The following is a 72,089-nucleotide window of genomic DNA, read 5'->3' as shown; positions in this document are numbered from 1 at the left end:
CACATCCCACGTTCACTTCGTAACTACTAATGAAGTTAATTCACCTTCGGGCTTAGTCCACTCTGTCTTCATTATTTCAGAATGCCCTTAATAATATTAACGAATGGTGCAGTAGTTGGTGTATGAAGTTAAACATTAACAAATGCAAATCAATGTTGGTATCCCGCACTAAATTCTGTAGTGCCACGTTTATGCTTAATAACGTCTAATTACGGTCTGTTACATCATACCGCTACCTTGGTGTAATAATATATCTTGGAAGCAACATCTCAATTGCATCATTGTTAAAGCCAATCGTACACTTGATATATTCTTCGTATTTCTCCCTTGCACCATCATCATTAAAATTAATTATGTATACCACATACAACCGTCCACAACTCGAATACGCATCATGTTTTCTTTTCTTGATCCCGGTCAAGTAAACATCATACAGTCCATTGAAGTAAAACAAGAACGCTCAGCCCGATTCATCTTAAATAACTATCAAAGGACAGCCAGCGTTACCGACATGAAAACATAACTTACATCTCCCGCTTCTATCAATTCGAAGAAAGCTATCCCATTTGTCACTTTTTCATAAAAATGTATCATCACTATTCATCATTGCGCTCCGTATGGATTCAACCAGCGTCGCACATCTCATTTCGCCGTAACTACAGTAAAAAGGTACACATTCCATACTCAAACACAGTTACCTATTCTAACTCCTTTCTTCCTCGTGCATATCATGATTAGAATAACCTGTCTATATCACTAACAAGAATAACTGACGAAGAAAATTTTTAATCCGCGTTGCAAAACTTTTTTTGACTGTATACTGTTGAAACTTCTTGCATTTTTATTTTTTATTAGCATTGTGTATTCTGTTTCCTTTTACATTTCATGTTCTTGATGGGATATTCTCGACATTAATGCTGCCTTCCTTAAAATTACACTTTGTATCTTGTTGTTCCTTGTTGTTTTATTTTATTTTGTGCGTGTGCGCGTGCCAACTCCAGCAGTGAAATTGTTTTTCAGTTTTTTTTTAGCTTTGCATTATTATATTATCTCAACATGTTCTTTTTCTAGTTTAACTATATTTATAGAACGTACGCCTGTACCCTGAGGGCATTAAAAATAAATAAATAAACAATTAAGCGCAGCAGTAAATTTTTCGTCTACCGTCGCTCCGATTGGCTAAGCTATTCCGTGCAGTCATTAATACGAACGACATAATTGGCCGTTGCCATAGCAACCGACATACAGAGGTTGTCACAGCAACCACCTCAACACTAGGACGTCCTTGAAACCGGCCGTCTAAAAAAACCACCAGCATACATCTGACAGGGTGTAGCTAGCATGCAACAAAGCTGGGCATTGATTGGTCGTTGGGTTGTATGACGTCACAAGACCAGATGGCATCAGAGAGTCGGATTGAGCGTCCAGCTCGGGCATCTCCTTGCATATAAAAGTAACATGAAACATGAGAATAAAATACCGTCGAACATTGTGTTCAATTGCTGTGATTGGCTAAGCTGTTTCGTAATATCACAACTACATGGCCTCGCACGGGTAATTTAAACTAAGGCCCATATAGCTTAACCTAGAACTGACCAATGAGTGTCATCCCCTGACACTTGTCCTTGACTTCTACCTTAATTTAACATTTGACCTTGATCTATACCATGAACTAAACTAGTAATTTTCAGCACACTGCCACTGTCTTAATTTGTTTAAGCGCACCGTATTGTTTCTTCTACTTTCTCGTCCCTCAAAATGCCACACATGACAAGTGAGGTACAATTATTGATAGCTTAGCTTACTGTTTATGTGCTGTCATGCATTGTCTTTTATGGGGCATGAGCAAGTAAGGATATCGTGCGCTATCCGCATGGCTTACTCTTTACGTCTATTTTTATGTTTATGTGTATACCCATAAACATAAACAAGAAACCTCCTCATTCAGCACATGATGCAAAAAATTTCCCATGTTTCCTGGCTAGGGGGCACAGCTGAGTATAGCCAAAAATCAAATAACGGAGCATTTCTTTCTTTGAAATTATGTTATCGCTGCTTGCGCATCCGAAAAGCACAGTGGCCATGTGCAATGAGCGAAGACAAAGCAGAAGCTCGCACGCTCACACTGCACCCTGCTTACTGCGGGGGTTGAAGATTCGTTCCATAAGGAGGAACCGTCCTGAAGGCGCCCCGAAAAAGATGGAAGATCGTCGGCAGCCACCATCCCGAGGGCGCTACCTCCCTTCTATCCTGGGTGGTGGTCGCACGCGAGAGAAAGTCAGCAAGGAACCAACTACAGAAGAAAAGGTAGCCGTGACCGAGCCGCCATCGCAGTGCGACGCAATCGAGCCGCCCACGAAGCCTGCAAAGAAAACCAAGAAAGTGTTCCACTATTACTTCACTCGTAAAAGTAGGCGAAAGTCTGCTGATTCTCCATCGCAATGTTCCGTTGGCTCGGGAATCTCGACAGCGTCCGCAGGACCCGTCCCTCCGACTGTGGCCTTGGAGGACTACGCTAAGGACCTGGTCATCCGCAATCCTTCCCACACATCACCTCTTCGAACAGCAACGAGCTGTGCGGAGGCAAGACCCGAGGTAGTGGGTGACAAAGGCATTGGAGACCTGGCGACTTTGAGTTACAAAGACGACGCACCGCAAATTACCAAACTTTCATCTGAATTCAAATTCAAGGCGCCACCAACTCCTCAGTATTCGAAGGTATGCAAACGTAGCATGGGTGACAGTGATGCAGGACACACGGCATCAATCAGAGCCGTCAGCATCATAACGGAAGAAGACATGACTCCTCCAACAGTATCCGAAGTTGCCAATCTTAGGCGCTCGACTGCATCAAGCAAGGATCAGGGACAAGTCAAGCCGGAGAAAAAGCCGCTCCGTGAAGACTCGTTCGAAGCAAGAAGCAATGGTACTAGCACAAGTAAGAACTGCTCCTTCAGCGCTATCGTCGGCAGCAATGCTGAACCTGTAAAGAACAGCTCGAGTACGCCGCGTGATGAGCTGGATGTGGTATGTTGCCGTCCGAAGAGCCTTAACCGAGAAAATGAAGAGTGCAAGTTACCGGACGCAAAGAGAGATATTACACTATACCCTCCAAGCTCTCCTGCTTCCGGACAATACATAGCTACACCACTGCTTGTAGAAGATATAACAGCGACTCTTCCCAAACAACTCAACCGCGAAATCGGCAGCATTAAGACGCCGGACACACAGGCAGATGTGATGTCAATATTCCCCAATTATGACATCCACAAAGAAGGCAAGCCTAAATCACGGGGTGAAGAGATGGATATGATACCATACCGTCCGAGACATGACAGACACGAAGAAAACGCGATTAACAAATCGCTCGAAGAGAAGCATGGTACAGAGTACCACCAGGAGTACCTCACCAACGAAGAGGGCAAGCCTAAAACAAATGGTGAAAAGATAGATCAGACGCCATGCCACCCGAGATATGTGAGGCGCGAAAACATCGGCATTAATTCACGGGATGAAGGAAGAGATGTGACGCCAATGCTCTCGCAAAGTCTCATCGGCGCAAAAGACGAACGTCGCAAAGATAAAGCGTCCGATAGGGAGCCAAGCGCCTCCCACACATGTGCTACGCGATATCGCAGCTGCAATAGCCCGCAGTTTAAAACGTTGATGGAAAAGGAATATGTGACTCCGGTCCTACAGAAATACCTCAGCTGGGACAGGAGCTCCGAGAAAGATCTAGCCGTGCCACCGCACCTTCCGAGATACATCAGCCGCGAAAAAACCAGGAGTAGCACGTTGGATGAAAAGAAGAGTGAGAAAGCAGTCAGCCGGAAATATCCCTTTAGCCCACAGGAAAAGGTTAGAGCACAGGCTGAGAATGTCAATGCCACGGAATGCCCCTCTATGTGTGTGATTCCCGAAAACATTACTATTAAATCAGGGGATGGAGAATATGTCACTCCAGTCCCCGTGAAAAATTTCATACGCCAGAAAGACCACCGTAAAGCAGCGGAACAAAATCCAGATGTGATACCATACCATGCGGGTGAAGACAATGATGTGGCATCAATTCTCCAAAATCTTGTCATCCGCGAAGAGGAAAAACGCAGAGCATCGGCCAAAGAGCTAGATATGACACCATGCCTTCCGGTAGATATCAAGTGCGTAAAACCCACTGTTCGGATACCGGATGAACCGAAGGGTGTAGCGCCCATTCTCCCCAAAGACCTCATCCTGGAAAAAGAGAAGCCTAAAATACAGGATGAAACAATACAGCACATGCCGCATGCTACGTGTTATTTTAGTCAGGAAACAAGAAAAACTGGCTACACCTCAGTTCTTGACCGGGCCCTTGAATCATCTGCGGATCCTCAAACTATCCACGGCCACCCGCCAGAAGCTCCAACTCTTCAAGACGGTTTAATTAACACAGCGCATGATAATGAGACATGCCTACCGGAAGATACCGGTGGGAAATTAGATAGCCTAACTTGCTATCGTCAAACTGTTGAAGCAGGGCCCGCCAGCATGACTGTGCCGATAACGACATATGATGCCACAGAATCGGATTCTCCAGTGCACGGAATCACTTTCAAGGAACCCCAGCTTGCAAACTCAGTAGATGGTGACTCACTAAATGCTACCTTTCGTAGCACACCCTGCACAAAAAGCTTCCAGTTGGGGGACACCGGCGAAGTCCAGCAGCAAATGAGCGGTGCCCGTCCCAAAATCAGAATCAAGTCGCCCATGTCCGGGCTTCTAGAAGAGTCGCCTTGTTCGGTGGATTTCTCGGAGCCCTCTCACAGGCTGGAAAGCGGATTCGTTAGGCTTCGCAGGCCTTTGCGGACCGATCCATTTTGCGTTAAGTCCATTCAAACTGGACAGCACGGAAGAGGGACAAAGTGGAAGCCAAGGTCCTGCATGGATCACAGCCCACCCTCGGAGAGGCGAAACATCAACCCCGCGCTCTTAAACTGCGACGGGTCGACCACTGTACCAGAAAAGCGGGATTCCTCCACGCAAGTGAATGTGGACGGCCATTCTGTAGGATCAAGTGTGTCAACTCAGACTCTTTCTGAGCCTTTAGGGGTTGACAGCGCCGTGCCGGGGTTTCAGCAGGCAGAGTGGCACCGCCAAGAGGCTGATGAAGGGCGACGGCAGTCTCGAAAGCTGGTGATTCCACCATGGCTACTCCTAACCTGCGCAGTTCTTCTCATGTCGCTCGCGCACTATTTCGGACTCAAGATGGGCCGTGGTAAGCCGTGCAACTGAAGTAGAATGCATGACAGATTGCTCCAGCGAACGCGCAAATCCGTAAGATGCACTGAAGATCCGAGAACAGAGCTAATGCGAGAAATGAAGAGCTGCTTTGTCATTATTTCAACACTGAATGCAGTCACGTCATTTATAGCGTGTGGCTCGGTTCGGCAGCAGCAACGATGTTTAGCGCCTCATTTCTCTTCGCACCATCGCCAATTAAAATGCATTAATTTTGCCAACTATGTGTCGAGCTCACTTTCGTGCATGAATTTACTCCGATTTTTTATTTGGACTCCTACTGAGTGTTGCATGTCACCAGCTTGTCCAAGTAACAAAAAAGGTTTCGTGATGATTTTGTTTGGCCAAGCACAGATATACATACAGAAGACAAAATTAGCACTTGTTTAGCTAGTCTGCTAATTTTAGCATTGTTTGACACGTCCTGTCATGTTTAGCGAAGAACGTAAGCTTTGTATTTTATCAGATGGAAGGAAGCCTATGATTATGGTCTTTGGGACAACTATGTCAGAAGACATGAAGAGGACATCCCAAGCGCAGCGCGAGACAAATTTGTCAGAGGAGATGAAGGCAATGGAGACGAGTGAAACCGAAGCACAGTTTGAAAGAGTGGCAGCTTAGCACACGGAGAATTCGGCTACCAATAACGGACAATTAAATAAGTAAACAATTACAGGATTGCAATTATCTTGGATTAAGGCCTTGTTCTACCTATTCTTTTCTGCTCCTATATTGCGTGTTTGTGTACTTTCATTTTTTTTTCTTTGGTTTCGTTCTCGGCGAAATCGGCATCTCAAGACTCGTCTTCTCGCTATGCGAGAATGAACTTGCACGTGGCTGCACGGAGCTTTTCATAGGGACTAGGCCAAACTAGCCGAATGGGGAAACTATTTCGACGACAAAGCCTGTTGTGACGTCTCGCGGACACTACTCGCGAATGCGAGATTTTCACCATAAGCTTAGAAGGGCTTTCTCCTTTATAAGGGTCGAAATGAAACAGCAGTGTAACGCAGCACCAAGCCAAAATAATTTTTTGTCTTGTCCTGAGATCTGGCATTGAAACCCCTTGGGGAATATACAGGCGTGGTAGTAGTACCTCTTTTACATGTAAAATACATGTAAATACATGTAATATACCAGTCGCATGTGAGAACAGGTAAAAGCACAGTTAAAATACGCGCTTTGGTTGCTCGCTTGGCGCTAAGGTTTAGCGTTATGCCTTTGAACGCGTAGCACGGCAGTTTGAGTACGCTATCTCCTGGTACTTCTTGTTTTGTTTTTGTTTTTTCAATGAAGAGTTCGCAGCAGGCACATTATCATTTACCCCTGATAGTCAACTCCATTTTAGGCTCCATTCAGAGGTATTTTTGCGGCAAAACTGTGGTTCAAGTAACTCATTCAGAATCAGATTGCACTGACTTAATTATTTTCCCCATAAAAATCAATGCTAAAATTTACATACCCTCTAGATCTTCGCTACCGTTAATGCGACATTCTGAGAAGTATAGAGCTATATTCACCACTTAAAAAGTTTTAAGGCGGGCCGGTAGACGAAATCTCAAGATATCGTGCTGTTTACGGTTGCGCATGCGCATAACCCGAGATCGCACGCCAGCGAATGTCGTGGTACAGCCCTTCCTGAATACGGCAACCGGGTGTTGCAGAAGCACATTTGCCGACCATATTAAACAGTGGCCACATCCTTTGCAACTCCGAATTTCGGCATGTCTCTACATTTAGCACCACGCAACCCTAAAGGTACAATTATGCGGGATTGTCGTTCTCAAGCACATCCAGCGACGGCAGTGTCACCAGCGCCAGCCAGCAGGCCCGGTATGAGCGTCTACACTGCCTCCTTTGAAGATTCAGTCATTAGCTAGGTTCTCCTTCCATGGGGTCGATATTATCATCTACGCTATCTACCATTAGTTTTAGCAACCTTTCATGGAGCTTACATCCGGTCTCTGTCCTTAATTTCATAGTGTGAGCTGATTACATCACTGCACGAAGTACTGCCGCGACCTGGACACTCTGATAGCTGCTTTAATATCAGCTTTAGATAATTCTTCATTTTTATGTATCCTAAGCCAGTTTTCAGCTGTCTGTCAGCAAGTCTACATATACATGTCAGCCTCGAACCTATGGAAGCACCGTATAAAGACAGTAACTGCAATTCCTCTTCACATTCCGGAACCTCACTTTAAGAGATATTAAAAGTATAAGTCCGGGACCCGGCTATCCACCTCGAAGACATGGACTGCTTGACTGCTGTAGGCTTTAGTAAAAAATGACTGGAGGGGCCCAGTCCCATGTGGCAGGCAGTTTTATCAGGGCGATTATGACATCCCGCCTCACAAAGACTAACATTTTACCAAAGATCGGTGGGATCATCTCGAAGTTATCAATCGAGAGGCTGTGAGGGCCACCGCACCGTGTGTCATCATCCCCTTACAAGCCTGACCATGGTTTTACAAGAGCGTCCCCACCTCAACACAACACAACTAGCCAAGTAGTCACGAGAAGCTCGTACGCAAAACGCCAGTCCTTCCCACTCAACACAGCACCCGTAGCTTCCATTTCATCCCACTCCTTAGCGCCGCAAACCCACCAGTTCTTCTTCTCTGGAGTGGTAAAGACTTGAGCAGCTACAAGTTTTCTTCACCCGACATCAAGTATATATATAATGCGAGTTCGTCCACTCGCAACTGCATTTCTGAACAAGATTCCCGGCCTGCCTCACAGCTTCACCAGTCTGCTGAATACATTACGGAGAAACCTAAGTCAACTTAAAGTTGGAATGTGAGAGGATTAGAAAAAAAGATGCTGCTGCAGGTTTGGTTCAGTCGTACCAAACATGCTTTCTTGTCACGTTTTGTTATCTTTTTTCAACTATTGCACATTGTGCATCCAATCTATTGCCGTCGATCTCGGCCACGGCTCGTGACCAGTTCAACGGTAAACTGTCAGTGCACTCTATGCAAACTGGGCCACGCCACGTTGTTTCATGACGTCACAGATTCCACCGAGCAATTAGTGCTCAGCCACATCATCTGCCAGTGTGCCTGTCAACATGTAGCCTCGTAAGCACACACACACACACACACACACACACACACACACACACACACACACACACACACACACACACACACACACACACACACACACACACACACACACACACACACACACACACACACACACACACACACACACACACACACACACCGACGATCAATCAGCGTTCGGTCATTGTCACTTGGTCGGCCTTGAGAAATCATCAATCTGTCGACCAGTCTGGGAAGTTGGTGACACATCGTATCTCTGATAGTACAGTTTCTAATGACACTAACAAAAAGTAATTCATGGCCTTTACAAGCAGGTTCTCGGTAAGATATGCAGGTTTCGTCCTCCTTATGTACAGAGTAGCTGTCCAGGAGCAACATTTTTTCGTTGTCGTACCTAGCTTCTCCCCTTTAACCGCATTGCAATCTATACCGACATCATTCAAGAGGCACGCCTACTACAACGCTACAACCACAGCAAAGTGATTTACGAAAATGTTCATTTGTCTGTACAGCTTACATACTTCAGCCTACATGCACGTATCGAATGGTTCTCCGTGGCCTCCCCAGTTCACAAACCTGAGCAGGTTCTGCCGCCCACATCGAAACCCACCCTTACTCACCGCCTCAACTCCTCAACTTATACGCCTACACTCTTCATTTGACTAGGAAAGACTACCTCTGGCACAGAACACACGCTTTAGTTAGTCCTAGCATAGTGGCCGTCCTCTGCGTTCTCATCCGCGTAGAGGAGGTGGTACTTCGGACAGTCCGGATCGCTGTTGTCCTCACTCCAGCCGTCAGTCGGAAGTGGCTTCCCTTTCAAGCATTTTTTTCCGTGCCGGCTGTTGAGTACTGCAAATGTGCGCAACTTTGTGAACCAATTAATGTTTATTTTCTCCCTCTGTTTACAATTCCAATAAGCGGCGCCCAACATTGATCATCAGCAGCATACCTGGCTATCTTTTAAACGCACAAAACTCTGGCGCTTGACCACAGGAGACCTTTAGCAGGACAGTTCGCAATCCTATAAGGCTCAGGCGCTGAGAATGTATCGCCTATCACTCCTAGAGGGCATTCAATCAGCAAACCTCCCTTCATTTATGTAGCCAACCCCCTTCTTCGTTCTCACAACCATTTTGTTTTGCCTCGAGACGAAAAACCAAGATAAAAAATTGACCTACTATGCTTTGTTGCAGCGTCACCATCACAGGTGGACTCGCCGGAATGTTCAACTTGTGGCATCCCAGAGACTGTGGACCATATATTGTTGGTGTGCCCAGTGTATGCGGGCGAAAGAAGTGTGCTAGTCGCTTCGTTGAAGCCTTTGGACAAGAAGCCTTTGTCGGAGGAACTGCTGCTGGGCGCTTGGCAGGACAAGGGGAAGTGTGTCCAGGCAGTGCGTGCTCTTTGCCGTTTTTTGTGCGCCAGCGGGCTTGATTCGCGCTTGTGAGGCAAGCTACTGCGCCTGTATATACATTTCATATGCCTTCTCCCACATCGTCACCCATCATGATCTTCTTTCTTCTCCCCTTCTCCAGTGCAGAGAAGCAGGCCAGATTTGAATTATTCCGGCCAACCTCTCTGCTTTTCCTTTCAATAAATCCATCTATCTATCTATCTTCAGCGCGAGCCTCCATACATTTTTATGAGAAGGAGGTAAAAGAAGAGGTCATGACCTGCCTTTCCTGTCACAGTAAGCATACCCCCATTACAGGAGTCGTTGTTGTGGTGATGTGGATTCTGCTCCTTGCTAGTACTGTGGGCCCCTGCAGTGCCTACGACTTCCTAGGAGCTGCGAAGAGTCTCTTCAGAGCGTGAGTCTGCGCGCGATGTAAAGATCTTCGCACGCGTTAGCTGATTCGCCATGCGAAACGCTCCGAAGCTGCACGTTTGATATGGTATGCAAATCATATTGCAGGACACGGGATTCATTTCGACCACCTGGTGTTCTTTAAAATGCGCTAATATCCCGCACCTCACGGATATGTTTTAACCCGACCTCTCTAAATCCAGGCGTTCGCTTCGCGGGCACAAAATCGCGAGTATTTCTATGACAGGCGATAGCTGGCAAGTTGCACAAACTGGAACTGATTAGTCGCTAGAAACTGCCCAGTCGGGTGGCTTCGTATACGGTTGCTAAAAGGGCCATTGTTTTATTTTTTAACTATTGACACATTGGTATTTTAAACCCTACGAGAAATACCTCGGTGAGGAGTGTGCAGGTGGATTGCACAGAAAGGCGGGCATTATCTGCGTGATAGAGCTCAGTGGTGAACGAATAACGAACTAAAATTCAATAACTTTTGTTTACTTTTGATTTTAGAGGCCAAAATTACATTAAGAAATCGATAGCCATAAACATAGAAGCTCAGACTGCTTTTTAAATTTTCTTGATAATGTTTTAGGTGGGAAAGTTGACTTCCCGCGATGCGCATTTTTTGAAACGGTGTCGCTCGCATTTCTAATATAGCAAATAAAGAAGCCATTTGTCTGCTGTGGAAGCAGTTAAAGTGACTTCCGCAACAATACTACGACCAGAGACGCCATTAATGCCTTGAAGACGATTGATGTATGTAAAATGCTTTGAATCGGGTGGCGGCTCGCGCCATCTGTTGCGGCAGTGCCGTACAATCGAAAGAATGTTCCAGTGAGCGCCGCATCGCAGGTAAGGACAACGCAAATGTTCTTTGCTACTCGCTTAACTATTACTTCCGTAATTAGTTTATTTCTAATGACGCGCCTAAACATTCGCTGACAGTCATGAGGCAATTCATACATTAGTTCCACCTTTATTCGGAGAGAAGCAATGCGCGGCTCTGTGGTGGAGCGGTTGCGTGCTTGCCTCACACTGCGACTCCGCGGTTCTCCCTGAAACTTCTATTATTTCTTTACTTTCTTCTGATTTTCGCATTACAACACCGACACCGGCTTTTCTGCGACCTCAACGCCATCGCGTTAAAAACAACCACATAACCCCAGTGGCATCCGAACCCACGGTGCCATTGCACAAATAAGTGAGAAGGCAGCTCAGGTAGTGCGAAGTGTCTTTCGCTCCAAAAGCATCTGAGCTACATACGGAAGTTTCTGCAAGATATGCCCAGCAAAGCCGTTCTAACAAAAAAAAGGATCTCTTCTTTTACTTTTTAATGTCGAACACAGTTGTTTTCGAAATATCCCTTCAATTGTAAAGAATATAGAAAATATGAAGTGCTATGTTTGAAGACAAGACGAAGAACTGCAGGTCAGCACTATATTCGTGGTAAGAAAGGGTGTTTCGGTTCTTTAGCATCCGCTCTTTTGCTAGAAAGGTTGACGTCATACAGTTTCTTAATATTATCCAGAATAGAATCTGGCGCCACCATTTGCGCGAGTTTTATTAAAGAGCATTTCATGGGAAGACGAGGTGAGACTGAAGGAATAGAAATGTTTTCCAAACAAGTAGTGAAAAAATACCCTGTTTTTCAATTGCCAATGTCCTAAAATTAGATATGCTGGGTGCAAACATTAATAAACGAGCATAAAAGCATATCAGTGTAAACAATCTCAAAATTTGTCCGAGGTGAGAGCGGGCCGTCTCTCTGCTCGGCCAAACTTTACAGACCATCCAAACTATGGGCATATTAAGGGGAAATATATTCTTCAAAAATAGTTTAATCGCTTTAATCAGCAGCACACTTCAGTAGCTTCATTGTTGGCATTGTGAAAAAACAAATAAATAGGAAAGGTTTAACACGACTAAACCTAGGCAGAAAAAACGAAAGCGCGCGACTCCTCCATGGATGTCGGCGAACCTCAAGGACACTACAACCGCGTCTAGACGACAAGAAGGCATCGAAGGCGTTTTGAAGGGGAAGGATATGCGCAATTATTAACCGTTTAGCGACAACGTGGTGAACTGGCACTCCAAGCAATAGCGGCGCATACTTATAGCCATTTAAAACGCTGTATAGCGGGACTTCAGCCTTAAGTAAACTGTCCTTACATTTCTATACGACACGAAGGTGTCGATGGTATTTTGAAGGGGGAGGCCTCAGGATGCGATCTAGAAAGGCAGCGGTTGTAGTGGAGGGAAAGGGTAGGCAGGGGAGTGGAAGTCATTGTGTCAAGCAATGTTGTATATTTGCGGAGATATGTACCGGTACGACAGTGCACCCATGATAGACGAAGTGCAGTACCTCCAGCCTTCCCACCACATTATACATTCTGATTGACACATCCTGCTCCTGTTTCAATCCTGCCGAGTCATAAAGAGCATGCTACTCCGATTCAACACACCACCGCCGCGCATTTTGTTTTCTTCTGAAACGGTAATGACAGCCATAACCGCTAAAGAGTGTCAAACACATCGTCGCACTCACTCATTCGCGGACTTCAGCACGAGACCGCAACTGGATCATAGATGTCGGCGTGTCATTGCACATAACTTCAATTATAAATGTGCTTTACCCCTACCATGAAGCGTAACGTCATACCCCAAAACCTACGTCATCGAGAACAAGGATTAATGGCAGAGGTCCAAACGAAGCAAGAATTTAAAGGTGAAAAATATTGGTGGTGGCTTAACTCTGCTGGGCCAGGATATATGGTGAAGGCTTCGTTTGACTTGGTTTAAGCTTTGTTTAGCTTTGGTGTGGCTATACCGGTCAAATTCGAACGTTCTCGTTGACGATATGCTGGCCACCAGACGAATGGTGTGTTCGGTCAGCCGGCGCGTCTTTTCGCCGACATTATTTTTTTTGTTCCCGTAGGGCTTCGACATCGGCTCAACGCATCTGTCTCTCCATGTCTTGACGTCGCCGCTTGACGAGACGTTCTGCTCGCTCTCCAAGAGTCTCCGACACATACTTAGCCCTTCGAGCTTCATTCTTACGCTGACGGGCCTCGCCCCGATGAGGCTGTATAAAGTCCCGCCAGGCATATGGCCCTGGTCTGTCTATATAAGGGCATGACGACGCCATATATGCCCTTTATCAGGCCACATAGAGTCGCGAGGATACCATATATGCCCCTGATCAAGCTATATAAGGTCCCGTTACCCGTACAGATATCGATTATATGTTGCATGATATGGCCAAATCTGAGCCATATAAGGGCAACATTTTGCACATATATGACCTCCTCTGGCCTGATTTTTGATCTGATTCGCTCAGATAAGGTCTTATTTGCTGCCTTATATATTTGTATCTGGCAGCATATGTTCGATATCTGGAGCAGATATGGGATTTCCGTAAGGGTCTTCGCACCAAACAACGATTTTGTGGTCGTACGAAGCAGCGTCTCGCAGCCGGAGAAGATGCCGCTCCCAGTACACGCACTCACCATCAACTTCTTCACCCATGGAGCACCTCATTAGCGACGCGCATACCCTCACTGCTTTCTAGCTCCGTAGTCAGGCGCTACTGTGAAACACCTGTGGAACGGCGCAGCTGGTTGCCATGGTAATGGCGCATGCTCCGCGGTGAGTCGTGACGTCATGCGTCGGCGCAGCGCTGGACACCAGCATGGGGAAGCGGACGAACACCAGCACAATGGCGCAGCTGGCTGCCATGGTAACGGTGCATGCGCAATTCTGGCCAGCTGCCAACGCGAAACACGGCTTTTACTAGCATAGTGCAGCTCTTGCTACAAAGCTTAGATCCTGTATGGATCCTATTAGGCTACAGAGGACATATACATAGGGCATATAGGATACAGCTACTATATAGGATATGCTGCAGACCTGCTATAGTAGCTCAAAAACATGCGGCGTGTGCCAGATCATGTGAGTCATATGAGCTTTAGGAGTGCGTAATCGGAACGCATTGCACACAAGCAAAACAGAAACGGAGTGGCTAATTGTTGCCTACAGCGGCCATTGGTTGCCCGCAGGAAGGAGATCGAGTGGTCGTGGGACGAGTACGAACGCTGCATCCAGGAACGCTCTGACAACGCTCCACCCAGGCGCCAGTCGGTGCTCGTGCTGCTTGGCTCCAAGGTGGAGCTGCCGTGTCCTGGAATATGGTGCGCGCTAGCAGACATTGAAATGAGCGAATGAACAAGAGTACGATTCGAGACGCACAGAAGCATCGTCATGAGCTGCCAAAAGATGCAACTGAATCTTCTCAGGTTATATTATATCTATCGGACGCCGCATTTCACCTTAAATGTTACTCTCAGGCATTTTTCAAGCTGTGAACTCTATAAGCACATTTATCGGACTGTGCATTTCATTTCCTTTTATACCATTACTCCGCGATCCACCTTAAAACGCATTTAATGTCCGCATTTTATTTCCCCCTTCATTTCTTTTATTCTCCTCCCCCTTCTTTTTCAATCTGTCCCTCCCCAGTTCCCCTTCCTGCACAGAGTAACATGTCAGCTAAAATCTGTTTTTCATTAAAGAGTCTCTCTCTCTCTCTCTCTCGCATTTTGTTTATGATTAAAAAATGCTATGTAGGCTTAAAGATGTCAAGACGATTTTTCTTTGTATGTGAAATATCAGGTGTCAAAACCATTCGGGTTATCGTAGAATTAATAGTACCTTTTTATGCATCTATGAATTATGAGACCTATGCTATCTGCAGGACTGATGAACACGCTAATAATTTAACTGTTCTGAGAAATATTACTTATTGTATTCGATCGTTACCTTCCGATTTCGATGAGGAGATTGATAATTCGCCCGAAATAAAAAAATTCTTTATGTACTTTCTGTAAAACCAAAAATCTGCCAGCTCGTTAGGTACAAAATTCTGTCTATTCCATCTGAAGGCGAAAGGAAAAAATATTACAGCTACTAGGTGCGAGCGAAATACAGTGTTTAAGGAATATTTTGCTGCGTATTGGAGAATAATACAATCCCGCTCTATGTTTTCATAACAGTATCTTACAATAGTCGAACATTTTCATACAAATAAAATTGCTGTCCAAGAAAGCTTGATTTAAGCAACAAAAGCACAAAATTTCTTACACGCTTCGAAACGGATCTTAAGCGCATTCCATCTAACGTCGTGCGTTGTAATGCAAACCTCGTAAGTCATATTACTTGCCTCTTCGTCCAATTGCTTCATAATTCTTATTTAGTTTTGAAACTCCTGAACCAAAAATGCATCCGATGATTTTGGCTGCCCCTTAGATATACCTAACGCGGTGTAGTGTCGTGCTGTCAATCCAACATATCACTAGTGAACACTTAAACATTTACAGTGACATTCGGGCGAAATCACGGCGTCATCTACCCTCCTCATTCTTCAACGAGGTCATCCGTCCACCGTCTAATCTGTTATTGGATTGGCGCATAGCGACACTGTCCGGAAAAAACTCACAAGAGCATCACAGGCATCACCAATACATCACGCATGCTTTCACTGTCAAAAATTACTGAATGTACAATGGTGCACCATATCCGAGGCTGAAATGCTGTTTCTGGGCACCTAAAGTATGCAAATAAATAAGTAGATGAATTACCGCAGATATCTCCAACACTGCCCTTATAGTTGCTAAAAGGTCAATTAAGCGCCCGACTACTTCATCTCGCTCCAAATTCAGCACTTAAAAACAAGGATGAACGTACGTTCTCCTAATTTCGTTTTGGTAGAAAACGCAAGCGCATGTGTTGTGTATGTGTCTTCAAGTTTTGTACACTGTCTCCCTTCTTCAGAGGTGAACATCGGTGGGTTTGGTTATTACCGTGGCGGTGGCGGTTATATTAGAGAGATTTAACTTACCGTCATCCGCGATCCGCCACCGTGGCTCTCTACCGCGCGTGGGCGGGGCGGTCAAGCTGATTGGTTCCGACGCGGCAGGTCTGTGTGCCGACATCCGGTATGTGGCGCCATCTGTCGGCGTCAAGGGGGGTCTGGACATGCGCAGGGGAACGCGCGGTGGTGGATCCCAGTAGCGGATCGCGGATGACGGTAAGCTAAATCTCTCTATTGCTGGGACATTACAACCGTGCTGTACGTCGGACCCGTATATGTGCATGCACGCCCCAGTCAAAAAAAAATCAATGGGTCCAATTGGGAAGACCAGTCAGATTGAATTGGTTCTGCCAATCCCAAATGGTTTGTCCAATGGGTACTGTCCAACCCAAATGGTTTCTCCACCCCCAATTGGGAAGCCCAGTTGGTTTCCTCACTCCCAACTGGGACGCCCAGTTGGTTTCATGACTCCCAATTGGGAATGAAGAAACCAACGGGGCATCCCAATTTGGATTGAGTAAACACATTGGGCTAATGGGAAGCCCAATGGGTTACTTCAATCCCAATTGGGATTCCTTCACTCCCAATTGGGACGCCCATTTGAAACGAATTGGGCTTCAGCTGGGCTCCTAAGCAAACATTCTCAATTGGGAAAGTCAAGTCAGTGATATCCTTGACTGAGATATCCACAGATATACATACCTCTATAAAGAGACAACAGTGAAAATTTTAAGTTCTTATAAAAAGTATATGCCGCTTAATCTTATTGATTATATCGTGTTCACTCTAAGTGCAGGCATAATTAAATAAGTTAACTCTGAATAACAAAGATGTGTCACTGGTCCCAGCAGCACTGTTCAAAGAATGGAGTATATAAGTCTGCAACCTGTGGGTATATGCATTGAATCTGTGTCAGTTCTGTGTGTGTAATGCTTGCTTGTCTCATATATCATTTCTGTAAAAAATTGTAATTTCAATCCACTTGTATAGAAGTCGGCTCCCTTATAACTTCTGGACACAAAGCATTGAAATTGCGTCTCCATTATTTTTTTTTCAGCGATGTGAGTGCAAACCATTTGGGCTCAATGGGTAGGCCATTTGAGTTCAATTGGTGAACCATTTGGTCTTCATAGGTGACCAATTATTTCCAATGGGGAGCACCAATTCATATCAAATGGTCAGGCCCAATTGGTGGCGAAAACACAATTGGTTTTTGACCAATTCATTTCAAATGGGAAATTCCCAATTGGACCCATTGACTTTTTTTGACTGGGGCAGCTTTCCACCGGAGTCCGAGGCGCAGTCACCGTGGCATCGCGTCGACCCGCTTTCGAAGTCGTCCATCGCACCCGTGGCCTTGGGCAAGGGCGACACTCGGCGACAGCTCATGGGCCACGGCTCGCTGGTGGTTACTGACGTGCTGCCTTCGGACACGGGCTTCTACCGCTGCCTATGGGCCGGCAGGGAGTACGCCACCTACCACCTGCAGGTTGTGGCCCGCGAGCCGTACTCCATGGTACGCAGGTTGCAAGGGAAAAATGTTTGAGGTCACAACGGCACCTGCATTGGGAGAATGCGCAAGCTTGTGGAAGAAACAAGAGGGTTCCGGTTTGTGACGTCACACTATGACGTAACACCTCATGGCAGTTGGGTATCACGTGATTCCCCTTGGACGTCGACATTACCTCCTTAGCTATTTCGGCCTTTGATTGACTTAATAGGCTCAATTATTGACTAGTTACCCCGTAAACACTTATTTTTTTCCCAGTGAGATTTTTTCATCCTCTACTTAGTGCAACCATTCAAGTCATGGCCACCGTCTCCCATTTAATATTCAAAAAAACTTCCTAAACTTTCCCTTCATCGGCCTGTTTTTTGAATCGATGGTGTTGCACAAAGTCATCGTCTGGTGACTGCTGTACGCATGATACACGCGCTGATCGAATCTCACTATTGATTTTTATAGTGATGCTGGATACTCGAATTATATATATTAATCTGCTCCGCTCTGCTGTTTATCTACAGGGGCGTACAAGTAGCACGCGGTAAAGCACACTGACTTAAACTTTCCTTTGAGTACGCGTAACGCTGCTTGCTGGTGTATAAATGTATCCTCACCAGTTGCTCGGACGAATTAAGCCTCTGCCTCATATCAAGGCTATCTATCGTTGGTATATTTATTTGCATTCGGCAACATTCACGTGGATAGCATGATTATCATATATCCTACGTCGCCATGTGTGGAGTGGACGCTGCACATAGAGTGCGACCCTATGCGATACTCAAGCATTTTATATGAATCGCAGTAAACACCCTCCCGAAACACTGCATAAATCATAGCGACCTATTAGTAGATCCTACGTGGAAATCGGACGTGGAATCGCTTTTCAGTGCATGGTGGCATTAAAGTGAGACGATGAAACCGACTTGTTCTTGTTTCCGTTTCTCCGCTTTCGTAAGGTGTGGGAGAACGAGCACAACAGCACCGAAGAACGGGCCGAGGTATCTGGCTTCCCGCTGGTCACGTGGCTCGAGTGGTCGGAGTGGAGTGGCTGTGACCGGTGTGGCTCCGTCGGGAGACGCCGCCGAGCCGGGATATGTACCGTGGGATACAAGGCAAGTCCATTCCGTCTCGTTGCACAGGCGTTGAGCCGCTGCTTGAACCGACCCGACTGACGACGACAACTAGAAATTTTGTTTGTTTGCTTATTTATTTGTTAATTGGTTTGTTTCGATAAAAACAGTTTTGGAAGCATACACAGCTTTTATAATTGCCTAGAGGAAAAAGTGATACATGCATCTACGTGAGTTACCTAAAATGCATTTTATCCACCAAGGGATGCCGGGATGCGTGACCTTGGTTGTAGTATGGAATTAGGTGGGCATTCAACGCTGTGATTGTTTGCACGAACACGGAAGCTTAAGGACAGTGGAGACATAAGGGACACCATTCTGTTGTCAGCTTGAGGTTTTCAGCATGGCTGCCCGACTTCTTTCTGTGCAAAAACGTTTCTTGGCTCATGGTTGGTGTGGGCAGAGCCTGTCGTCAATTAGTGTGTCCACACACACACAAAAAAAGAATCATATCGAGCACGCAAACGACTACGGCAAGTTAACTGCCTGAAAACACGTTTCGAGCATAAGCACGCCGGATATCCCAGAGGGAAAGGGCAACAGTGACAGCAAGAAAACACGTTAAAATTAACGAAATTCAGGAAACCTGCCCCAAAGTATATAGCTAGGTTATGACAGGCGACGAAATCGTTTTGAAATCTGCACACGGAAAATTCAAAGCAAAAACAAAGGCAATGAATCTCCCGTTGATGGTGCTGATGATAACGGTGATGACGATGTAGTAGTGGCCGGCCCCTTTTGAACTAGTGTTCAAAAACAATGTGTCCCGTTAGACACGTTGCGCCATCTAGCGAAGTTGACACACAAAACATCATAGCACAGCAATCTCCGTACAAGAACACACAATCCAAGCTTGCAGACGGGTGGGAGGTGTCGCCCTTTGTTAGAGGGCCACTCATCCCTTCCTATTAATCTTCTTGATCAATAGTTTCTCCAATCCAATCCTGTGCGGCAGGAAACCGCAAACGAGGCATCATGCCTCAAATTACCCTTAGTTTATAGCGAAAATCCCGCCTCAAAAACGTTAAAGGCATGAAGGAACCAACATTCGGCAGCGCAATCGGCAGCAATAACAGAAATGCTATCGCATTTCTGCACCTCAGCAGACTTACATACACCCCTGAAATTTTTACATTTTATTTCATTTTTTCCAGGACCAAAACAGGACGCTTCCCAGAGAGGCGTCCATGATGACCCTGCTGTTGGAGCTCTTCCCAGAAGGTCTTCCATGTCGGTCCACGCTAATTCCGCAAGTCATCGCTTCTGTGCTCAAGGACCACTGGAGCGTGCACATGATCGGCCTATGCAGCGTACGTGTCACTGTGACGTAGCGTGCACTGCTTAATTATTCCCAGGGGCATGCGGATGGTACCTTTTCCGAACCGAATCTTATAGGAATAGCGTACCTCCGCTACCAAATCGGAAACGAATAGTGTGGCTTCCTGGCGAATCGAATATAAATCGAATAAGGATGGCACCGAGTCAATGATGTAACGCGTACTGTTTAATTATTCCCAGGGGTGGGCAGATGGCACCTTTTCCAAACCGAATCAAATACGAGTAGCGTACTTCCGGAATCGAAAACGAATAGTGGCTTCCTGGCGAATCGAATATAAATCGAATAAGGATGGCACCGAGTCAAGAATGTAACGCGTACTGTTGAATTATTCCCAGGGGTGTGCGGATGGTACCTTTTCCGAACCGAATCAAATACGAATAGCGTACTTCCGCAACCGAATCGGAAACTAATAGTGTGGCTTCCTTGCGAATCGTATATAAATCGAATAAGGATGGCACCGAGTCAATGATGTAACGCGTACTGTTTAATTATTCCCAGGGGTGGGCAGATGGCACCTTTTCCAAACCGAATCAAATACGAGTAGCGTACTTCCGGAATCGAAAACGAATAGTGGCTTCCTGGCGAATCGAATATAAATCGAATAAGGATGGCACCGAGTCAAGAATGTAACGCGTACTGTTGAATTATTCCCAGGGGTGTGCGGATGGTACCTTTTCCGAACCGAATCAAATACGAATAGCGTACTTCCGCAACCGAATCGGAAACTAATAGTGTGGCTTCCTTGCGAATCGTATATAAATCGTATACTAATGGCACGAGTCAATGATGTAACGCGTAATGCTTAATTATTCCTAGGGGTGTGCGGATGGTACCTTTTCCGAACCGAATCAAATACGAATAGCGTACTTCTGCTACCGAATCGAAAACGAATGGTGTGGCTTCCTGGTGAATCGAATATAAATCGAATAATGATGGCTCCGAGTCAAATACGAATGGATTATATCTAACAATTGCCATTAGTTTTGCAAATAATTTCACAAATCGGCCAATATATATAGTCTGAAACGCTGAGGCGCCAGTGGCGGCGCTGTGGTATGGTGCTCACTCTAAAGCTATGTACACTGAAGGGTCGCCGAAGCAATTCGTATGCTATGTGCATCAAGGTACATGTATAAAAGAATGAGCCTTTCGTATTGATGACGAAAGAAAATGAACTAAAACTTCACCTCAGCATAAGCCACGGTCTGCGAGGTCGGGCCTTAAGCAAGGTTTCTAAACTTGTGTAAGTCTTGCCTCGTCGTCCAGCCGTAGGAATCAAGTGTCAACTTTATGAACGCTGCCACATGAATGGACCGTGTGGCAACACTGAACTCTTCATCCATCGTATAAAAGCGAAGCCTCTTTTCGAACCGCCATCGAATAAAAATACTACGACGAACCTTATTCAAAACCTTGTGCCAATTATTTGAATTAAGCTAACTTCCAAAATAAACTGCTTGATTCATGCGAATATTCCAATACGAGAAGATCCAAATCGCCATTCAGGATTAACGAACATTAGCATGGCCCTATTTATTCCACTCACATGGCTTAGAGTACGAAGCAACTGCCCGGCGAAGTTAATGCATTATGCCATCAGGTCCATGCCTGACATCTGGCAAAACGTAATTATAGTGGTAGGTAAAGCTTGTCTTTTGCGAAAAATATTGACTGAAGCTGCGCTCTAAGGCTTTTATGACATGTAAAGGCATGACACGAGGACTTCGGCCATGTGACCTCGAACAGTGTCACGTGTGAGTCATTACGTGATCAGCCTTACAGGGCGGCTTCTTACTCTGCGATCTATGCGGATGCATAGAAAAAGGACTGACGTTTGCACTCACCATGCCAGGAACCGTGCATCCGGGGCCAGGGCGTCGTGGTGGTCACCGACTCATCGGGCCTGGTCGAAGAAGTGGTGGACAACAGCCGCGGCATATTCTCGCTACGTCAGAAGCTGCTCGAACTGCCCAAGAGGGTACGGCGCCGGACAGTGAAGCGAGTCCGCGGTAGCGAGGTCCTGCTCTCCTGCACCAGGCACGTCGCACTGAATTAGAAATCTGCTGAAAGGCGCCAATAACATTTTATCGCTTACTTATTACATGTAATTGATTGATTGATTGATTGATTGATTGATTGATTGATTGATTGATTGATTGATTGATTGATTGATTTGGGAGCATTCAGATTTTCTCACCCGCTGACTCTGCAGTAACGTGCTCACAAATGAAGCCTCTGCTAGTCTCGCAATGAAGCTTGATGTAGAGATTGCGGCCTGTATAAGAACATACATCCCTAGAATAGATGTTTGCGGAATTTCATCTTCGCTAACTGTAAGTTAAAGTTTTACCATATATGGATAAGATTAATCATTACCCCACCACAGCTGCTCAGCAGCACTCTGTTACGGGGCACAGGCTGGTATAAGTACCAGACACGATGAATGTTCAAAAATAGAGAATAACTTAAAACAGCTCTTGTTTAACTGAAAAAGGTGGCGCTTGTCACCACCCTGATTCAAATTAAGGGGGTGCCAGTCAACTCCAAATTGGGGACAGCATTTCAAATGAAAGAGACGAGAAAATATGTATATTTGTAAGCCTAAAGCACTCGAACCCTTCCACTGGGCGTTCAGGGAACGCTGCTGGTGCTCTCATATGAGACATCATAATATTACTCATCTGTGCACATAAGGCGCTGAACACAGCGCCCACTGAAACATTGTGCAGGCAACGCTTCGGCAGCAAGTTCTACCAGTGGCGCAACGGGTCCATCTTGCTCAATCCGATGGTCGTGTCCCAACTGTCCGGCGGCAGGGTCAAGATAGACCTGGCCAACAACCTGCATATCGCCAGGGCTGAGTTCTGGGACACGGGAATCTACAGGTGAACAGCGCCCCACGTGGCTTCTCGCACACTTAAAGGGCACCTGAAAAAGTATAGCTAAAGCTAGAAAACGCACGCAAGCAATAGGTATGCCATAAGTCCGCTTCTCAACGCAAATTTCTTTAAGCTAGCTTCATTCCCATCGGACATATCGCTGATCTAAAAGGCAGCTCCTCCACTGCCCATTCAACTGAGCGCAGACCGGCGCGCAAGAAGTAAATGGAAGAAAAGTCTATCGACGGCGTCCCACCAAGCCTCGCCTTGCCCGCGTCGCTTGAAAGCGTCCAATGAGTGGCTAAACCAGCAAGCCCCGATTGCATCGGGGAGGAAGAGCGCGGTTAGGTGTCTGGTTGCGGGCGGTAATTAGGAACACTTACTAGCACATATTTGCAAATTATAGGCTCCACGCGAAGCTTTAAATTTGACTCGGATACTCACAAAGACCACCTCTATCGACTTCTTGCATTAAAATATTAATGCAAGTACCATTTCAGAAGCCCCTTAGTGCTGCTCGCAGGCCTTCACGCGGCTTCCAGGCTAGAAGACAAAAAGGACAAAGCACAAGGGTTTACCAGCTGCCGATATTCCACGGATGTGCATGCCGGCCCACTGGAAAATGTTACAGAATTGTGTCAAAAACACAAAATATTCTGCAGTTCTGTCGTAAATGTCAGTATTTTCTGTAGTTTTGTAGTACTTTCATATAAATCTGCAGTTCTTTCTGTCGTGCTTTTCTGTAGTCTGCAGTTCTGTAGAACTTTTGTGTCGAAACTACAGAAATTTCTGTTATCGCAACAGGTTCACTTCAAAAACCGCACAGAAATTTTATTGTTACAACAAAAAATCTGTATTTTTTTTTTCGACTGAGGGTTCTCTGAAAACTGTTATGAAGGCTTTGTCACATGATTTTTTCGTTCCCATTCGAGCGCATATGCTGCATGTCCCAGCTAAAAGTAACCAAGCTTTTAGAAAAAAACATGTGGCGCAGCCCAGCGAAATCACCAGGGGCTGCTGAGAGTCATGTGGCCTAGTCTCTGGATAATAATTGGTTCACGGGAAGGGAAAGGCGCAGTATCTGTCATACGCGTTGTGGACACCTGAACCACGCCGTAAGAGAAGGGAGGAAGATGGGAGTCCTTATAATATGTAGTAATTTCTTTGAATGTGATAAGACATTGGGTGGGCTCGGAGTAGACTTCCCTGGCAAGCTTGAGGGCCCGGGGAGAGAGAGCGCGGGCCGCCTGATTGGCTAACTCATTGCCTAGGAGTTCCTGATGGCCGCGAGCCCAGATGAGATTACAATTTTCAGGATCGCTGGACCGACAGCAATTTTGTAGGATGCGCTTCGCAAGAGGAGGTATAACCCAACTCATCATTCCGACAGGCCCCCTTGGAGTCGGTAATGTTGTGTTTTTTGCGGCCTCTTCCGCCAGATGGACGCGTCTCGAGACTTTAAAGTAACGCTGCAGTCACCAAGAAGTATGTTTTTTTTATTGCGCCAGGCGTCGTTATCGGCTGGTGAAAAAAAAAAAAAAAAAAAAAAAAAAAAAAAACATTTTACGTAAATGCTAGCTTGATGGAAACAACGTATCCACCGTTTTTCGAGATGTACAACTTTTGCATTGACACTTTTTCTCTCAATGCAATAACTAAAGAATGGCTAATTAGTCGTTACTAATTAGTTAACATTAGTGAACGAAAAGAATTACTGCAGATTAGCATATGCAACTCTGTACATATCTGAATATTGTTTCACTGTGCTAGGGCTAAGCAATTGTTTCAAACCTTGGTCCAAGTTAGCTGGGACCGTGACTCGGTATATAGCGTTTAATGCTATGACACTAGAATACTCACTGGGGGGAAAATGCAACATGTATGATTTAACTCTCGGACAACAAAAAAAAAAAAAAAAAAAAAAAAACTCCCCGTCGGGACTAACGAGGAGGAACAAACGAGGCGCAGAACATGCGCTAACCAACACGTCAGATACGCATAATGACACATGCTTCACGTATCATTTTTTTTTTAAAAAAAGGGCACGAAAACCATAGCTGTGGGGAAAGTGACGGTTGGCTTGGACTCTCGAGGAAATCCTCAGAGATCACTACTAAACTGCATCGGGAGAATGCGAACGCATTAACGCTGCCACAACGTTTTTAGTTAATTAATGGTTCACAGGAAGGGATAGGCGCAGTATCTGTCACACTTGTGTCTGTGGACACCTGAACCGCGCCATAAGGGAAGGTGGGAGTTGAAGTGGAAAGAGAGAAAAAGGAGCCGTAGTGGAGGGCTACGGAGTAATTTCGACCACCTGAGAATCTTTAAAATGACATCGCACAGCACACGGGTACTCCCCTGATGGGGTTGGGACAGGTAGGTCACCGCCGCTTGCGGCGGGGGCTAGCCTGCCACCGAATTTTTATCTGTTGTAGGCCGTCATTACACCCGCCACCACTTCGGTAGTGGACGACGGCTGTTGTTGCGCGCGCGTTTCTCTCTCCCTCTTCCTTTTCTTTCTTCTCTATTTTCTCTTCTGTCTGCACGAGGCAGCGGAGGTGGCTCAGCTAGAGCCAGTAGCAGGCCCGTGCATTTTCTTTTCCTTCTTCCTACAGCCACAACAACAACGCCTCTTCCGTGTGCTGTGCGACGGCACTTTTTACTTTTTTACTTTGTAATATGCGTTTTAGTTTCCTTTCTTTTCTTTAATTTTTTATTTTGTTATTTTATTCGCTTTATTTACCACTATTATTATTACTATTTAGAATCATCACTAATTATCCTATTCATCACTATTTATTGAAGAAAGTCCGCGAAATACAAAAAAAATATATATTGTGGCTAATGCATTCGTGTGCCACGATACTACTCACAATCGTGGCCAGAGTGACCGAAATTAGCTGTGGCCGCGATTCGACAGCCCTGTCCCAATGGTAGGCTATGTTCGCGATGGTTGCAGCCAGTGTGGTGAGCTCGCTGCGACTTGCACCCTCATAAGCGCCGACAGCCTGAAGCGGACGAAGAAAAAACCGCGGACATATTGGTCCGCCGCTGCAACGGGGTTTTGGATCCAAGGCCGCAGCTGATTTCGTTCGCAGAAACCCAGGTTGGGAGCAGCTCACAATCGTGGCGCACCAATGCGCCAGTCATGTGAAATATATATATAGCGCACAAACAAAAATAAAGATATATATATATATATATGCATACACACACATTACGCGGCCTTTGTTTAGAGCCTGGAAAAACGATACACATGAGGCTTTCTTTATCGGAAACGTAATGGGGGTTTTAGAAGATGCTCTCCGTCTTTGCAAATCCATTTATTGTCTAAAGGCAATAGTTAGCAAATAAAAAAAAATTAACTTAATTTAACCACTCAATTTAGCAGGCTCGCTGATCCCTGAAAAGCTAGCTGTTTTCTGCTCTATCAGAGATGACAAGAGCGCAAAGCGTGGATACGTGCAGTTCCGACAAACGATACGGCATAGCACACAAAGCCCATACTTGTAGCACGGCTTACCGATTGATGACAAAGCTTGGACCGCTTGAGCATGACGTCACAGCCACTGTCGCAACAAGCAGCTTCGGTGGTTTCAGTTTCACATTTGTGTTTTTGAACGTTCAGGAAATGTTTTAGAAAATTTAAGTTTGCGTTCACAAAAGGAAGTTCTTGAAAACAAAAAAGAAAGCCGTGACTCGAAAATATTTAAAAATCGCCCGAGTTGCAATTTAATGCCATGGTAGTAATTAACGCCAATGCTATTGTGGTGTTAAACTCATGGCCAGGGGGATTGGGTGTTTAAGTAGAGTATCTGAGTGCTGCGACTTCTTCTAAAGGCATCTTGCAATACAGTAGATTAGTATTCCAAACAAACAATGGAAACAATTGGACCAGATCAATTGGATGAGTGGCGTAACAGTGCATTTCCCACATTTTAATTAGAGGCACGAAATAGCTGTTGCTCTTGACAACTCAAAGGGACCAAAACATTTTTTTGAACTGTGCAGAATTTTGAACTTTCATATTACGTGAGGGATTCCACTCGGTGCATGCACACAAGGAAACGCAATGACCATGCACTGCGATGAGAGGCACATTTCAAACCATTAATAGCAGAAGGTCAACTGCGCCATCTTGTCTAGCATTAAATAGAATATTTGCTAGAATAGGTAAGAATCCAATTAACAGGCCATAACATTGTTGTTTATGTGCTGCAATTGGCTAGCGTGCTGTTATTCTGCACCTGTGTCAGCAGTTTGAATCTCATTTTTACTTATACTGTTACAGTTGTTCCCTTTCTTTAAGCATTTACACAATGCAAGTCGTATACCATTTACCCAGACGGTGTGTTGGCTTTTAGGTTGCTTTTTGGCAAACATTTGACAGAAAATTGTTAAGCCTGTAGAAAAGTATTTCCACATCTTTTTCCTTGTTCACAAAACAATTATCACCATGCTGAAATTTTACTAGTATTCTCTCCCAAGGTATATCCTAACTATTGTTATGAAAAAAATTGCGTTAAAATTAGTTTCGCACAAGCTGGAACATCTGTGCCAACTGTGTGTGAATAGTCACGAGAGAGTACAACTTAGCAAGAGAAGTTCAAACACATAAGCAGAGAACACTTGTCATAAATGAGACTTGCATATAGTGTATATGTACTCCAATATATTGCCTGAAATTGCGAGACCAAGATAGCTTTGTGACTGTGCACTTTAAAGAAAATTCCAATTTCATGGAAATTCATTCAAAAATGTGAAGTAGTCTGCAATGATGGCAGCACATTAGGTTTGGCGAAATGTATCACACTATAGAAGTCTGGAACGAGTGCTAAAAGTTCAGTTCCTCTGGCATATTGCCAGAAACTAATCTAGCACTTAGTGGGTAGTTTATTGGCTTGGTTTGGCTTATGGGTTTATTGTCCCAAAGCAGCTTAGGCTTTGAGAGATGTTGTAGTGGAGGGCTCCAGAAATTTCGACCACCCGGGTTTCTTTAACATGCACTGTCATCACACAGTACATGGGCGCTTAGCTTTTTACCTCCATCGAAAAGCAGCCGCGGTGGCCGGGATTCCATCCCGCGTCCTTGGGCACAGTAGTCTTACCACTAGTGGAAGTTTGCGTTAAAGTCAAAATAGTAGAAGGAAACCAAACATATATTAGCATTACAGGAGGACGGTATGCTACGCTTAGTTCATGTGTATTAGTAGTTAAGTTGTTGAATACTGAAACAAAGAAAAAACTATACTGTACAGCCATGTTCACTCTATTATGCTGCCTTGAGGTTATAGTGACATAGGTGAATTGAAAGAGTACAAAAAATAGCAATAATCATTCCTTTTGTTGCAGCTGCTACGATGGCACATCTCTCGTCGCAACAGTCAGGCTGAAGATCATAAGACAAAGTGTGATCGCCAAGCTTCACGTTTTCACCTCATACTTCAATGTCGCTGTTCTCGGTGGGGTCATACTGCTTGTAACATTTTCTGTTATTCGAGGTTCCAGTCCATGAAGCTGCTGTTAACATAGATAATGTTGCACAATATAATAAATGACTGCTTTTATGACAGCATAGCACACCACAGGCTTTGCACAGTACACCACGATTCAATCCAAGACCTTTTTCCCTAGCATTTTATCCCAGAAAAGCACAGCACCAGGAAGAGAAAAATTTTGTACGAATCAAAAACCCAGTGACTATTCCCCAGAATTTCTAGGTACCGGGGATTAAACTCTGTACCTCCCGAATGCAGGCTGGATGCTTACCGCAAGGTCACTTTCATTTTGAGACCACCCAGTAACCTTGAAATAAACTGCTTACCAACAAAACCTTTAGATATTGTTTCATATATGTACAAACAAAAACACTGTATATTCCTTAGCAAAAGCAATACACCAATGTTCTGGTATACATATACTAAAACAATGGATCAATTGTAACCTCTGTTTTACATAATGTCTTGAGTCTTTTAAAATGCAATAAATATAAAAGATGTGATAGAAATATACATACTGAGGAATACAATGCAATACCGTCCCAACAGGTCAGTGGTACCAATGAAGGGAGGCAATTCGGGCTCGTTAGTCAATTATGATGCAATACCAAGAAAAAACAGCCAAATAAATCCACACAATGATCCGTCATCCATATGAGGGGACAGACTTGCACTGGCTCACCTTCAGTTGCGCTCTTGGAAATGGAATTGCCATATTTTAATACTTGCATTTCTTGATCTCTATTTCTACTGTCTTTTGGTATTGTGTGAGTCTTTGTCTGCTTTTTATTTTTTTCGTCCTTTGGCTTTGTTCCAGAGATCATGTGATGCATGCACACTGCCTTCCACATAGAAGGCACTGTTATGACAGCCACCGGCTTGAGTAACAAATTGTGACTGCGCTCCTTGTCCCGTTTCTCTTCCCCTCTTTAATCCCCTCATCCCCTTTCTCCCAGTGCAGAGCAGCCAACAGGAAGCTTTTCTGGTTAACTTCCCTCCTCTTCCCTATCTACCTTTGTTTTTTCTGTCAGTATTTATTGCTTTAGGAATAACAAAAAGAAACACTTATGCTTGCCTTTCTTCTTTCGTGTATCATAGTGGTACCAGACAATTATTGCAGTGTTAACTCAGAGCAACATCCGGATGTGCAAAACGTAAAAATAATTTATTGCCCACTTTCGGGCTCAGTCCTCAAATGTGATCTGACCAGGACCATGGTTCTTCATGTACCGCCGGTAACTCTTGTATCGTGCACTCTCCGCAAGCTTGGCTTTCATTTCGTCTTCCTGCCTCTGCTTCCAGACCTGCAATAAAAAGCGGTACAATAACAATGTTATTCTGCGTCACAAATCTTACTAGACTGCAGGTTACTGCAGAGTTGATAGCTCCTTGTCATAAAACTTGAGATCTTATATTGTGATATGATTCCGGCATAAACTTGGACTTGTTGGCAAGTGATGGTGTACAAAAAATTGAAAGAGTACAAAAAATAGCAATAATCATTCCTTTTGTTGCAGCTGCTACGATGGCACATCTCTCGTCGCAACAGTCAGGCTGAAGATCATAAGACAAAGTGTGATCGCCAAGCTTCACGTTTTCACCTCATACTTCAATGTCGCTGTTCTCGGTGGGGTCATACTGCTTGTAACATTTTCTGTTATTCGAGGTTCCAGTCCATGAAGCTGCTGTTAACATAGATAATGTTGCACAATATAATAAATGACTGCTTTTATGACAGCATAGCACACCACAGGCTTTGCACAGTACACCACGATTCAATCTAAGACCTTTTTCCCTAGCATTTTATCCCAGAAAAGCACAGCACCAGGGAGAGAAAAATTTTGTACGAATCAAAAACCCAGTGGTGTGCCGCACCAGGCCACCACTATAATCAAGTTCCACGACCACCTAGCCCAGAGACATTAAGAAGAAAAACAAGAGCCCCACAGAAACGGAAGTAAAGCTACAGTGTGTGGCATACCTAAATAAATGCATTACACAAATGAAGCAACTGGTACAGAAAGGTACAAGCTGGGCACACAACACACCACAGTTACTGTTTCCATTGCAGCATATAACCCAACCACAAGAACAGCAGCCTATTAAAAAATAACCTTACCAGCAATCAGCAGTATTGCCCATTCCATGCTGAATAGTATGCTCAAATCCTGACAAGGTATTACATTGGATCACAAACACTAAATAAGGATATGCACTCTGCCTAAAAAGAGATAGTGTCCTGCTATGAAAGCAACAGTAAACACAACGATGGAAGCATTTCAATGCGTCTGCTGCACATTCTTAATATGTGTTCAAGGGTTGTAATGGCACCAAGTTTCTTTTTGTGCATTTCGGCTTCAGAATTGTGCATCAGGCATTGAACATTATTTACCATGTCAAATTTGCTTATGGCCAGCAAAAAATTTAACATTGAATTTCTTCTTTATAACTGAGCATGAGGTCATTGAAGCACACAAAAACTGCAATATGATTGCTCTTTGCCCATTCACTGAAAGCGTTACAATGTTTCCCAATCACAAACTAAAAATAAAACTAGAGAAAAGAATTCGATTTCAAACTATTCATTGAACACAGGCGAATTCCACGTAGTGATCCATGTCTCCTTATGTCATACACACCATTCCAGAGCCAAAAAAAAAAAAAACGACACCACAGTCTATCTCAAATATACCAACCTCGAAGGTGATTGTGAATAGTTTGATATATAAATAATTTGTTATGTAAAACATGGCAGTGAATAGGGTCACCTGGGACATGGGGTTAAAAGTATGGTGCTCCAACAATAGGGACATGCTCGACGCATAACATGCAGCCAAATGGCGTAGTTGCATCAGGCCACTCACTGCTGGTAGACCTTACTCTGCTTTACAGCGAAACTGCCATGGGCAGTGCTACGTAACTAATGACTGCTTGGCACATGACGCCTAATTGTGTTGATGGTGCACTATAAGCAGAAAACTCTTTCATTCAGTTGAACCTATAGTTGGTTCCACTAACGGTTGGTTGCACAAGGTACAGTTGGCAACACAAGCATGGTGAGTGTCACCAGTAGCTTTCGGTGAGTACTTCACCAGTGTTATTCCAAACATTGGCTTCTCCACATGGCAGCAGTATTATGTGGATTAATTAAATGTTTTGTCTAGATAAGCGTTTTCACAGATATTCTTTGACTGTTTGCTATAAGCAATAATTCAATATATCCAGGATCGACTGTTAAAAAATTCACTGCCACTTTCCACCTCTTCAAAAGAAAGCAGAGGACAATTCCAATCATGTGAACATCAGTTGTATGGCTTTTCCCAGCTGCACTGTCTTTCCAGTAGCAAAGGATGCATTTACAGAAGAGAAAAATTTTATTTAAAAAGCAGAACACTTTTTTTTTTCCTGCCATTTCATTTACTTCTTTCAAACTTTTGTAAAAAACAAGGCTCCGTGATCACGGTTTAAAAATGCATGGCAGTGAAGCTTTGCCTCTGAAATAAGCAGTCAAAAAATGCGCCGACTTCACTGCAGTTAACTTGTGAAAATAGCCAATGATTGCAGTACCTATCTGCCACATTTGAGTCCACAACGGTACGCTACAGGGAAAGCCACAGAGCAAACACAGTTGTAACCATGCCTAAGGATACCTGATATCTCATTTCTCGGCTTCATCGGTAGTGCCACACCTTCGTATTGATTGCGTTGACCGATTGTAAAAACAGTCTTACAGTCGTTTAAATGCGGTATTATTTCGTACTCTTTCACTGTACAGTAATACCCCGATAATTCGAACTCGGTTAATTCGAAATCCCGGATAATTCGAAGGTTTTCTGCGGTCCCGTATTTTCCAATGTAAATTTGGCCGGATAATTCGAACAGGCGGCCTGCGCCAGCCCAGTTAATTCGAAAATTTGGACTGCTATGCGGCAATGCCTGATCCATGTTTCGCCGCAAACCCGGCGAAACGACGGCCCTACGGAGCTGCGAGGCAAAGCCACATAGTAATGGCGATGATTTATAGGCGAAGCGCCCCAGCCGGAGCACTCTCTGCACAAAAATCGGTCCAGAGTGCGCCTCGCGCACCGCCGAAACACGCGCCTGCAGAGGAGAAGACGTGCTTCACTGCAACACGGCGGGCATACCGGTTTTTATCACGTGACCTCGCCCCCACTCCATCCCTTGGTGTGCTTCGCCCACTCTTCCCCCATGCCTCCGACGCTGCAAGTACGCCACCACCACCGCCGCGCCGGTCTCGCCTGCGCCATTTCTTTGTGTTGTGCGCTGTGGTTAGGGGTCGGCTACTGTGCCGTTTTTTTGGGCGGGACTGTGCAGAAGTGCTAGCTTTGTGACCGTAGCAGTGCAGAAATGCCAAAGTACAAGACTTTAATGCTGCAGCAGAAGTTCTGCTTGATCCAGGAAGCAGGCAAGAGCGCTTGTTCGAAGACCGAGTTGGCCAAAAGGCATGGCGTGCCCCTCTCGACGTTGTCCACAATATTGAGCAACAAGTCAAAAATACTAGAGGCTTACGTCAAGACCTATTCTTCGAAGCGGTCACGAGTGCGGGCTCCCACGTATCAAGATGTGGAAGCTGCTCTGCTTCGCTGGCTGCAGAAAGCAAACGCTGCCCACCTTCCCGTCAATGGAACGCTACTGCGGGAGAAGGCCAACGACCTAGCTCTACAACTTGGGCACGAGGAATTTAAGTGCAGCAATGGATGGTTTTGCCGTTTTAAAGAACGCAATAATTTAACCTTTCTCACCGTCGAACACCACTTCGATCTCACAGCCGATGGACCAAGGCGTCATTCACCACACTAGGAAGATTTATCGGTACCACCTGCTCAAGCGCATGCTCCTTTGCTACGACAATGGCAAGGAGTACTCCATCGGCCTCCTCGGAGCCATATGCCTCATGGTGTACGCTTGGAAACAACTGGAGCCCACATTGATCAGGCGGTGTTTTGAACACGCTGGTTTTTCCAGTGAAAGCACTGTTGATGCCGATGCAGACCACCCATGTACTACTACTCTTGACGAAGAAGCAGCAGAGTATTGCGAATGCGCTCTGCGCAGAGGATGAGTCCAATGCAGTCGGCTTCGCCGAGTATATCAACATTGAGAGCGAAGAGCAGACTGGCTACTCTGACTTGGAGAGTGAGATCACTGCTGGTACGAACATGCGCGATGACAGCGACGATAGCGACGACGACACCGACGAGCCTCCCCGAGCACCTGCTCTTGGTGAAGTTATCGGATCGCTGAACGTTATCCGCAGTTTTGTTGAGTGCCGCGGTGGAAGTTCAGAGATGTTTCGTCTATTTGACCAACTCGAGAGCATGACCTTAGGAGCCGCAAACTACCGGACGCGGCAAACCAGCATCTCTGATTACTTTCAGTAGTAATTCAAAATATGCCGAATAAAAGTAACACGTTCCTGCAACGAATTTTTTTGCCTAAGTCTTATTTCTTGGTGTGTTCGGTTAATTCGAAAACCCGCTTAATTCGAAGATTTCTCGCGGTCCCGATGACTTCGAATTAACGAGGTTGTACATCTAGTTTACGTGGAAGGTAGCCGTCTTATCTTTAGAATGTGGTACAAACAAAATGACATAGGCTAACCTCATTTCATGCTCACCGTTCCTTTTAGTGCCCTTCAGTATGACAGCCTCCATACAAAATGTACAATGTCGTCCACATCTAGCTATAACAAGGTCACTGCATTAAAAAAAAACATTTGCGACTGACCCGATCAAGCAGTAATGCTTAGTGGTAGGCCATGCGCAGGACCACCTCTTGGTCCATCTGTACTTGTATCCCTTTGCTTCGACATTCGCCTACGTCCAACACAATATTGCTGTGAAAACAGTGACCATGTTATAGCTAGAACCGGACGGCCCTGTACAGCAAGATCGTGAGGATAGTAGCCAGTCTGAAAACCAGATATTGCATGCAAAATACCCCAAGGCACCTTGCTGAAACTACCACAATGCACACCTCTTTGTGACAAGTTAGCTTAGAGAGCCAGCAGCAACAAGGCAGCACCTTGAATTTTTCGGGAATCCAGAGCTCGTCGCGGAGGAAGCCCTGGCGGTCCTTTTCTTCGAGGGCATCCCACTGGGACTGAGATAGCGCCATCTGACGGCGGATGAGGTACTCCTTCTCAGGCAGCCCCAGCTCCTCGCCCCTCAAGGTGAACTTGATGAGCCAACGGGCCTGCCACCAAAGGTAGGAGCCGATTGTGTACGGAAGCAGCACCAGTTGCACCCAAAGCACATGGCGCACCGTGGGTTTGCTGTAGCCGCCACGGATGTCCACCTGCTCCTCCAGGATGCGCTTGAGTGTATTCTCTTCCTCCTCCTTTATCTCCTCCTGCAAGAGGAAGAAGAGATTAGTCTCCCTCAGTACAAGTGTGAGCATGAAATATGCTGCTATATGTGTCAAAGACAAAGATTGGGCATGGATTCAGCAAGATAGGATAACGATAGCTAGTTTAAGGTGTAGAATGCGGCAACATTAACTAGCTGATGAACGAAGTCAGAGAGGTTCTTCCCTTATCACCTTTCGTGGGAGGAAAAACTGTCAGCTGTATCAATGCTGTACAAACTAAAGATGAACAGAAAGATGTAAATGATACAGTACAAGGAGAACAGCTGGGCTGAAGGAACAGACAGACTTGGCTGCTTAGTTTTTCCATGAGGCTGGAAAGGTCTCATCTCTCATCACTGGCATAGGAGTTATTTAGTTATAGTGTTTATTTAATTGTAGAGCAAATGCCTTAGTCCAGAAGATGCCAATATCAATGAAGACCCGGCAGAGAGCTCCCAACAATACAAGTATCTTCCACGAGATGCCATTATCAATGGAGACACGTCTGAGTGCTACCAACAACACAAGTATCTTCCATCCTGGAGCTTAGCTTTCCCTTCAATACAACACTTCAATAAAACTCATAATCCTTCAACTCTGCCTCGATATCCAATTCTGCTTGCATGACCACGTAGTAAGAAACACAAAATGTTAACAGAACTTCAAATGGCTGATATATGCAGGGTTTAATTCCTCGATGTGACACAGACTATGGAGAGACACAGTAGTGGAGGCTCTGGAGAATCAGACCACCTGCGGATCTTTACCATGCAAACCCAATTACTAAAGCAGAAAAAAAAAAATGTGAAGGACACTTATTTTGTTACCAGTCACCACATCACAAGAATTTTTTATCTAGCTGTAATAGTGGCGAAAATATCTGAGATAAAGAATTATACTTCTCCGAATTCACCCCTCAACTGGGCATACGCTGAAGTGCGAGAAAACGTAAAGAAAGCATGTCGTGACTGTGCACTGTCGCACTTCTACCCACCCACATGAGTTGGGTTCGCCCAATCAGAAGGCTTGTCCACTCCACGGGTTGAAGGCCTGGCAGATATTCTATTCGAAAGGCCCCAGCGTCGAAGTCCCTACTCTAGCATGTGAAACCTTTATTAGCAAAACCTTGATAGCAATACCTGCCACAGGTTCTTCCTGGGCATCATTAGTGAGCTTTGTGCTTTATGCTGAGTACAAGGTGATTAAAAAAACAGTAAAGCATTGGTTGTGGCTTTGTATAATATGTCAAGACGCTTTCAACACAATGCATTTAACATCACTGAGTACTTCGCACCTTCCACATACACAATATATTCAGTCTAGTCATGACAGGTCTCTATAAATGTTCACAGTTGGCCCAAAGAAAAGACTGCTTCAAACGGCTGGCATCAAAAAAGGCGAGTCAAATCCACCTCCGCCAGGGAAGCATCTGACAGCGAATGCGCCCCGCGGCTCTGACCACAATGTTCAAAAATGCATTAGAAAAACATGAGGCTCCGTAATACTCTCTGTTAGCACCATCTTATTAAAGCCCCCATAACCTGCTCTGTTTTAAAGTGTACTTATACCAGAAGCTGACTAACGCATGCACAGCCATTAGAAACCAATCATGTTGCAAAAAAGGTCTTCCGTCAGAAAGGAAGCAGCTGCCAGGTGCATTCTGTCCGCCATCAATTCCTCAATGCCAAACAGCACCGCGTAAACGTACTTCAAACCTTCAGACTGTGCTTGTCAAGCTGTCTGAAGAAAGAAGTCAAACCTCCACATTGTTTGGGGGAAAAAAGAATAAGAATGTATCATTAATGATACCTGCGAAGATGTGCTTACCTTCCTTCTCCTGTCCTTTTTCTTGTTAGGATTGAACAAGCCCTCCTTCTTGGCAATCTCCACGGCCTGCATGTGCAAGAAAGAATTTAAATGGTTACACAGCAAACCGTAAACATCATCTGAGCAAGACACCATGCTGCTGTAGCACATACCCTAAGGCGACGCCAAATTTTGTTATGGGATTTGAATGATAAGTGCTGATTGGGACATGAACGCGTGAATATTCACAGCAGAAGTTATTTGGCCTCACAGACCTAGACAAAGGAATCAATAGCACCAATTTACAGAAACTTAGTGACCACTTACAATTTCAATGCTGTTATGAATAAATATCAGTCACAGTGAACTTCTACTGAACATCTGTTTATCAAGCTCAGCACACGTAACCCGATAAAGACAAACTTCTGAAAAACAAAGGTAAGAAAAGTAAAGAAAGCATAAACGTCAAAACCGATTCTGAAATATTTGGCAGTGCAATTACTTGTAACTAAGAACAGCTTACAGATAGTATTTGATATTAGATTATTAGATTAGACTCTCACTGCACTTTGACTATTCGAAACACTCAAACTTGCTAAACACAAAACTTTTTGTCGATCGAAATCACAGAGAGACAACATGACAAATGGCAGTGTCTTGCACAAGTCGCATAAGTTAACTTGCTCTTTTCTCACGAAATCGACTGCCAGCCCACAAAAAAAGCCCACGATTAGTAATGGTTTGTGGAATTTAACATCCCAACGCGACTCATGCTATGAGAGACACTGTAGTGAAGGACTCCTGAAATTTTGACCACCTGGGGTTCTTTAACATGGACTGACATTGCACAGCACAGGGGCACCTTGCATTTCATGTCCATCAAAAAACGATCACTGTGGCCAGGATTCGAACTCACAACCTCGAGTCGAGTTCCCTAACCACTGCTTCGCCACGGTGGGCACGAGTAGTAATAATGCTAGGCACATATCAAATCAATGTGCTGACAGGCATTCAGTACCACCACGCAGCATGTCACAGTGTCGTACCATGATATGGTCGACAACAGGCTGTGCATCTGACTGGCAGCGATCCTCTTGTTTCAGATCATTATGATAAGCGACATAATGCATATGGAAGTTTCAGGCCCCGTGCGTAGCTGTGGTTGTTTTACGGACACATCTTTGACTGTTTCTGATTTTCTCCAGTTCGAATCCAGAAACAGCGCAATATTAGACTGCAGAGGATAAGAAACAAGTGTGCAACATAACATTTAGGCATGAAGCCAGCCCATGTAACTGCACTAATACAATCGGCTTAAGCACTGAGTCATCTAGCAACATCATATCTAAAGGCATGTCATCTAGCGTTTGAGCCCACTAAGATAGGTGCTTGCACACTGACGAAATGCAAAAAAGCCAATGGTCCACAAGATAAAGTTTACTATGCACTATTATTACACTAATATTACTATACAACAAACCTTCCATTACTTATTGATTGATGGCTTTTACAGGCACGGCAAAATATGGTAATGATAAGTTGAAACAGAATTTATTTGCAGTGTCTTTGATTCTTTTCATCACTACACTTTATGGAGAAGCCTTTTTTTTTTATGGTTTTCAGAGCCCATAGTGGTATCTGAAATTATTTGAACGCATTCAAAACTATTAGATTTGATTTGCAGCTAATTTCTGCTTATGCACGTTCGCTTTGCAACCAGAAAATTTGTATCTGCACGCCTCTTTCTTAGAGGCAGACATCTTCCACTTACATGCCTCTCTCTCCCCCTGTGAAACATCTCCGTTATCCCTCAATTGCAAGTGACAACTACCCCCATCCACCTGCACCAAGCTACTTATGACAAATGTTCATTCACAGCAGCACGTCATAACGAACCATCCCCATCCACCTGTACCAAGCTATTTATGACAAATGTTCATTCACAGCAGCACGTCATAACGAACCGTTCAGTAATTCTACATAAACTGCATTTTTTCTTCCAAAATGTGATGCTCCATGCAGAAGCCCCGCAACAACTATGATTTTCCAACAAGAAATGCTCAACTTTTTCTGTAGAATCTTCCTAGCTAGCCAACACAGGTTTCAAGTAGATGCACTAAAATCCCTGTTGCAGCGGCCACTATTCGATGAATGCAAAACCCAAGGCACCCATGCGGTGTGCCATGTCCATGCCCACTTAAAAAGTGAAAGTGGTCGAAATTACTGCAGCCCTACCCTACGACATATCCCTCATAGCCCAAGTCACTTCAGAATATTATTAAACCCCACGTCATACCAACCATACCTACCCTAATGTTTCTGCAAAGCCTCTAAGTGGTACAAAGGCCACTAAGTGCTTGCATGAAATTATGGAAGAGAAAATATCAAAAATAAAAACTCACTCTGAGCCTGTACTTAGGCACTGTGATAAGGTGATCGATGGCAGCTCGATACCTGTGCCAGGCTCCATAATACTGCAATAATAAAAAGATAGGTTTACATATGTACTTTCATACATTAGAAGGTCATGCATACCCACAAATGCCTCTGCCATCATTGCCACATTTCTGCAGAGTGTTTTTGCAAAGTGGGAAACAGGATTAAACAAGGCTTCTAATCTGGATTGCAAGTACTATACAATCAAATGAATATCAATCTCATGAAGTCCAAACTTAAGAACCTCTCGAAACATGCTGAAGACAGTACTTATCCTCGGATAGACATAAGAGCCAGATGTTTCCTCAATGTACTAATAAAATTCTTGATATACCAAGATAATCAGCAATGAGTACCTACATTAACCTTAAGGACATAACCCATCGCACATTAAACATGTGCAGCTGGGAAAGTAGGCAGAACCATGTTGCAAGCTCGGGCCCTCAATACGGCACAAGCAGGCCCGAGAAAGACCCAGATGCTTGTGCGTAAACTGCTCATAAAAGTGCATTTTCTAGAAATATCACAACAATTAGAACAGCATACTACCTTCCACTGAAGTAGAAATTTCATGAAAACCAAGAAAACCTATTCATACAGGCCTTTACTAGAACTTTATTTTTTAAAGGTAAAGCCTTCAACATAGATTGAATTCTGAATACAGCAGCCTTTGATATATGCTCTGACTAACAATGCCATAAAAAAAAAAGCACTGGGTTACTTATGACGAGATTTATAGCTTCACGGTCACTTCTTTTGGCAACAAAAAATATGTTTTTGCTCGCATGCGTCAAAAAATAACACCAGGAGTCTCCTAACCAACTCGAGTTTTGCACAAGAGTGGCAGTGAAAAAATAGTTTGCTTACATAAAGTCTGCAAGTTCAGAACCATAGCTATTATCTAGTTAAAGGACCAAAACATCCCGATAAAACTAGTATTAAAGATTAAACCTAATCTTGAATTACTTGAACCAAAGTGAAATATATATATTTTTTAATTAAAGCATATTCACTAGCACAAAAAGAGGATGCACCAACAGACTGTAGCCTTCTTGTACTAGTTCACGAATTGCAGGAAGTGAATACCTAACCAGTTCTTCTACGAGACCAAACTGCAGTATGAGCAGCTCACGTGAGAGAAAAATAGTACGCTAAATGTTATAGAAATCTATTATTTAAATTTACTGTATAGATTTTTTGTACTTACAACATCCTACTGTTAGTATTTGCAGGTGTCTTCACTTTAGAAGAAGTTTAGGAAATAAATAAATTGGGGAAGATCCACAAGAATTTCCAATGTATCCAAGAAGTCCAGACAGCTACTAGTAATTGAAGCAATGCTCAAGACTTATTTGGATTCTTCACAACGGAAAAAGGCATTATTGTAGATTAACACAGGGTAAGAGGCACCCAATTACCTGGTAGTACACCTAATATACAATCACGTGAAAGATTTAGTATTATAGCTCATGCTGGTACTACACAACAATTCGCTATCCAGTTCTATAACGTATCTACATCTAGGCTTTGGATTCCCTATAAAACATTATTTTAAGGTTTACAACCATTCTGTTTGTCTAGTTATTTCTAGTTTAGACAAGTGTCTACTTTCAAGTGTCACCTTTTCGATTTTGGTTCGATTTTGACTGAATATCAAGAATGAATTTGTGAAAGATACAAAAAAAAAGTTAGCGCCCACTGTTTGAGCTCTCAACAAACCACAGCTTCTGTGAGCCAAACATCAAGCGGCTTGCTGTGTCAACAAAAGCCACGCACCTGAACGGCTGAGATGACTGTGATTGTGACCGCAAGGACGATGCGAATGTCAACCTTGGGTGCCATCCGCTTCCGGTAGTACCGGTAATAATGCCTGTATATCGCCTCTGCAATTAAAAGCAACCAGCCAGTTACTACAAGGCACTCTCAAAAACTGCTAAAATGGCGTGCAACTAAGTGATGTGCACCCAAAGCAAATGACGAGTCAAAACCACAGCAAAGCACCATAGCAGTACTATCACAGTGTAGTACTGCAAAGGGCCAGACTATGATAGACTGAACTGCACCATTAGCGGTAAACACACAGCAAAGTACCTCGTGACCCTTCCTCCGCACCAGCTGTATATGTACATAAATATAGTAGGCACCCAGTAATCATCATCATTTGATATTCTTGTCAATGCAACACAAAACTTGAAGAATGCTTTCCTTCTTTTGTTTTCTTTTACTTCCAGCTTACATGATATGAAAATTTATCTGCCACTATGTACCAAAAGAATGTAGCACGTAGCATCTGTTGCACAAGTTCTAAGAGAAGCAAGCCGATGGCCAGAACAAAGTGGAATCCATACTTTGGCAAAACAGCCTTGGTTAGCCATTTGTAGAGAATCTACAACAATTTGGGATTTCTCCTCAACGTTCAGAAATGTTAAACTGGTTAGTGGCAGCGATCACTGCATCAATGCTCAGTGCCACAGCAATTCCAGAATTCCAGTCATGGGCTCTCTGGAAAGAACTTTGCGACAGATAGTAAACTTTCAATCACTGTAAACCTGCAACGTGCCAGTTCTGTCCCTCCTTTGCAGTAACTGAATAAGAAGTTATTAAACAGTGCAGTAAGTACACTTTTTATGAAGCGCTAGCTAAGCATACAGCTTTCGAGTGCTTCCCAATTTGCACTACCCTATGAAATAACCTGCAACTGTTCATACACTAAACTCCACAACACTTGAACATCACAATACATCAACAATGATTTAAATTAAATTGAAAACAACAGAGACCAATAAATAGACTTATGGCCCGTGCATCTTTACATTATGAGAGAATTAAATACAAAATTATGACAAACGTGCAACATTCTATAATCACATATAAAATGGGATAAATCCCATCTTAAGAAAAGATGCTGTGTAGTACCTGGGTTATCCAGCATGTCATCGTAATCTTTTCGAGATTCGTCATCTTTGAGAATCTAGTGGGAAAAAAATGAAGTCGTTCTCATCCAGCCACAAGTCTCGCACAACAACTTTAAGAGAAAGCGGCAATGAGTTGCTCACCTCGTAAGCTGTTGCTATAAGGGTGAAACGTTCTGCTGCCTTGGCCTTTGCCTCCTAGATAGTTAAGAAAAAGGGAAAAAGTATTGGCTAAGTTCAAGCAGTGAAAAATGCAACTTTTCAAAAAGCTTGCTTGCCTGTTCCCACCCAAACAGCTTTCACAACACTACTCTACAAAATGCAGCACATAGGCAGAAATGCACACTCTACAGGATCAGCACCAACAAAATTGAAAAAGAAAAATGGCAAAACCTCTATGACGCATTGAATTATCTGGCTGAATGAAATGCCCTTTTTCTCACCTTATGAGCTCGAAAGCACAAGCCTGAACCTCATTATATCCAATGTTAGCAAGCTAAAGCTTGGGCTAGAATTGCTGGTGCTCATAAGGTCCAGAGTTTTCCCTACGCAGCTTAAACTGCATCAAGAACAGAAATGAGTAGACAGAGCAAGGATTGCTACTCTCAATGAAGCCATCAATCATCTTCATCCTGCTGCCAACTCCATCCCACCTGGTTTCTTCCTCTATTGTTCACTGATCTGAATGTCACCTGCGGTTTCAGCCACGTAGAATGTGGGAAATGTACCCTTTCTTCTAAAGTACTACAAGGCATCGGACATAAAAATTTCTCTCCACATATCCTCTTAGCCAGAATTTTGGTTGGCGCCTTTTCTGTGTTCCCTGTATCATGGTATTTTGCGACTGGCTACATGTTTCATTAAATGCTTGAAGCCTTTTTTTTTTGCTTTTCTAGCTAAAAAAAGAACATAACAGCATTCACGTCAAGGTATTTACTACAAGAAAACAGTGCGACGGTTTTCTCAAACAATTGAACAATCTGCCAGGGAAGCTATCTTTAGCAGCTGCCTAGGCACGAAAGTCGCAACTTTTCATACAGACCCTGCACAGCTACCCTGCACTCATTGCATTCAGTGAAAGCATCGTTATTTAAGTGTTGTAGAATGCAACAAGCAAAGACGATGTGGACAATTTTCTAACTTATCACTGCTTCACCTGGAACTTACCCAACAACACAATGAATAGAGGAAAATGTTTATTTATTTATTGTTTTCTTACCTCAACAAGGCTTGCCTGCATAAAGCTTGAGCAATAATGGATACCATGCAATACTCTTGTTCAAAGACTGTTCCTAATTACCAAACTTCTAGTTACCCCATTCTGCTGCTAGCTACTAGTTACCACAATTACCAACTTTACCATGCTACATTGCATTTTCATAAGTGCTATACAACATAACCATAATATGCTATGGTTATGTTTACATGGTTATGGTTGCATGGTGTGGAAAAGCATAAGCTTTCTTGGCACATGAATTCTCACAAAAAGTTTCGAATCTGAATAGTCCACATGGTCAAAAGACTGCCTGTACAAGATCAAGGATAGCAAGCTGGGTTAGTTGGTTTGGCATTGCTGAAGGTGCTGAACAGCGCGAAAAAATAAGTACAGTGGAAGATTTGTGTGTTGTCTTTCTGTGTTCCTTTTTTCTTTTTTTGTGCATCTCACCCCTTAGAGCAATACAAGAGCACTACATAAAAATTAATAATAAGCCCACCTTAACATATTTCAACACAAACACTGCGTGAGTAACAGGTTCAATCTGATGAAACATGTGATGAATATAGTTCAATAAAACAAAGCCCTTCTCTTACCTGTGTTTTGTGCATGTCAGGATGGTACTTCCGCGCCAACTGTCGGTAAGTTCGAGCCATTTCGGCCTGCAAGGGCAAGGCAGAAAATTCAGTGTGTGAACTTTGCCAAATGTGTTATACACTTACACACACAAACTGTACAACGCCAAATGTGCATTCAAGCTAAGGTGTTCACTCACCTTTGATGTGTCTCTTGTGATGCCCAATACTGAAAAGAGGGAGAAAGAACATTAAATACCACATAATCCTGCAGATACAAACTGAAGGTGAACTTCCGAGTACCTATTGTTATCGGCATCACAGTAAGACTAGCAAAATCAAATAAACGGATATAAAGCAATGTCTACAGTTGACCTGAATTAGTTACGGAATAAGCAATTGCATGGCTACTGGATAAATATTCTGCATGTGCAGTGAGATCTGAATAAAAAGAAAAGCCCAACACATGTCTGGTTGTTTAAAAAAATTGAACATTTCATATTAATATTTAATTAGTATGCTACGTGCATCAGCCAAACATTATTAACTTGAGGGCCCAAAGAGTATAGAATCCACAACTTCCATTTCCAACCACTTATCCACAGGTATTAGGTCTTAGATGCACATGGCAAATATGAGACATAGTTCTAAGCCCTGGCAACATGCATACATGCAATTCACTATGGAAGTGAATAAAGAAAACGTGGTTATACAAATAGATGAGCAAGAAACCAAAGTTTGAAAACTAGAAAGAAAAGAAAAATCTTGAAGGCCGAAATGCTGTGTGCCATTATCTCAACAAAAGTGCACGCATTTTATTCACTGGGTCATTGAAGGCACGTATTTCGTATTCACAACTCATTTCCATTTCACTAAATATTATCTGTGCTATGAAAAAGACCATTCATACACTATTCCTCCTTCACTGCTAATTATAAATCGTCGGTCAGGCCACCTAGGAGACTACGATCACAAACGTAATGACGATAGCAAGACCTTTAAAAAAAAAAAATAAATAGTGGCTGCAATCATTCCAAACACCAGGAACCTCGACAGTGTTACGGTCAACGTGCTATCACTGTCTCGATTGTCATATATCAGCTCAAGAGATAGTGAGCACACCATGCAGTTGTTTGCATTCTCAAGGGAGGTCAGTAGAAAGCAAGCTCTCATGAGACAGTCAGGCAAATGATGACGCGCGCTAAGATGATGCTATGACGAGATACCCAGAAATATTCATTTCTAACGCATCATCCCGGATGCTGATCCTCTGTCATTTTTTTTTTTTTGGCAAACTGATGCAACTCACACGCGGCTGTGTGTGGGGTACGCACAAAGCAGTGACAAAATGCATTCACGCATTCAGCTTTAGCTAGCACCAGCATGAAACATGCTGCTTTGTCGCATATGTTATGTAACAAAACGAAACCTCACAAAAGGTGCTGGCCTGCTTGTTTTAAGAACCATCCCTGACAGGTCGGCGGTTTAGGACTACATTCATTTTTCTTTTGCCGCGGTGCCAGCGCGGCGTGACGTGCCCAGCAAATTTTACACGACCGCGGTCAGTCACGCTTTTGGAGAAGACCCAGCGAGTCGGTTACCCGAAAAAGACAGTTGAATACTCGACGTGCACTAAAGCGTTCTCTCACCATCGTAACAGTTTTCTCTGCCGCAGTACAGGCCATCGATGAAGGCGTGGGACGCGCTGACGCAGAACACGGTGAAGAGCAAGAGCTGTAAAACTTGCCGGTGTCTGATCATCCCGTCACCTCACTGATCCGTCACCATCACCTACGCGCACAGTGGCAGAAGAGCGAGACGAATCGGATTGGATTGGATTCGCTTCGCTGTGAACCGCATGCGGACATGTGTAGTTGCCAGATTAAACAAATAAGAGCAACTAAAAGCAACGTAGGTACAAGAAAGTTTTGATAACAAATGTAAATCCCAAAGCCGTTATGATAAAAATGTGAGCTTACTCACAGAAATTTAGTTCACTTCAAATAACAGCAGCTTACTTTGGTTTTTAGCACAGCTGCTACCACAGCAATGAGACGATGAGACTTTGCAGCCACGTACCTCAAACTGCATTAAACAGAGCGTTTATTTACTTATTATTTATTTCGGCGAATGTAGAATTATCATCCAGTACTGTCGATATACTGGCGATTTAATTAGAATGCAGTATCAAAACACTCCTTCACGTGAAAGACCACACGACATATATCAACAGCGTGTGTAGCTCGAAAACTAAAAATCATGGGTTCGAACCCTGTCTAAAACCTAGAGCTCTAAGCAAAACTTAGGTAAGGCTCCTGAAATGCTACTTGGGATAAAACTCTAATGCAAGCAATTCATAGAGGTGGTTTTAGTGAGTATTCTTGTCAGATTTGAAAGCTTTATATTGAGCCAATAATTCGCAAATAATCTTTTCAAAGTGGTCCTAGCGAGCGCTCGCAGCCGATTTGGGCGACACTTCGCTGCACGCAGGCCTTCCCACTGACGTCAGTGGGGCATATGCTTGGCGTGCCTGCTCATTGGATGCTCCCAAGTTCGGCAAGCGGGACGGGACGTGGTGGGGCGACGTCGCGACTTGTTTTGTTTTCTTTCTTGCGCACCGGCGTGGGTTGACTTCAGGGAACAGAAGAGGAGCATCATTTTCGATCGCCCATATGTTTGGCGCTAATGAAGCTAGCTTAAAAATTCTTGTATTGCAGAGAGGAATAATGGGATACCTAATGCTAGTGTGTGTTTTATAATTCTAGTAAATAGCTTTTCATGCGCCCTTTAAGGATCAAGGTAGAACGAGAGAAAGAAGAAATGGCTATGCAGTAAAAAAAGCACTGAACAAGGGTTCATGGGGAGCCTCAGTCTGCAAGCCGAGCCAATGTTTGGACACGTCCCCTTGTCAAAACATTGGCGATCAGCTTGCGAACTGAGGCTCCCTTCAATCCTTGCTCAGTGCTCGTTTATAAAGTTAAATCATTTGAGACATGCAGCAACGTTTAATCTGCATTTCATGTCATCGTTTAAACTTTCATTCCAGGCATGACACCGCCCTGAACGTGAGCGTTGAGGGATGTCTGAAATTCCTGAGAGAGGACATGCGGCTGTGACGTGCACATGCCTATAAGTAAGAATTGTTCGTGCCATAGCCAACTAGGCCACCGTCGACGCCGGCTTTCTTGTGATGCGGGACCCTTGCGCTATTGCATGAAATTCAATCTGAAAGTTAATTGTTCTGGTCAGCGATGCTTTCAGGAGACTGAGGTGTCCGGCTAGTTGGCATTGCCTATCTCAAGAATAGTGCTGGGAATGAGACAAAACACGAAGAACGAAGAATCAATTGTGTCTGTGTTTCTTCTCCGTTTTCGTGTTTCGTCTCGTTCCCAGCGCTGTTCTCTAGAGATGCTTTCAGTATTGTTAGCATGGTTCTTGTGGTAGAAATTAACAATATATCGCTGTTTTCAGCAAACCCAGCTTTAAAGCTAACAAGCTTAGACTTAAAAAAACAAACACTCACATGTACAGAAGAAACACAAAATGCATGTTTCAGAATTTGTATTTCTCATGATCATGGCCAAATGAACGTCACATCAATAGAAACCATTAATACGGGACACACGCAAACCAGGTGTAATGCCTCGAGTGTGCACTGCTCTCTCCAACTGTGATTCTTGCATACACCATGGATGGTGAAGTGCTCATCTCAATCATTACTTTCTTCCCTCGTTGACATCTGCAATGCACCTCAAGTAAACACATAGCCAGAAGGCTGTCTGAACAACTTGGGTGCCATGCTTGTCGTAGTGCCTCTTAACCATCGCAGGTCTAGGAGGTGAAAGCGAGGTGTCCATCGCGTTCTCCGCTTGTGCGTCGGCATGTAGCCTGGCGTTGTTGAAGTTTGTTTTGTGCTCGCCAGCGGCTTGGCTCTTCTCTTCATGATCATGGCTTTGATGTGGGTATACAAACTGACAGCTGCAGAAAAGGAGGAGAATGAAAGGACTCACATTTAACATCGCCAACCATTACCCGTGTAAGCAACATAGGCAACATGAGCTGCCTATGTAGTGTGGTATACAACAATGCATGCCTTGATATGCGGCTTCAGATCAATTGGTAGGAATGCAAACTGGAAGAACAAAGATAAAGGCCAGCAAGACTAATAATTATTATGCAACAAACAACTATGCACTCTGCATCAGACAAACAAGGAAAGCCAACTGAATTAGGTAACTAAGCACGTAACATACTCTCTGTATGTTACGTGCTTATTATGCTCAAGGAAGAGCATCAGCTCTGTAAGTCTTACTGCCTATTGCATAATACAAATATCATGCATTCAATGCTCCAATAATTAAGGTCTCCACTGAACCAATGCGTGCTAGAAAAAAGGCAAAGGGATGCTCTATAGATGTGATGCAAAGAGTAAAGTCATCACATACACAGTTTGCTATTTTTTGACATAAAAGTTTTGTGAGGTTGCTTTTGATTTAAAAGCTGAAACTAAATATGTGCCTCTAAAAAAAAAACACAATTGGAAGCACGCCACAGCATTTTCTCGATTCCTTGGCTTGTATGTTTTCCATGCAAAAATTTCCTTTTTTTAAACAGTACAACGCAAGCAGCAAGCATACACAAGTAATGTATTACACACCCTAGAAGTATGAGAGTGAACTGCAAATGGTGACACACTAAGGACACCTTCATCCCGCTCTTGCTCTCAGTAAAAATCAATTCTGTACTCCATTTGTCTGTGTCGATTACATATTGTCCGGCAGCAATCGAGATGCATTTATGGTTAAGAAAATATCCCTTAATTTTTCCACCACTTGATTCACACTTCTGACATCAAGAACAAAAAGTACTCCTTGATCATCGTTAAGAAGTGAATATGGCAATGTAGCCTAGCCTTGATGATCTGTGTGCCAAAAAAAAAAAAAAAAAAAAACTGTTTTGATACATCACACTTTGCTTCTAAAACTCAGTATAGTTGAAAATGCCTGCATTTCATTTGTTGACCTTTCCCAGTTCACAAAAGCCCAGTTTTTTTTTTCTTATGAAAGTAATGCCTTTGTCATTAGACAGCAGTCCTCGGGTTTGTTTAAATGTAGAATTAAGAGGGGGAGGAGCAGAGATGATCTGCCTCTTCAGAACACCTTCCCATAAGCAATATCAATCGTCTTTGGGAGCAACATGCTACTCTTCTGCACACACAGTGTTTTCAACTAAACACGGTGTTTTTGACTGGCTGTGGGACCACATCAAATCCAGTTATACCTTGCTCCCTGCTCTGCGGAGAGTCGGGCGATGCATTGTCTGCCGAGAGAATGTCTTGCTGTGCAAAGTGAAGCCGCAGGTAGGCGACACCAATGCCCGTCACGGCCAGGTTTATGATGCAGGCCACGGTGAGGACGACAGCCATCAACTTATAGTTGCGCTCTTTGACACGCAGCTCCTGGAAGAAGTCAGGCTCGCTCATTTCGGCATCGGCGAAGGGCGGCCTTTGACGTGCACACCGGCAGAACCCTGTGAAGCAATGCTTGCAGAGTTTGTATTGTAAAAAAAAAAAGAAAACTATAGTAAAACCTCATTAAGTCGTACCTTGCAGGGCCATTTCATAACTACACACATGGAAGCAGTACACCTCAACAAAAAAAGCTTAACTAGTATAACCACGGATCAATAAAAAATGATACTAAGGTATTTCATAAAACAAGGCATAAGCGAAAGCTTGCATTCATGTGACCACTAGCTCAAATCCTTTATTTTTGACTGCCACTGAGAAGGCTTCAGTCTGGGGTGCTGAAACAGTGTGAAATCTACCAATTATTGTTCCAAGTTCCTCAGACAGCTGTCAGTGGAAAGCTGTCATGTTCATGACAAAATATTTCATGTTCACTGTTCCACACATAGCGTGTATTGACCTTTTTCATGCTCACCGCTGAGGCTGGGCTTTGCCTTAACATTAGGCATGGTGGAAAGTGATATCACTTGATTAAGCATAACAAGCTGGAAGCGATCATCCACTAGAACGCCATAATCGCCATAGTGCTATGGGGCCGAAGCACAGATACGCAGTGACTCCATAATGGATGTGTCAGGAGCACTGATGAAGCTCCTTGCAACACGTGATGTAGTTCATGGATGCTTTAGGGGGCTATCCCTTCAGCCTCGTACGTATTGGTAGGCACGGGCTAACCAAGAAGTTCATGATAAATCAATACACACTGAACGGGAGCACCAAATATATGACATTTAATGTAAGTTGTATGTTTAGAGAACTTCATGTAACTACGTCCTAAGTAGAATTAATGCGTAATAGGTTAATCAGGTTTTCTTGTAGTATAAAAAAACAGCTAAGAGCTTGCACTATTATTCAGAAGTAACTCGATCCTGTATTTTTAATTTAGTTTTGTTTCAAAATGGGATATTGCGCATATCCACCACTGACCCAGAAATATGTAGAAAAGAAGAAATTAAATATAATGTCACCTAAGATGCAACTAGTATAATTATGTATTAAAGCCTACTGTTGTACTGCAACAGTCAGAGTCATGGCACCATCACCTGTGGTATCATTATGACTGCGCATTTAACTGCAGTGAACAAAGTGCATTAGAAAAAAGAGAAAGCATCCACCTATGAAATTTCTCTTTTGCACAGTCAAGGTAACACCAAGCATCAAAATTAAGCCAAGTAATGCCCACAACCATGAAGCCACCAAATCCGAACTCACTTTTAACATGCACGCCCGGATTATCAGCAGTAACTGCCAATGCCGAAGCGGTCCCAGCGGCCCTCTGCGATGAGCCTAGCACCAGGCAACACTCATCCTATGTGAACAAATTACACAATTAGTTATGGGAACACAATACATTAAAAGCACTGTACACACACAAGCACCACATTTTTATTCCCATCCCACCCCATTTTCCATCCCTCGACATTTGCACTCTTCTCAGCCTCGATAATTTGTTAGCTATGAAATAACCACTCAAATTTCTAGTTAACACATGCAGAATACAACTTACACTGTGTTTCAATGTAGCATTCACCATCTCCGAGGCAATCCTGCTCATGCTATGATACAGTGGCTTCACAGATCTACTGGAAGCCCTGGGGACCTCCACTGGTCTTTGCATCACACACTCTAACATATGCTTTATTTCTCGATGATAACTTTTGGACTGCAGCCATACACACAGCCTAGCTGCACTTTTGAGAACGTTTTGAGATGCTTTTGTACGAATACTTTTTTTGTGTCTTGTGGTGTGCCACCAAATAGTTGCAGCTGGCAGTCGTCCTTTGCAGTTTGTTCATTCAGGCAGGCACAAATGAAGGGTTATTTTTACTTACTGGCGTAGCAAATGCTCACACCAGAAAAGTGTGAAACATCAGAAAGAAGGTACCTCGAGGTGGATGTGGTAAAAATAAGTATGGTACACTATCCTCACATGTGGACTGCCAATATGCCCGACGAGGTGAACACAAAGAGCATTGGCCATAAAAACTGGCTGTGCTGCGCTGTTGTGACGTCAACTGGCAAAAGTACACAGTAGTATAAAAAATGAAACATGGAGCCGCAGACTTTGTAGCATGTCTTCAACCCAGTGCATCAACCAGAGGCGAGTGAAAATATTCCCAAAGCAGAAATGGGCGTGCTCACCACAGGTGCAGCGCTTGGGTCCTCAACTTCCATGTTCACTGCCGGTGAAGCAGGAGCGCGGCCGCGCAGCTTTCGGGCACTACATCATCATGGCTTGGGACGCACAGTGCCGTGAAGCAGACACCATGGCTCAAGAGGCAAAATTGCGTGACTTCATCTTCTTTTCCGCAACACGTGGCAGTGGAGGAAGAAACACCTTTTATTTGCAATATCAACTGTTTAGGTTGCTTGTGGCTGTGGTGATATAAATATATGAAGTTGTATATCCATGAAAATATACTGTGCTGCAAGTTTAGTAGTGTAATATTTACAGCAAGGAGAAAGAAGAAGAGTGTGAAAGATGAAGATGATGAAGATAACAAAGAATGTTGTATACAGGTTAGAAAGATTTCTAATAATGACCTGAACAGCTTCTCATTTCATGAAGGAACCTGAAAAATAAAAGAACATAGCTGTTGGCTATACCGTGGTAAGAACAATGCTGGAGCGGCATCTTGCAGAAAGGAAGACAGTGAATGGACCAGAGGGTCTGCCTGGGAAAAGAGCAGCATACAGCCCTTTCATTTAAAATCTAAAAATGTTCACTACTCCAAAAAATATGTGATACAATTATGGGCAAGTATAAACAGAGAATGTAACCTGTTGATAAATCAAATTTGTTGCTGTGCAAGGACAGCTGCTGGATGTTCATGAGCAGAGACCACAGATGCTGAATGAATCGCATGAATTGTTAAATAAGACCATTTTATTAATCGTTTTCATGTAATGCAAAAATATGGGCACATCTCGCATGTTCAGATGTATCACTGCAATTAAGACAGATTTATTTTAAGAATAACTAATTTTCCGGTTCCTTCAAGGTCATCTTAAGTATCCTTGATAAAATACAACTAAAGAAAACACCACTTTTCCAAGCTTTCTATATGCTGCCAAAATTATGCAGGCCACAGGGCCAAATTCACAGGAAAATGCTATTAATTATTTTTTAGTCTACAGTCCTGTACTTTTCAAATTCTCTTTAATGGCCAACTGAAAAGAAAGTTTATTTTGGCTGCAACATGATTGCTGAGAAAACTAATCCAGACGAAGCATCACAGGAAACTATTTCTGTAGTTACAAGCGTTTCAAAGCTGTGTAGCAGATGACGTGTCGCGCGGTTGAGCAATTTACTGGATGTAACATAGAAACGGACACTCGAGAACCATTCTCAATCCAGGGCCATCACGTGTCAACAATCTGCAGACGACACGCAATCAAGAGGCTGAAGTCTGGCTAAGTAGTCGTAGGTTTGTTACAATGTTAAAGTTTTTATAATTTACGCTCCTATTACAATGCCAAAAAAGTGTGCAGATGTTAGGGGCATGAACGTGTGAACCGCGCAAGAAACAAGCGCATCACATGCAGTTCAGAAGTATGCAAAAGATAGGGCAAAACACACTCTGGGTAATGTCGATGGTTGATTTTCGTTTCCAGTGCTGCAAGTTCATACGATCGATGCTCACGACTCTCAAAATACCCAAATAAAACCCCTGGCCACTTGCTGAGGCTTCTGCAAGAAATGACAAGCAGCCGTTATGCTACAACTACAGTGCCAGAAGGCCCTATTGCCCCCGTTTCTACGCGATTTCTGGCTCATAGTAATGGGCGCCCTTTTTCACCCCAGTTCGAGAAATGACGGTGTTTGTGAGCGATTCCTGAAACATTCGCTTCAATTACAAATGCTATATTTTATTTTTAATGCTCTCTTTTGACATACAAGACAACGTTCTTTTACAGAGCGAAAAATTTTGTTGCATTAAGAGAAGTTTATATCAATACAGAAGTTCATTTAGAATTGTTTTAAAATTGCATTGACTGCTGTTTCTTAAAAATTTGAATAAATTTTAGCAGTGTGAGAATACTGAAATTTTTGAATCCCATTTCGAATATGAATAAGGGGAAAAAGCACCTGCGAATAATGAGCACTTCATGAGTGAAAAAAAAAAGGAACTAAAAAGATAACAAATATTGTGTGTCTTGTTTATTTTAGAATTCACGTAGTATTTGCAAAAAAAAAAATTGAACTAGAATCACACAGAAACATGCCCTACTAAAAAATCCAATATAAATTTTATGCAGGATTTTGTACACCTGTCTTTTGCACAGGAAACACCTGCATGAAATCAGGTGGATCTGTCATACCACTGCTGAACACAGTAAATTCCCACTAATTCAACCTTCAAGGGACACTGGAAATGTTTGACTCAACCGAAAGCTCAAATTATCCAATATGCCTATAATGTGTGCTCATCACTGCCAGTTTTAATTTAATGCGAACATTAATGACACAATAATATTTCATTGCATGATTGGCAAGAGGTCTAATAGATGTCAAATTTTTTTTTTTTTCTCAACTTGATACTAGAAAAAAATGACTTCTATGATTAAAGTTGCAGACTGTCATTAGCAGTCACTGGTTACTGCATTATTTCCCACTGCCACCATTTTTCTTCTAGTAGTAGTTGTCAAGCATAGCTAAACTAGCACATTTTTCAATACTGCCAGCAAACAATTTCATAAGCAAGCTGAAGAAATCAAATTTGCCCACAGCAATTTTTATGCAACAGTGTGTCACAATCAAAGATAATCAAGAGCTTGAATAGCAATGAGCCGAGCTTAAAATAATGACACAGGAGTTGATGCATTGTTTGATGATATGCCTGCAATTTTATTGTTTTTTTGTATCAGAATATAAACAACACTTCATTCACGGTACCAGATGATAACTCGGGAATAAAGACTCTCCCAAGCTCAACATCCCAAACACATTGCAGTTGCTTGTCACAGATATGTTTAAAATGAAATGTCCTTAAAAGGGTTTTATATTAGTGTGTAAAAGAAGGAAAAGCAAAGCATGATGTAAAATGACTATGTAACACTACCACCATCCTTTTGACATATCTTTTGCGTCAGGCAATTGTAGTTACTCAGGGGCTACACGATGGCAGCGAGAGTACAATTACTAAGTAGTTGTTCATACTGCGCAGGCAATAGTTAATGATAGATTTATCACAGGGTAATAACAAAGTTCAAATTCCATTTTCTAGATACAGCTGTAAATGAGCTCTCAATTCCCAAAAATTCAGTAAAGTAAATGTAGTTAACAGTTTGGAAATCCATTTCACCAGATGCATGAAAAAGGTGTCGAAATGCTTGACACCTGCTCCATTTTTTTATGTCACGAGAAGTGACTGATGTAGACGCTACCCAAAAAAAAGAAGGGTGCGGCGACACAGGAATTCAGCTCGCAGAGTCGTCACTAATCTTTCTTAGGACGTCGTGCTCCCATTTTTGCGTCAAAGTTCATCCCAAGGAATAACACCACTGCCGTGACGCCACACACCACTTCCAGGAGGACGAAGACGGCGCGCCAGTTGTAGTAATTGGCAATGATACTAAAGGGCAGGCCAGAGATGACAGCACCAACTGTGAGGAAATATGAAAATGGTAATGAAGTGTAAATGATATATTCTCTGTATACGTAGTAAAAGACACAATAATGTTTGCCAGTTACACACCCTGAAGAACATGACTGCACTCCCCGCCCACCTCCCCTCCCTCCCCCTGCCAAAATAAAGGTGTCATAATAACAGTAACAGAGTGAGATGCAACATCATCAATAAGCCTGATGTTAATAGCGCTGACTAATAATGAGGCCGGAATTGTAAATTAAGGCTGAAATTTGTTCAGATCCAGGTATTTATTCATTTATTTATTTACCCTTAAGGCCTTTCGGCGTTACAGAGGGCAGGTACAATATGATATATATATATATATATATATATATATATGATAGGTATATGGTATATTATGAGGCAGAAATTTGACATGGTAAAATTGGGAAAAAAAAGCCTCATACTCTGTAGTGCCAAACCAGGGCTATATTGCAAAATACTTATTCGCTACATTATTGGAGGCATGTAACCATTCAAAGTGTGCCGGATACTTTCAGAAAGGCTTGTAAAGAGTGAGTCTCCTCGATAATGGTGCAAACAAAAATTACAAATTGATGCCGGTTGATAGTCGAGGCTGGACAGAGCAATCTCCTCTGTCTAAACTAGAACAAGACAAATGCACGTCATCTTTTCACATATAACTGTTGGCTGCACCTGAACAATCAAATGTCAATGCTGTAGAGCTGCAGGAAATGCGAGATGAAGGTGCAAACTTATTTACTATGTTTGCCACGATTGCTCCATATTGACAAGTTTCGTACGCAGTTAAAAAAAAAAAATCTCCTTCATGAGACTGATGAAAAAAATATTATATTTACAAACTACTGTGCAGTTCTTGTTTTGCCACATTGAGCGGGGCCTTTCGCAAAATTGTTCATGAATAGGTATGATGAACAAAGAGCCAAGAGATCAAAACAAAGAAACAAATGAATGAACCAATACATCAAAGCAATAAGCCTAACAGTACAACCTGGAGGAATGTAGTTCTACCAAGATTCGGTTTTAGCTACGTTACACAGCTCACAAGATGAGGATGGTACAGTAATTGAATAGAACTCACTGCTTGCGGCAAGGGCAACGATGGCGTGCGACGTTCCCGACAGGTGAGCCGGTGCCGACTCTGAAGCCGCCACACCAAAGATGGCAATGGGTCCATAGAGGCAGGCACCCAGGACCAGGCCAATGCTCGAGATCCACAACTGAAACGGCAGGTAATCAACGGCCCAGACCAACTCCGTTTAGGTCAGTCCTTGCCCTTGGAGTGTGTCTCAATAAAAACAGTACACGAAAAGAAAGACTTGGCCATTGGCTACCACCAATACTAAATGTTTTCCGAGTGTCCTTGAGCCTATATTTTTTTTTTCACTGGCAGTATTTGACAGGTGGAAAAACGACAATCTGGACACACAAGCTAATTAACGACACAATGCATTCAATATGCATCCCCAGCCGAGTTCAGGTGCCACAACGTGTTTACTGTGGTTTGCTATTGCGCCAAGTTTCCTTCCGCAACAGCAATACACAAAAGCTGCGTCCCATAAACATGAAAGTTTTACCCCCCCCCACAAAGGTTATCTGTACGTCAGTTCAAATATTAATTGCAGAATGAGAGTGAATCAGGCAACAAACTAAATATTCACAAATGATCGACGAGACTCACACAGCCTATGAATGTATGTGGGCGTTATTACAGCAGGCTACATGATTAAGTTATTGTCAATGCAAAGAAATCGGCGATGTAGCCTTGCAGTCAGAGAAGTGGATACAAATGTATCTAGCATCTTTGATTGCTCCTTGGCTGTGAGAGGCGAGATCTATGCAGATGTCTTGCTGGGTTGAAACAGATTCCTTGGGATCTGACAGACCTTCGTACCATTCAAGCTCCAGCTTTTACGCAGCATTAATGGTTCTTGCCAGTGGCTCTCCTTGTGAATCCTGGTTTGCGTACTTTCTACTTGATTAATCACTAATACCTTAATTTGTGCTCCTATTATCTTGCACATACTCATTAGAATACAGTCACAAGCTACCACGTTGGGTGACAGGCCAACCGACAAAGATATAAAACAGCCTAATGAATATGCCTGCGTAGCCAAGAAGGGGCATGTCAGACTTCGGATCAAAGGGTTCCTGCGGGTTCAATTAGACCTTGCCCTCCCATTTCAAAGGAGGAACTAGGGATGGAAGCACCTGTCAAATCGGCCATCTCATGTGGTCTGTCTAACGACGGCCCACAACCAGCCAACCAGTCAGTGTGCAGCCATGTCACCTACTAATTGACACATAACAGAGGCATGCTTATGATTTTTCGAGGCTGTGAGGCTTTAAACAGTGGCCGTGGACCACCGCAACAGAGTTTTTCTGGCACGGAATATCGATGCTCATATGTTAAAACTAGGGTTGTGCAAATATACGTAATTTAAAGCATGAATCAAATATGCCTGTTATTCGATTCATATTCAGAAAACTGATATTCGAAAATTACCGAATACACTGAACATTTTTGGATTCACCACTGTTTGACTGCACTGTGCGTTTCACTGCAATGCTTGATAGTGTGGTTGTGCAGTGAAGCATCCTCAAAACGAGACAACGATTTTGTGAAGTGAGCCTTCCCGACAGTGGTGCGCAAAGTGAAGCACCAGACCAAACCCGCTGAAAACAATGTTCTTACTTTGATTCCATTTGAAATGCCAACATCCATTGTACAGGTGTCTATCAGATAAAATTACAGCGATGCAAACGATTTTCGGTAGTTTTTTTCAGTCTCATTCGACAATTCGAGCGTTCAGTTATTTAGGACATTGTTTTCTGCTCGCCTGAAGGCTGAATTAACGACAGCTTACTTTATTCGGCAGCGATATGACAGCCCCGCCCGATTTCACGCAGGCTCTTCCGGTACACTAAACCACTATGTGGAATGCTGCATAAAATTTACACTGAATTTTTCAGTACAATGTACATTTCTTCTGTGCCATACCGGTTCAATTCTATTTGCAAATCTTTCAAAATAAATAGAATGGACAATGTTTGCTGTATTTTTAATTTTCTTTTTTTTTCCATTGATCATATATTTGATAGCCGATTCGACATTCGAAGGAACTTTTTTCGGCACATTCGTATTCAATTCGTATTCGAAAATTTCACTATTTGCACCTCCTTAGTTAAAGCTGGTTCATTTGCTCTGAGAAATCAAATTGGACAGATGAGGTAAGCACACCCACAGGGTTGGGACAGCTACAGACACCAGGTCAAACGTATATATCAGAACGTTGAGAAGGGGCTTCGTCTTGCGGTGGGCTTTACAAGATTGATTATTATCATTATATCCAGCATCATGCAATTAAAGAGACCTTCCCCTTCTGTGTATATTTTCTCTATGCTTGCCACAGGGCCAACTGTCATGCATGCTGGCTACAACACAAACTAGGTGCCAAAATTATACTGTTAAACCTGGTTATAATGAACTTGTAAAATGTCCGCAATTTTTCGCTACATTAAGGTTTTCGTTGTTTGCAGTTTTCGCGTGAAAACTTTAAAGAACAGTGCTTAACGAAAACCAGATCAAGAATTTCATTGTAATAGAAACCACCTTGAAAGTGGTTACAGTAAATTAGAATTATTCGAAGTTATAGAAGCAGTGAAACGATTCGCAACTAAGCCCCACCACAGAGATTAAGATGCCTGACTACTGTGACTAAAGTACCTGGGTTTGAACCCGACTGTCGGCGGCTGCCTTTCAGTGGAGACGAAACGGAGTGGCGCCCGTGTGCGGTGCAATGTCAATGCATGTCAAAGAACCACAGGTGGTTGAAATTTCCGGAGTCCCCCAACTATGACATCTCTCCGTAGCCTGAGTCACTTTGGAACATTTAACTCTACAAACCAACCAATCAACCGTTTCACGATCACACTGAGAGCGCACGGTGTGACTGCGGCAGCAGCCTTGACTTCCACCCCGGTTCGCACCATGCGCCTACAAGGGAGTGGGGAAAGAGGGGTGGAGGAGGAATCAGTCTGGGGGAGAGTGCTCATGTTCACACTGTCGCCAAAAGAGGAGGCGCCTGCGTCTTCCACTCGCCCACCACCGTTGCCTTAGGAAACCGACACTGCTTCGTCCCTGGCAAGCTATGCGCGGGAGCCTGCCAGCATCTGCGTGGCAGCGTGGAAGTGCACTGCTTGCCCAGTGCCTTTTTTCTTTATTCTGCTATTGAGCATGAACTACACCAGTGCCAGTTTCCGAAAACAAAAGCTGAAATGCAGTGCACTGCATCAACTCTGGTCGCCCGTTGCTATCATGGACGTCCCTCTCACTCCAGTTCGTGTTTTATCGCCCTGACACTTGTGGGGTTCCGCCATATTTCCAGTAATTCAGCACTAGCTAAGAGGCAGTCAGTGTTGAAAGTTCCTTACATAAAGGTCAACCGCCGTGACATGTTCTACGTGGAGCTTTGAAATATGAGCACTTCAATGAGGGCGGCGTTGGGGCATTGAAAAATTTTGTAAATCAAGGAATTTGCTACATGGAGGTTCGTTACATCGAGGTTTAACTATATTTTGAAAGAACATCTATTTTCGTTCAGCTCACAGGTGTCAACGTCCCAAGGTGACTCCCACGTCCTTGAGGACAGCAGTTGAACACCCCAACCATTGAGCGACCCCAGTGGTGCTGACAGAGCAGCTGAACACAAATGTAATGCTGCTTTGATAGTTGACCTTGGAGCGAAAATGGTGCCCTCCAAAGAGATCAAGATTTCCTTCAAGTAGTTCCTGTAAGTGCCTTGATCGCCGACAGAGTGAGAGGTCATCAAGTCATCTCGCTCTGTAATAGTTCAAAGTAGAATATCCTGTTCTAAAATGAAGGAACAACTTTACTTCGTACACAGTAAGAAGCCCTCCAAAGCAAATGTTCCCCAACTATGAGCTAGAAAATATGCTGTACAGACCCACTGAAACCAACCTGTTTGGAATATAGATAAGTATCCATGCATTTCTGATCCAGGTCAGACAGCTCATGCTATCGGTTCATGTTCAGTCTACAAAGAGTAGGGGGAATGGCCTCACCTCTGATGAGCCCTTCCCAACGTTGAAGCACAGCAGGTGGAAACAGCCAGCTGCCCCAAACGTGAAAATCACTGCTACAGGTATCCTAGGGTTCGCATTGCTTTTGCTACCCTGCAAGAGAGCCACACCAACTTGTTAGTGGAGCAAGGCAAAACAAATGGTAAACTATTAGTATTACTTAAAAAAAGCATAATCATTATTAACGTAATTGCTGCATATAAGTCAATATTCTTTTCCAAAACTGGCCACCGACATGTTACGTGTAATGGCCATAAATGGCGGTATGTGTCAACTTATATTTGGAGTAAACCTTTTTTAGTTGGCAAGGGCTGTGAGTTGTGGGGCCGCCTTATGCGCGGCAATACACAGCATAGCTGTCCGGTTTGCAAATGCGAGCCAGGAAGTGGCCTCTGTTCGTCACTGCCCACCTTTTTGACATGCCAGTGCAGGAACCAGTCGGTGAGGTAGCCGGCCAGAATGCCGCCAAAGAAGCCGCCAGATTCAATGCTGCTCGTCAACGCACTGCCTAGGAGAGCAGGGCAAACAGAAAGACCTCAAGATCGATAATTCAGGGGCCTCTTTGAAGAGAAATTTTCCTGCAGCCACATTCAGCTCAAGAGCAAAGCGGCAGGTGCCTTTCGAAGAAATCCCTCCAACAATAGGATCAACCAGTGGTCGTGGTGTTACGGTCAATTAATAGGGCTTAACCAACAGCAAGTGCTCACTACTGTCATGACCACAGTGCGGTGACAATAGGCAAATGCCGGGGTTTAGCCAATAGGAAGCGCACACTACTGTCATGACCATAATGTCATAGCAATCGCCAAATGCCTTTGGTTGGAGCATCTAGTCTGGAGGCAAGCTCATCGTATTGCTCTTGAGTTGAGTTGCACAAAGAAGTAATGCTAACAGCCATCTGAGAGGAAAAAGCAAAAAAATAAATAAAAGAGTACAAATGCATAAAAAAACGTGACTAAAATAAATTGCAAAACTTGTTTCGAAACATGTCAGCATTTTTTTGTAACTACTGCTACTGCTATCCATTATTTACGCCAAATTTTCATTGAAACTGCTTTGACAATGCCATTGTTACAGAATATTTTATTAACATTCCTTCTAAAGTCTCATACTACACCACTTTAACACAGTATATCTTAACACAATGCTGTGCTGAATACAGAAATAGCTGCACAAAGTAAAGATGCCAAAGGGAGAAAGAACTTCAAATTCGTGACCTACTTCACTCTGGACAAAACAGATAGACAAGTGAGCTGCTCACAGAGAGAAGATGCAACAATTCAGTGCGAAGAACATACCGGCGTACTGGGAATGGCTGAGGTCCTCCATGACATACAACTGTCCCCAGTCGACGGCACTCGTCTTGGCGCAAAAGACCACCAGGTAGCTGAAGGACACTAGCCACAGGAATGGACTCGCCAGCAAGTCCCAGACCGTCGCCCCGCTGCGGTCATCAGATGCTGTCGCAGACTTCTGGGGCCCTGCGTGCTCGGGTGAGCGACTACAATGCGAATTCCCGAGGGCTGACCACCACCATCTCCGTGCTGCAAGCCTCACCTTTGTTCCCTTCTGCCTTTGCACCCTCCTTCTTTCCCGCAGTGTCCTTGCCGGCTACGTCTTGTGCTTCTAAACCAACATCGGTCGGGGAGTTGATGAGCGTGAAAAGGGCGATGGCTCCCATGGCAATTGACACGGTGCCTAAGATAAACAGAAGACAAGAAATGCCATATCTCGCCATCCAATATGTGTGGGAACAGATAAGTAGACTGATCAATTCATATATATATCTATTTTCATAACCTAATTACTGACACTCTTGCAGGGGTATGGGGCATTGATAATAGCAAGGGTGTGGAGAGTAGGAAGAATACGCAATAAAACAGTGAACAACAGTAATCGTACTGGTCTAAAAAAATTAGTAATGACTATGGTTAAGGCCACTAAGTTTCTTTGAGTAACAAGAATAATCTTGGATGCAGCGAATTTTTCAGAATAGTGCGCTAGCCACCACGTTCCCATTTTCTGATGATGTTGTGTTTGCGGACGTCAGCACGAATGACAGAATGGCACTGCGATTGCTTTTATGCTACAAATTCCCTTGAAATGCAGAATCTGGCCATAGAAGCTATCTGCGGTAGCTTAACATGTTTTCCTCCCTACCCGCTCAGGCAAGCTGGCTTGTCATGTGCAACAGCCCTGGCTGCAATGCACGCACATGTGTCTAGTAGCTGCGTCATAATACTAGAGTCTGTAAACAGAAATACTGCCATAATTGCACAAATATAACAAGAGCTTATGCCTCAAATAATCTGGTCCACAAACCATCTTGCATATGTACTGGAAGCAAACATTTATTATAGTGCAAAGTATTTTTCACGGTTTTTTTCATATACCCACAGTGAGCCCATACAATAGGCTTATTATGTGCGAAGAAAAGCCAACACCTCAAAAATCATGTCCATAGAGGCGAGCCGCATCAAACATAGAGGCGAGGAAGAGTTGCTATAGAAAGAATGCAGCGCGGGCAACTAAGTAAGAAGAGAAGGCAGTGAGAGAGTTGCAAACAGTACACAATGAAAAGGAAAGGGTGAACAGGCACACAAAGTAGTGTGTAGGCCAAAGTAGTGAGAAAAGTGACGGCATGGCAGCTATTGCTATGCAAAAGTCCTTCAGAATTAATACTGCAGATGCTTCGCTCTCCGTTAGGGAAATTATAATTTTCTGTCGCCCAAAATTAGGGGTTTTACCTGTAGTTGAAACACTCACACAAAAGCAGTTAGTAATAGCTTTACTAAATGCAACATAACCAAAACAACTGCTGAGTGGAAAAAAGTGACGCAACATTTTGTGTGAAAGCCAGAATTCCAAAATTAAGTTGGTAATCAATGTGTGCTGACATATACAATGATTTTCTAATAAGTTTACGACAGAAGTTGTGGCAATATTTCTTAAAATATGCATAAAGAAAACGCTGCCCAAGTTGGGGGCTGAACGTTGTAGTGCATGAACAGCACTGCAAATATAGAGCTGCTACCAGAAAGGATATTTAAGGGCATCCCACCTTTCACCTACCCGCTATTGTCAGGCTGAAGCGCCAACCGTAGTTCAAAATCAGGAATGCCGACAGGAAAGGGGCCACTCCACCCGAGATGTTCGCAGATGCGGAGAGGACGCTCCACCAGGTTCCAAACTGAGATGGCGAGAACCACTGCAGGACGCAGATGCAAACACCAGCATCAGATCAATGTGAGGCAAGGAACTCACCTAAGGAAAAACACGATCGAGCAGCTCTTACAAAACAGATTTTGTAGAAAAAAAAAAAAAAAAAAAAAAGAAGGGAACAGCATTAACAAGTGCGCGGGAGGTTTTTAACATGCCAGAGTGCATTATGCAGCAATCACTACATTGGTTGCATGTTCCAACAACCAGAGATCTTCCACAGGCAGGTTAGCAAAATTGTGATAATCTGACACGAAGAGTTTGCGCAACGCTTTCTGCCCACACACAATTCCTGATCATGTTACAGTGGTGGTTGAGCAGTGGTACCCAGAGCAGTTACCATACCTATTACAGTTTAACTCTTCAGGGACCTATTTTTTATTTCAATTCAAAGTTAAGTAATTTTTAGCCTAAATAGCATACCCAGGCGTCGAGTTTGTTTTCGAAAAGAAAAACACGAATAGTTAGGTAATTTGTTACAAGCAGGAAAACAGCTGGAAAATGAAATAGTTAATCTTTTACAAGCACATACTACAAAATTTGTTACAAGCACGAAAATAGCTGGAAAATGAAATATTAACGCATCAGAGTCTACGTGATCAACATTACAGGGAATGTTTAATCATTCTGCGTTCTGCAGATGCACGTGATGCAAGTAATCCGGAAAGAAAGTAAGATGTGGTACAGGCGAAAAATCTGCCAGCAACAAAATGGCGAAAGTTTTCCTACTAAGCTCACCATTGTGTGGAATACCTTTGGCCGCGTTTTCTAGTTGGCATAAAAATGAGCCTCAATGGCAAGGTGAAGGATGCTAAATTACCATGAAAAGAAGAAAATAGCACTAGCTAAAGCCCACTACTTGAAAAACCAGTGAGTTTGCAATGTACACAGTTTTGAGCAAAATGCTTGAGTGGGTTAACTCATGATTAATTCGCTAAGCAGAATTTCTACTTTAAAGCTTCAATGTAGACTTTAATGTCAAACAAGTTATAACCGAGCTATTACTAAGTGCAAAAAAACAACACAGTTCAAAAAAACAAAAAATTATCAATGCCAGCGTATTTCACCACACAGAAATGATATCGTACTCAGATACTTCGTAGACGTTCGGGAGTCCTTGACGAACATAGAGGTCATAATCGAGATGACATGCCTTACAAGTGTTTTCCATTAATTGCACTTAGTGATGGGAATATAAAAAAAAGTGAATGCTGTGCCCACTGCAAAACTGTCCATAGTCACTGCTTTAAAAGGGATCCCTAACACTTTTCGAACAGAATTTTAAACTTACCCAGTAGTTAGACACAGCTGTCATGAGCAGTTTGTGATATCCCTTTCAAATTCTGCATGCACACTTGTACGAGCCAGGCATGAGAAATAAAGGGAAAAAATTGCTTTTACGATGAATGCCTTCATGTTTTGCAGCAGTTCTTATATGGCTACGATCCGTAGAAATTTTCTTTGTTTGGTTTTGCAAAGAAGAGGTCTTTATTACGCTTAAAATATGATTATTTGTGAACACAATGAGTTGTTATGACAAGAATGAGTAAAAAGCAGTAGTATACTGAAACTCTAAAATTGGTGCACAGTTGCAATGTAGAGGAAGGATGCTGCAACAGAAACTGCGTATTCAAGCACATAGAAGGATGGAAATTATTTGTGGATAACAAAAGCAGGTTCCTAGAAACAACAACTGAAAAGTGTAACATTATTCGCACTTTAGATAATAATTGTCAATGAAAGGCATACTGCAGCCCAAAGTGAAGCAGCTTTATGTTTTTTTTTAACTAGCAACTGCTTCTTGTAATGCATCTAAACTTGTTATGAGATTAGAAACAGTTGTTAGGCAACTTCAGGTATCACATCAACATGTTTAGCAGCAACAACAGTGGAACAGAATCAAAACAAATCTAAAGTGCATAGAAAGAAACGAAAGTATCTAAAGTGTCAGTAGCCGAACCAATTTTGTGCATCATGAATGAATGTACAGGCTGTAGCTGTGTAGCAAAGTGAACAAAACAGTTAAAAAGAAAAACGAAAAACGGCAGCATGATTATGTCAGCAATGATATTTCGTATGAATGGACTGTTGAGACAGACAGTGTGCAAAAAATCATCAACAAAAAAGCAGAAGTGTGGAAAGGGTAAATTTCAATTCTTGACAACTGTGGTTGTAGAGAATGCATTCAATTCTTGCCAGAGGAGATTTATGAAGCAGGTTGTTTATGCACTGAATGCACCAAGCTTTTTTCTTGAAAAGCATTGTAAAACTCTTTTAAGTAAACACTGAGCAGGTTCAGTAGTTGTGGAGCTCACACCTTTCTAAGGATCTTGGCACACGAGGGCCACCCGCAGCCCTGGGCCAGTCCGTTGAGGAACCAGAGTCCAGAGAAGAGAAGCACCGAGCTGGACGAGGCGCCAAACAGCACAGCGGCCACACCACTGAGGACCAGCCCAAAGGTGAACAAGAGGCGTGCACTCAGCCGGTCAGACAACACGCCACCCAGGAACTTGCTGATGGCGTACGCCAGGTTTTGGCTGCTGATAATCATGCCTGCAGTTTTTTTTTTGTTGCTTTTTGTTTTTTTTGCACAAACACGACAGAGTTGACGTACACTGCATCGATTGTTCTATAGCGTTGTCCTCACATCAAAAACCGTTGCTCAATTTGGCGAGGTAACTTTGATTTGAACGCTCTTCCTGTTGCTGTCCGAGATTGAGGTATACGTCACCATCATCCCAGTGTGTCAGAACCACATCTGGCATGAACAAACTGATTCAAGTCACCTTACCTTCCTCAACATAGTGACAAAATAAAATAATTGCATGAATCATTGCCCTCTGCCAAACAATATAATCTCTACTCTCACTTTATGCCTTTTCATTTACCCAGCTTGGACCAGCATAAACTCAGCACTACCTAATAAACAAGCAGTAAATAAAACTTGGTCGCTTTGTTTCAGTTTTGATGCAGATAAACAGCCATATTACGGGCACAGCCTATTGGTGAACAACCACAGTTATTAACACATGGAAAGCAGGCATGCGCTTATGGACAGCACTGGAAGACACTCAGCCTGTAAAGTATTAACCTGAAGACCGTTAAAAGGTGCAGAAATCATCGAAGAGTAAGTACAAAATACAACTAGTGCATTCTAAGGGTCCCAGATGTATTTTCTCTTTACAACTAAAACAAAAAAAGCAGACTAACTCGATACTCGCAAATGAACGCAGTTCAGCTTACTCCCTGAAAGCATTAAGCAAGAATGGTCATTCATGTGTATCATAACTTTGGCATATGAAAGAAGATGTTGTGAGAGAAATGCTTTGTTTTTGAAACAGGCAGAAAATAATGCGTGGCTTCTCTCAGTGTGCTTCAATGTCTCTGAGGTCGGTGTACTGCAATGAAGTACTGCAGAACAGATGTTGTGGCAAGGCTGTTAAAACAGTTTACAGCTCAGCAGAAGGTCAGAGGCTCAACTATATAGTCATACCGACAGTATCTCGCAGGATGGGAAATTCGTAGACATATTCTGCTACCTCAGGGTATATTATTAGACCCAAGTCATTCATCGTAATAACGAATTTTTTAATGACAGGCATATCTTAAAGCCTATTGCTGCATATACAGGGCTGTTTGTTTTCTGATATTAGCCATTATTCGAGAATTTACAATTTAAATTCAAGCCCTATTCTTTGAGCTGAAAAGCAAGTTCAAATCAGCTTTTTGAAAAAGAAAACATTCCATAATTAAGAATTTTACAGATAATTTCTGACCTGTATAATTTTTTTATTATTGTTGTTATTTGCCCCTGTTGTGCCTCAGGATATTGTGGGCTCTATTTATGTGTTATTATTTTCATAAATAATCTATACTTCATAAACTGTTTCTCAAATCCGATATTTTTTTCATTTATTTGTGTTCTTTTTTTTTTTTAAAGACATTAGCACCTCCACACACCACATTTACATCTATGCTAGATTGGCACATGATTGCATGTACACTACAAAAACATTCTTCCAACGTAACAGCTACCTCATGAAATGCAAAGTGTTGCGTCAGCATGGGTATATGTTGGCAAAACGTGGACAACATGCTAGTACTTATGTTCTGGCAGGTACTTTTAGAACTCATGCTAACATAGATAGCACCCACATACAATTAACTGCAAATACTGCATCAGAGCAGCTTCGAGGCGCCTGCCAGTTTCTGTACAGTACACCGAGTTGTTTGCAGTTTCAAGCTATAATTTACTGAATGTGCTTTCCTGGATACATATCAAGCTCATCCCCTCTTACTACGATGGAGCACTTCATAAGTAATGCAACATATTTTCTTCCTCAACCAATTTTGGTTTAAAGCTCTCTATTTTGCGTGAGATATTCTTAAGCCTTTTTCGGTCTATTAATGATGATGATATTGAAGAAGTCTAAGGATGAAATCTCGTCTGGTTGGGTAGCAAGGTCCTCATTAGTACCAAGAAAGGAAAATGCCAACCAAAGGTTTGGGTCAAAAATATTGATGTTGCGGCTTCCATACAAAAGCCTTTCCTTTTTTGGTACTTAATGATTTTATATTGATTACCAAAAAATGACAGCTACGCAACAAGCTTTTGAAATGGCGTCTACAGTTCAGGGATACTGCGAACAGAGATCTGTGATGGAATTTATTTTGGCAGGAAATGGCGCCATCATATATTCACGGGAACTTAGGGAATGTCTATGGAGGCCTGGCAATGGATAAAAGCACAGTGAGTCATTGGGTAAGACAGTTGTTATCATTAGAACAAGGGAAAGAAATTTTGTCTGGTTTCCCTTGTGTCGGCTGGTGGCCCACAGTTTTGATACCCATAACCTTGCAGCGTGCAGTCACTCTTATCCAAAGTACATAACTGACAAATCCCAATTGAACAACTTTCTAGGCAAATTGATATCTGCGTTAGTAGGGCTTCCACAATTGTCAAATAGTTAGGTTATTCAAAGGTTTCTGCCTGCTGGGTTCCTTGAAAACTAACAGAGGACCATATCCACACAGAGGATCTGTGTGCCTAATTACTTGCTCGTTACAAGGCTGATGGTGGCAATGTTTTTGTCAGAAAACTGCCACAAGTGATGAAACATTAGTTGATAACTACAACATCAGAACAAAACGACAATCAATGATGTGGTAGGACACAACCTTTCCTTGGAACAAGGAATTAAAAACATCACCGCCCATTAGCAATGTAATGGCTAGAGTATTCTAGGAATGTGAAGGGACTATCCTTAGAAACATAATCTCTCGTGATGAAGTGATCAACTGCGAAGCCTACTGTTGGACATTTCAGAAATTGAAAAAGCAATTGATGCCTGCTTGTTGACACGAAAATGTGAATGAAATTTTCCTTCTCCATGACAACACAAATATGCACATCTGAGAGATCACGAAACATCCATGGACAATTTCCTCATCTGGCCTATAGCCCGCTTATCCCACTTTCTGACTTCTGCATCTTTGGCCAACTGAAGGCTCAACTGCAGTGAAACACTATAGTAGTGATGAAGAAATTGTTGGCGAAGTAAAATGTTGGCAGAGACACCAGGAAGCAAAGCAGTCATATAAAGGCATATAGGCTCCTTTAATCAGGCAAAATATGGACATAGACTTGAAAGCAGATTATGCTAAAAAAGCGCTGCCTGAAAAATAAGGTATTGTAGCGAAACAATAGCAGGAAAATATGGCATGCTTAAATTCACAATAAAACAATATTGTTTAGAGCAAAATAATGATGTATATAGCATTCCTTATCGAATAACCCTCATAAATTTAGTTCATGAAGCAAAGGTCGAGTTGAGTGGCATCCAGTTTTGCACATAAACGGAGGGCTCTAGTACTAGGTGGGCTAAGCTGTAAGACACATAAGTGACCTTGTGCTGGCATTCTCAAAGTTTCTTTCAACTTGGCCAAATTCAGAAATCTCCAAAAAGCAAGAACCAGTACACACTAACTATACTCGGACACTATGGTAGTGATGATTAAAAACCAGCTGCTTCATCAGCAGTGCACTGACAAGGCACAACGGCGGGCTGCTGAAATAAGCTGAGAAGACAGTGGCCTGAGCAGCAGCCATAAAGGTGTAAAGGAGTCCAGACAAGAAGAAATGGAACGCACCACTTGTGGGGCGACTATGGCAGACAGGGCACCCTTATCTCCCAAGCTGCTGTGAAGTGATAACAGCTAGACCTCATCAAGCAGGAAGCTCTCAACATCAGGTCGGAGAAGAAAGAATGAAGGAGAAAGTGTGGGAGACACTTATCAAACCTCTGCCCAGAGGGCTCCCCTTCGAGGACATGGTCAAAACGCCACCATATTATCTGTGGCAAAAAGATGTGGAACTGGGCCAGGAGGAAAGACGCAGAAGACGGCACTTTGTCACTCGTGTTAGGATGGGAAGCTTTCACATGCTCTAGTGGTATTTGGGCTAGAGGCGTCGTCCGGCCGCCACTTTCCAGACTGTACTAGCATCTTTGTGCACTGCTGTGTAACTTACGACACTGTCAAAATATCTACAAGCCATAAGTCAAAAATTTCCACCCTGGATGTGGAAACTCAGCTCATCAGACCTGAATCGCGAAAAAAGATTTCACAAGTGGTGGGCTTTCCCTATCGGCTACGCCAGTGCAGCTATCCTTCCTTGTCAAGCGTGCTAAATAAAAGGGACAACGGAAGGCTATGCATTATGCGCAATCGTAGGACGACGATATATTCCGTGCAAGTGCTCCCGTTGAATGCCTTTGGTTGTTATACGATCGAACTGGGAGTCACATTTCAGCCCGGGCAGGATCACGGGCGCATTGTCTGGCCGCGGATACCGCAGATGTTTTGCAGAGCGTCCGATTCAGGACATGCATTATTCAATAAGGCCTTTGCCATCGCGTCATAAACACGGTATATGCCAAAACCCACCTGCATGCTTGACGGGAAGCAAAAAGCTCAAACAAAAACAACATAGAAATCAGCAATCGTGTCGTAAGGCGGATATCATTGCTCCGTGCAAAACGAAGCTGTTCTCAAACTGTCGCGCACTGTCGTCGGAGCACGTGAACAGCGAGTGGACCAATCGGCCACAACAGCGGTGGCAGCCCACGCGCATGGGGTGGTGGTGAACTTACCCGCTTGTTCTTTCGTCAAGCCCTCTTCCATCAACTCGGGAAGCGCGAAGGAGACGCACTTTCGGTTATACGCGTAGAATGCGTAACCAAAAAACATGGTCGCGAAGATGGAGAACTGGTAGCTCTTGAGGTCCATGTTTGCGCAGCGGCCGGCGATCGCGAAGTTGCGTTGGTGGTGTCGACGCGTCCTTGGCGTCCTCCGGACTTCTTCCGCAGGTCTTGAAACGTTTCGTAACCTAGGGCATCAGCACGTCAGAGAGCCGGCGCGCGGCGATCACATGTGCGATCGACGCCTTGCCGAGCCGGCACCCCTGCTTGCCGTTGACGGTTGTTGACGCCGGCACCGGCACCTGACGGCGCGCTCTACGGTCAGTCCCCTAGCGGAAGACGCTGGCGTGTAACGTGTGCGTCGTCTGCTCTCGAGCCGGCCGCATTCATTCTCGCGTCGTCTGCTGCTGGGCGCGTGCGCCACGAAATATTGTCACAGTCTCTACGGTTGTGCGCCAAACGGAAACTTGAGCCGAGTTATCTCGGTTTATGACGGTCGACTGACAACAAACATCGTAATGCGGAAAGTCCGACGAACTTTGGCGGTTTCCAGACGAGCTGCTGAACGTTGTTCTCTCTAGCCGTTGTTCTCAGCCACAGTGACTAGAAGACTAGTGAATGAGCATTCACGTCTTCGTCCTCCTATTTGACATATCTACCCGTGTACCATTCAGAAATTTGGATTGCATAATGTGCGATGGCCGGCAAAATATTTAATTTCATCTGAGTTCGAGCAAAACCACATCATAGCATCTTTATAGCTATTATATTCTTCGCTGATTTCACCATCATCGTCATGCAACTTCAAGAGCGAGCGGTAAGTGGCGCAGCGTATGTGCAGCAGGAAGCTCCTACGGTGCGAGTGCAAGAGAATTTTTTATTGCATCAAATTAGCCAATATTTACATAACCGCATCACAGCTACGGATAGGTTTTCTTGCTATTTGTATTCCAAATTTAGAAACTTAAAAAAACTTAGCTCAGCATACATTTTTTGCTTTCATTCCATTCTATGATATTAAATCCTAAGTTTTTTGTTTAGTCGATAGTTGCACCGAAACATAACAGCAATGTGTCATTTTTGTTTCCGCCAATTGTAATTTTGGTCTTGGTGATGTCCTTTTTTTTTTTATGTTTTAGCAATGTTACATATAAAGGCTAGTATAATATTTCAGGAAGCAATTATCAACATAAATCTAACGTGTATGCAACATAAATGTAACATTCTTGAAAATGAAAAAAAGCAACCTTGCACGAGCATGTAGGTCCACGATTTGTAATGGCACACAACTTGCATAATTTGCAAAGACCACAATACAGCACGTCTCCACAGCCCAACTACTACACTCATCTCTGAACAAATAGGTAGAGTCAAGTTTTCATATACATCGCCAAGGTGTGTCCCACGAGGGATAGTGGCGAATGGATAATGAGCAAAGCTTCCTAAGAAAATAATAGGGCTATGCGTTCACTCTGTGGCAGGCATCGTTTCAAAGATTTATATATAAAAGAGTATTATTTAATAAACATGACTAATAAATGAAAAAGTTCAAACGTGCTGGAACTACAAAGGCTTGAAATATATGTACTATGCTGCTTTATAATTATGAATGAAACATTATTTTAACGATTATATTAAAACAGTCTTTCTTTGCAAGATTGAAATAATGTTCAAAATACAAAATAAACTTTATATAACATTACAGAAAACATTCATAAGTCAACAAAAGTATAAC

The 72,089-nt window shown here is 43.3% G+C and overlaps 3 protein-coding genes across 3 annotated transcripts; all 3 read right to left on the bottom strand.

The window, feature by feature from the left end:
- Positions 1–29,523: 29,523 nt before the first annotated feature.
- LOC146181886 (dnaJ homolog subfamily C member 25 homolog) lies at positions 29,524–45,515 on the bottom strand. The gene is made up of 10 exons (XM_084576894.1): positions 45,341–45,515; positions 43,892–43,920; positions 43,713–43,778; positions 42,045–42,098; positions 41,905–41,959; positions 40,765–40,871; positions 38,955–39,026; positions 36,574–36,639; positions 34,423–34,749; positions 29,524–29,681 (listed from the first exon to the last, which is right to left on the bottom strand). Exons 1-10 carry the CDS (start codon positions 45,450–45,452, stop codon positions 29,562–29,564), a joined length of 1,008 nt encoding a protein of 335 aa, XP_084433020.1. The 5' UTR covers positions 45,453–45,515; the 3' UTR covers positions 29,524–29,561.
- Positions 45,516–47,079: 1,564 nt separating this feature from the next.
- LOC146181885 (uncharacterized) lies at positions 47,080–51,408 on the bottom strand. Its single transcript, XM_084576893.1, has 4 exons — positions 51,361–51,408; positions 50,431–50,527; positions 48,972–49,220; positions 47,080–47,669 (listed from the first exon to the last, which is right to left on the bottom strand). The coding sequence occupies exons 1-4, from the start codon at positions 51,391–51,393 to the stop codon at positions 47,443–47,445; spliced, it is 606 nt and encodes a 201-aa protein (XP_084433019.1). The 5' UTR covers positions 51,394–51,408; the 3' UTR covers positions 47,080–47,442.
- Positions 51,409–52,080: 672 nt separating this feature from the next.
- LOC146181884 (glucose-6-phosphate exchanger SLC37A4-like) lies at positions 52,081–70,652 on the bottom strand. Its single transcript, XM_084576892.1, has 9 exons — positions 70,307–70,652; positions 65,473–65,708; positions 63,009–63,144; positions 61,494–61,634; positions 61,235–61,417; positions 60,347–60,444; positions 59,919–60,029; positions 55,915–56,053; positions 52,081–54,825 (listed from the first exon to the last, which is right to left on the bottom strand). The coding sequence occupies exons 1-9, from the start codon at positions 70,440–70,442 to the stop codon at positions 54,659–54,661; spliced, it is 1,347 nt and encodes a 448-aa protein (XP_084433018.1). The 5' UTR covers positions 70,443–70,652; the 3' UTR covers positions 52,081–54,658.
- Between the last annotated feature and the right edge of the window lie 1,437 nt (positions 70,653–72,089).

The sequence above is a fragment of the Amblyomma maculatum genome, chromosome 8, assembly GCF_055883805.1.
Source record: "Amblyomma maculatum isolate TAMU_Amacu chromosome 8, ASM5588380v1, whole genome shotgun sequence".
In the NCBI taxonomy this organism is placed as follows: domain Eukaryota; kingdom Metazoa; phylum Arthropoda; class Arachnida; order Ixodida; family Ixodidae; genus Amblyomma; species Amblyomma maculatum.
Note: the sequence above shows the minus strand (reverse complement) of the source record. Positions and strands in the feature narration are given on the sequence as shown.

Excerpts from the sequence above, each read along its gene's own strand:
- LOC146181884 (XM_084576892.1), bottom strand. The coding sequence starts at position 70,442 with ATGGACCTCAAGAGCTACCAGTTCTCCATCTTCGCGACCATGTTTTTT. Across the intron at positions 61,418-61,493 it reads AAAGGCAGAAGGGAACAAAG|GGCCCCAGAAGTCTGCGACA; the intron begins GTGAGGCTTGCA and ends CCGAGCACGCAG. Across the intron at positions 60,445-61,234 it reads CAGCCATTCCCAGTACGCCG|GCAGTGCGTTGACGAGCAGC; the intron begins GTATGTTCTTCG and ends CTGCTCTCCTAG.
- LOC146181885 (XM_084576893.1), bottom strand. The coding sequence starts at position 51,393 with ATGGAAGTTGAGGACCCAAGCGCTGCACCTGTG. Across the intron at positions 50,528-51,360 it reads ACCCAAGCGCTGCACCTGTG|GATGAGTGTTGCCTGGTGCT; the intron begins GTGAGCACGCCC and ends TTGTTCACATAG. Across the intron at positions 47,670-48,971 it reads TCCGCAGAGCAGGGAGCAAG|CTGTCAGTTTGTATACCCAC; the intron begins GTATAACTGGAT and ends CCTTTTCTGCAG.
- LOC146181886 (XM_084576894.1), bottom strand. The coding sequence starts at position 45,452 with ATGATCAGACACCGGCAAGTTTTACAGCTCTTGCTCTTCACCGTGTTC. Across the intron at positions 43,921-45,340 it reads CAGAGAAAACTGTTACGATG|TATTGGGCATCACAAGAGAC; the intron begins GTGAGAGAACGC and ends CCCTCTTTTCAG. Across the intron at positions 40,872-41,904 it reads TGACATGCTGGATAACCCAG|AGGCGATATACAGGCATTAT; the intron begins GTACTACACAGC and ends TTTTAATTGCAG.